The 60,948-nt window shown below is 36.3% G+C and overlaps 4 protein-coding genes and 4 non-coding genes across 12 annotated transcripts; 6 read left to right on the top strand and 2 right to left on the bottom strand.

Annotated features, from left to right (window-relative positions):
* Window positions 1–14,670: 14,670 nt before the first annotated feature.
* Window positions 14,671–22,796, bottom strand: LOC123873596 (HEAT repeat-containing protein 1). The gene is made up of 5 exons (XM_045918525.1): window positions 22,663–22,796; window positions 21,363–22,565; window positions 16,468–20,979; window positions 15,617–16,036; window positions 14,671–14,889 (listed from the first exon to the last, which is right to left on the bottom strand). The coding sequence occupies exons 2-5, from the start codon at window positions 22,526–22,528 to the stop codon at window positions 14,697–14,699; spliced, it is 6,291 nt and encodes a 2,096-aa protein (XP_045774481.1). The 5' UTR covers window positions 22,529–22,565; window positions 22,663–22,796; the 3' UTR covers window positions 14,671–14,696.
* Window positions 22,797–23,368: 572 nt separating this feature from the next.
* Window positions 23,369–30,142, top strand: LOC123873651 (lysosomal thioesterase PPT2 homolog). Of its 5 annotated transcripts, XM_045918853.1 has the most exons (8): window positions 23,369–23,781; window positions 24,069–24,210; window positions 24,735–24,842; window positions 25,375–25,546; window positions 26,962–27,063; window positions 27,606–27,689; window positions 27,814–27,880; window positions 28,005–30,142. In XM_045918853.1, the coding sequence occupies exons 1-8, from the start codon at window positions 23,611–23,613 to the stop codon at window positions 28,032–28,034; spliced, it is 876 nt and encodes a 291-aa protein (XP_045774809.1). In that variant the 5' UTR covers window positions 23,369–23,610; the 3' UTR covers window positions 28,035–30,142. The 5 variants fall into 5 exon arrangements, 4 of the variants coding, with proteins under 4 accessions (XP_045774809.1, XP_045774727.1, XP_045774880.1 ...); XR_006797736.1 differs by having other exon boundaries at window positions 27,606–27,880; XM_045918771.1 differs by having other exon boundaries at window positions 27,814–30,142.
* Trnaq-cug lies at window positions 26,079–26,150 on the top strand. Its single transcript has one exon. It is a non-coding gene; the product is annotated as a tRNA-Gln (tRNA).
* A 10,653-nt stretch (window positions 30,143–40,795) lies between the features above and the next one.
* Window positions 40,796–41,562, top strand: LOC123869451. Its single transcript, XM_045912382.1, has one exon. The coding sequence runs from the start codon at window positions 40,811–40,813 to the stop codon at window positions 41,357–41,359; it is 549 nt and encodes a 182-aa protein (XP_045768338.1). The 5' UTR covers window positions 40,796–40,810; the 3' UTR covers window positions 41,360–41,562.
* Window positions 41,563–43,103: 1,541 nt separating this feature from the next.
* On the top strand, window positions 43,104–43,222 carry LOC123869501. The gene has a single exon (XR_006796907.1). It is a non-coding gene; the product is annotated as a 5S ribosomal RNA (ribosomal RNA).
* Window positions 43,223–44,350: 1,128 nt separating this feature from the next.
* LOC123867370 (aldo-keto reductase AKR2E4-like) lies at window positions 44,351–51,948 on the top strand. Its single transcript, XM_045909376.1, has 7 exons — window positions 44,351–44,449; window positions 47,861–47,968; window positions 48,600–48,773; window positions 50,046–50,159; window positions 50,386–50,547; window positions 51,013–51,219; window positions 51,721–51,948. The coding sequence occupies exons 5-7, from the start codon at window positions 50,428–50,430 to the stop codon at window positions 51,946–51,948; spliced, it is 555 nt and encodes a 184-aa protein (XP_045765332.1). The 5' UTR covers window positions 44,351–44,449; window positions 47,861–47,968; window positions 48,600–48,773; window positions 50,046–50,159; window positions 50,386–50,427.
* A 771-nt stretch (window positions 51,949–52,719) lies between these two features.
* Window positions 52,720–52,791, top strand: Trnaq-uug. The gene has a single exon. It is a non-coding gene; the product is annotated as a tRNA-Gln (tRNA).
* A 2,601-nt stretch (window positions 52,792–55,392) lies between these two features.
* Trnaq-cug lies at window positions 55,393–55,464 on the bottom strand. The gene has a single exon. It is a non-coding gene; the product is annotated as a tRNA-Gln (tRNA).
* Window positions 55,465–60,948: the final 5,484 nt, after the last annotated feature.

Below are 60,948 nucleotides of genomic sequence, written 5' to 3' on the forward strand. Positions count from 1 at the left end.
TGACGGAGAGAGCCCTGTTAACTTGAAAAGTTACACTAGGGCCCCTGAATAATAATTTTCTTTTTAATTTAATCGTCTGAGATCTTTCAAATTGGTACAGAATAATTAAATTGGGAATTCCATCAAAATTGTTGTTTAAATTTCGCCTTTGCGTGGTTTGAACCAACAAACTCCGCCAACATAACGCCCGAAGTTTTTCAGTCAAGGCTAATTTAACTTTCACAAACAATGTCCCTTTTGGACCGAGCCGATACTCAAACTTAATTATAGATTCGTTGAATTTTTGCCGCTTTCATCTGAAAAGAAATATAGATTGTTTTTTTGTAGTATTTATTAAATTGTGTGTTAAAAGGCTTTTTATTCAAAGCAAAAATGCTTTTTACCGACTACGGCAAAGCCGAAAGGAAGGGTTATGATTTTTTAAATAAGTAGTCTCGCCTTTTCAGCAAGGTTTCGTTAGTTATTAACGACAGTTACAAAAAATTCAAGATATAAAGGTCATCATCATCATCATGATCAACCCATTTCCGCCCCACTACTGAGTACGGGTCTCCTCTCAGAATGAGAAGGGTTTAGGCCGTAGTCTGCCACGCTGGCCCAATGCGGATTGGCAGACTTCACACACCTTTGAGAACATGGAGAACTCTCAGGCATGCAGGTTTCCTCACGATGTTTTCCTTCACCGTTAAAGCAAGTGATATTTAATTGCTTAAAACGCACATAACTGAAAAGTTAGTGGTGCGTGCCCGGGATTGAACCCCCGACCTCCGATTAGTAGGCGGACGTTCTAACCACTAGGCTATCACAGATATAAAGGTATTGTGTTACAAATATAACTATGTATTGCAAATCTCTATAGATATTTCACTGATTTGATACAATACCCAAATGTTATAAACGTATATAACATATGGAAATATCATATTTTTTGCTACATTTCGCCTAACTTGCCTAAAAATTTAGTGCACGCTCTATACTTTATAGGAAAACATAGTAAAAAAACAAAAAGCAAACATTTACAGTCGGATATTAAACTTTGAATGAAAACATCGGACGCTAAACGTAGAACAAGCTACGTTACATTTAGAGCCCTAACACACTTGGCCGTCATGGCGACGTCGCTGGCTACCTCTGGTTTAATACCGTAGCCAAAGATTTTGCCAAATAAGTAGCGCAGCAACATAACAGTAGTGAATACAAACACACGGGCTCCGTCTTGGCGATGGGTTGGCCACTGAAGTAGAAAGGCGTAACTTGTTTGTTGACAAAATACTGTCGACTTGACTTGGCAGGTCGCCAGAGTAGATAGATAGTCTCCACGAAGGGGCCTGTGGGTCGTGGATACGCCTCCGAATTGGCGACGTAAGCAGCCGTGTGAGTTAACTGTCATAGATTTGAATTGTTTGGATACGTAGCCGGCGACGTCACCATGGCAGCCCAGTGTGTTAGCGTTCTTATCGTAACAACTAGCAGGGAGCGACGTGCAAATGAAAAGTATACCTGAATGCCTTTTTGCAGTTTGCTTCCACACTTTGTTTATGGTGACAGAAGAAGCGGTTGAGATAACTTTTTAAAAGATGTTTTCTGAGTTCTGACCTAACATAGCTTATGTTAAACTTAGGGGTTGAATTTTCAAAGATCCTTTCTTAGCGGATGTCTAGGTCATCTCAACTATAGGTATGCATGTAAAATTTCAGCCAGATCCGTCAAGTAATTTGATCTGTGTGTTGATAAATTATTCAGCAAGTCAGACTATCAGTGACTGACGGAATGAAACTTTTCCTTTTATTTATTTGTTTACATGTAAACGTATATGAAAATGAACCATACCCTATCCGCTTATCACTATGTGTACAGCCAAAGCCACTCGTAATGTGGATACCGGTAACCTGCACTTTGATCTCCGTGTTTGCGAGCTTTGCCTTTGCAATTTATACGTCTGTCATGACTCATGTCCTGAAACTTTCTGTTGTGATGGGAAAACACTGAAACCATTCAACCATGCTAAATTTAAAAAAAAAACTTTTTATTTTTTATTTTATTTATTAAGGAACACTAACAAATAACAATATACATATTTTACAATATACTATATACTTACAAACTTATTACATACACTGATATGCATATCGATGACTAGTGTCCAGTGTCCACACCATTTGTAATGCGCCAAGTAAACATTATATTTTATTAGATATAATAGATACAAGTACTTAAGTAATAGGTTTATAAAACACAATTATATTATTTATAATAAAAAAATTAAAAAATTCACTATAGTTACGTAAAACAAAGGTTAAGTACTAACAAACAAAATTAACTCTATTTTGTTTGTTAGTACTTAACCTTAGTAGTTATTTATATTTTAAATGAAAGCTTCTTTAGACGCGTAGAGCGATAAAAAAAAATGCCATGCCATGTTAATTTTTTTTTTCAATTTTATAACCGGTGTCACTCGGTAATGGGATCATGTAACGATATAACGGTACCTCATACATTCAAATCTGTTCAGGCATTTAGAAATTATGGTGGAATAAAGAAAGCCACATACGTGAATCTTGAGAACATTACATTCCTTTTTTTGGGCAGTCGCGTAAGAAACATACCGTGCGAAGCCTACGTATTTAAGGTATAAGCTAAAGTGTACTGTCATAATTGTTTTTAAAGGATTAAATTTTTAATATTACTGTTTATTGCCTTCCAACAATAAGCCTTCTAAGGGCCATTAAACGTAAACAGATCTAGGGTTGAAGGGTCATTATACGTTTGCGAACCTTTTGTACAAAAGGCCGAATATAATAATTACAATAAGAGTTTTAGAAAAGGTTCTTAGAATCCACGAAATATGTAAGCCTCGCTCAATGGTGGCATTTTATTTCTTTCAAGTATTTTTCACAATAGAACCAGCTAATTCCATATAAAGGAGGTAGATTACAATTATTGAGAGACAGATTGTGATGATGATATGCAGTCACGATATATCACAGACCTCTACTTATACACGGGGCCAGGCGCTTCGAATCGGGACGACAGCGTGCCCGGGATTGAATCCCCGACTTTTTGAATAAAAGCCGACGTCTTGACGACTTGGCTATTACCGCTTTTTATTTGACGTATAATAATGTGATTTTTTACTTAAATAATATTATACTTCGTTGAACTATAAATTATAAAATACAGTGTAAACTCCATGTAACGTCACTCTATTTAACGACAAACTCCCTTAAGCGTCGAAATCAATTGGCTTCGGTTGGTTTAGCTTGTCTTTCATACCATGTTTCACTCTACATAGCATTACACCCACTCTCAATAACGACAACAATTGAGTAATAAAAAGTACCTTTTAAGTTGCTAAAATTAGTAAAAACTGCGCAGCTGTGTACGATCTATTGTCGCTTTATTATCCTAGCCCGCAATAAACTCGACTGTCGGCATCATGCATACCGAACATTCTAAGAAATTCGTTCTTTTGTTTACAAATTGGGATTGCTTGTACGTGTACACTGTTGACCATGACTCATAAGTAGGAGTCATGGATTATCTATACCTTATCATATTCTTAGTCGCTCACAAACTTTCTAGCGTTCAAATAACATTCTTTTTTATGCACATAAATAAACTTTTTCTTTTTCTAATTCTGATGTTTCTTCTCTCCATTTAACGACAACTCTCTATAACGCCATAAAATGCACAGTCCCTTCGGTGTCGTTATATAGAGTTTATACTGTACCTACTCACATAGGCGTAATTCCGTGCTCCGGAGCTAAACCGGGACTTAGGATATCAGATTATTATTCCGTTTCATCATGTTTTCCATGAATCAGTAATGGCTTACATCCGTCTTCTCATCTTTGCTTGCCCTCTAGTCAACGACGGATAATCCTAAATACTATGCAAATGATACGAAATGGTATTTTAGCTCATAAATAATACAACAAATGAGTACTTCTAAGCAAGATTTGACTCCAGGTTTTATTATAAGCCCCTTCAAAAAATATGTTCGATTTACTACAGATAAACCGCTCTTTATTAAACGAAAGCCACATGAAAATTATTTCATCCATTTGGGAGCTAGGTACGATGCCAGTCATAAGGGAGTTAGGTAGGAATGTCCCTATTCAAGGGATCAAGGGTCAAGGGACCACTGATCTTATTCACTAACTCCTGGACTGGTAGGTACTAGGTAAAGTAACATAACCCCGATATTTTTGCGTCGAGAATGTGAATAAAGAAAAAAATTACAATAGCCTGGTTTGACATTAGTGAACTTTAAATTAAAAATTTATAACACCCCCGACCAGTAAAGGTTACAGTAACTAGAAAAGAGCTGATAACTTTCAAACAGCTGAACCGATTTTCTTGGATTATAGCTAAAACACTTTCGATCAAGCCACCTTTCAAACAAAAAAAAACTAAATTAAAATCGGTTCATTAGTTTAGGAGCTACGATGCAACAGACAGATACACACGCAAACTTATAACACCCCTCTTTTTGGGTCGGAGGTTAAAAAGAGTCGTTCCTAAACCTTTTTTTTTTGTGTGGAGGAGGAAAATCCTCATGAATACCGTCTGGCATTCCCGACTCTGCAGTGCCTGTGACTTACGGAATAAAAACCTCCTCCTGCACTCTTCGATGTCTCCGCTCATGGCTTCACGGTATGGCCTGTAACTGTTTTTTAAGGTCTTTGTCTCTCCCATTCGTCATCTTCTCGCGTTTTTGTGTGTTTGATAAACTTAGCGTACTTCTCCCATAACTTGTTATTAGATTTCTAATACCTACTAAAAATATTGGCAACCCTTTTTATTATAAGCGAAGACATCCTTTCATGATTTTCATATACAAATCTTGATCAATGCCTCGAACCCCGAGTGTCTTCTGCGATAACATAATAAAATAACCTTTTACAAAAGTTACAAAGGGCTGTCAAGCGAAAAATTAAAGGATGTCTCGTCATACATAATGTTATATTCGGTGACGGATGAAGGCATTTACATTTCTTACGTATACGGAAAATGCATGGATTTCCATCTTTGTGAGAAAATGTGATTTATAATCAATCATATGTACTTACCTACTTACCTACTTACTTTTGTCTGTGAATTTTTACGTGAAATAGGTAGGTATTTGAGGTTGTGGTACGCACTGTAGTCTTGGAAGAAAGACATTTCTAGTTCGATATCCGGCTAGGTTCGATATCAATCGTCATAATCACTATCGTAACATCAATTGAATTTCGGGATACCCACGACTCTGTCCGCGTCGATTTAGGTTTTTAAAAATCTCGTGGAATCTCTTTGATTTTCCGGGATAAAATGAAGCCTACCTAAAAGCAAGCTACCATTGTCATAACATACGTGACAGCATACAAGAAAAGGTGGACGGACAGACAGAAAGACAGACACACTTTCGCATTTATAATATTAGTAGGTATAGAATTGGTATGGATTACATTTTGTAGGCAATGACGGCATGAATTAATTTACATACATTCGCTTTCGGTCTAATACTGTTGTTCACAATGAACAATCGCCTGTGTAGAACACAGTAGAGACCCAAATATGCCGCCATGTTTTACTAATTCTACACGGCTGGATATGCAATAGATAGTATTTTCAATTGACTAAATTGAATCAACACGTTATTTTTTTAGCCCCCGACCCAAAAAGAGGCGTGTTATGAGTTTGACGTGTGTATCTGTGTATCTGTCTGTTGCATCGTAGCTCCTAAACTAATGAACCGATTTTAATTTAGTATATTTTGTTTGAAATGTGGCTTTGTCGAGAGTGTTCTTAGCTATAATCCAAGAAAATCGGTTCAGACGTTTGAAAGTTATCAGCTCTTTTCTAGTTACTGTAACCTTCACTTGTCGGGGGTGTTATAATTTTTTAATGTACACTTGTTTTACGGTAGGTATTAGGTAAAACAGGTGGAACAAAAATTGTTTTCGCGGTTTACGGCTAAGCTTTCACATGACTTCTCACCACCTTTTTATAACGCCGTGGATCTTTCAGTCGAGTCTAGAGAGCACCAAGAGCATCCCATGGAAATGGGAATAAGCCGTTTAGGGCGCCCTAACACTACTTTGTCTCATGGTCTCCTCTGCTCCTGGAGCACCTAGTCTTTACCTAATGGTTTCAGTAAAATCATGGAAAAGTCCTATACTTATTTATTTTAAATTAGAAGACAAACCCTTTATCTCGTGCAAGGTTTCCCCCAGTGAACATTTATTGAAGACGAATTGCCGTGACCGCACGTTAGCGGCGCAATTTAGCCGGCACTCAGCCACGACCGAGCTGACCGCATCGCTCCAACCATCCTGTGCAAGGTAGGAGATAGAATCTTAGGATATATGGTCTCTATTTGAGATAGCGATAAAAATAAAGGCATACATACGAGTACGTATAGGTACATTACATCAAAGTCTAACTCTAAAAGTTTAAAGTCTTGTTTCATTACAATCCAACACCGACCTGTGTTTGAACAATGGATCCTCTCTCAGAATGTTTAGGTCATAGTCATACTATACCTACCATGCCGGCCAACTGCAGATTGCGCATACCTTTGAAAACATTGTGGAGAATTTTCAGTCAAACGTAGGTTCACAATCTTTTCCTTCACTGTTTAAAAATAGGTATTATTTAATTAACTGCATAAAACAAACGCATTCAAATTGTAAAAAAAAATACCTAATAAATTCTGAAAATCGTGAAAAAATCCTACATCCCCCAATGAATAAAATAGTGAATAATCTGACTATTTCCTGTTTAATAGATATTTGTTTTTTCCATACAATATCATTAGATAAGTAGGTACCTACTTGGGTACTTTCTGTAGCAGTTTGTTGAAGCCACTCCATAATATCCGCGGGGCATATTTCTACAGCATGTGAAGTACTTAATTAACTTGGCTTAATTAATGAAATCTCTTACAAGCGAATATTGACACGCGAAATATTGAGCTTCCTAGAGTTATAATAGTTCAAGAATCCACCTCAAAACCTATGTAGATAACAAGTGTAAATTAAAAATTTATAACACCCCCGACAAGTGAAGGTTACAGTTACTAGAAAGGAGCTGATAACTTTCAAACGGCTGAACCGATTTTCTTGGATTATAGCTAAGAACAGTCTCGATCAAGCCACCTTTCAAACAAAAAAAAAACTAAATTAAAATCGGTTCATTTGTTTAGGAGCTACGATGCCACAGACAGTTACACAGATACACACGTCAAACTTATAACATCCTTCTTTTTGGGTCGGGGGTTAAAAACAGTAGGAATAAATCAGTAGGACATCTAAAATAGGACACTATTTTAGACCGATTTATTTCCCGGAAAGGAAAAATTCAGAATGGGAAATCCAGCAAATTAATAACTTTATCGTCTTTTCTTTCCGTAATTAAATACCTTATCTATCCTCAATTTGTTATTGCTTTGATGGAACCAAGCATTTTCTTATATTTTATTTTCCCTGAGTTTTCATGGGTGTTTGATTATGTGTTAATTAATGGTTTTCCTTTATTACTTTCAGGTCAAACGGTGCTCAGCTGCTGCAAATGAAAAAATAATTGAAATAATAATACACTTTAAACACATATAAAAAATTACGGAACCGGCAGGATTCGAACCATACATCCATAGTGCGATGCGAAAGTGTGTCTATCTGTTTGACTGCTACCTTTTCACGGCCCAACAGTTTAACCGATTCTGACGAAATTTGGTACAGGGTTAGCTTATATCCCGGGGACAGACATAGGCTACTTTTTATCCCGGAAAATCAAAGAGTTCCCATGGGATTCTTAAAGACCCATCCGCTTAACCGATTTGTATGAAATTTGGTACCGAGGTAGCTTGCATCCATATTATTGACATAGACAACTTTTTATCCCGGAAAACCAAACAGTTTCCACGAGATCTTCAAAAACCTACATCCACGCGGACGAAGTCGCGGGCATCCTCTAGTACAATAATACTTTTACGTTGAAACATCGGTCGATGATCTACTTATATATGTTATATGTTTTCGAAGATATGTAATTTAGCTGCCGGCTCTCGACACATAAAAGTAAATACAAAGTTTTAGTTTAAGTTTAGTTAGCTGTTCCTGTTGAACGCAACTAATTACTTACGTATTTGTGTAATGTTGCGGTTTGAAAACCGTGTAAACTAGTTTCAAAAGTCCCTTATTGCCTCGTGGTTAGGAGCTAGGACACTCTCAGGACTTAGGTGACTCGCAGACACCGATGATAAATATGAAATTACATTCAATATCGTTTTCTCTTTTAATACTAAAATACTCCCTATACAAGTGTAAATTAAAAATTTATAACACCCCCGACGATCCAAAGTATTTGAGTTTTCCAAAACATCATTTTCAAATAAATAATTATGTATTTAGGCAACGCCCATCTTGACAGCTTGACATTTGTCTATTGACATAATATTATGAACCTAACGGTTATCTAACCTTCTTTTCTACAAGAAAACTAGAAAAGAGCTGATAACTCTTAAACGGCTGAACCAATTTTTTTAGATTATAGCTAAGAACACTCTCGATCAAGCCACCTTTCAAACAAAAAAAACTAAATATTAAAATCGGTTCATTCGTTTAGGCGCTACGATGCCACAGACAGATACACAGATACACAGATACACAGACACACAGATACACACGTCAAACTTATAACACCCCTCTTTTTGGGTTGGGGGTTAAAAAGTTATCACTCAGACTTCAAGAAAACTGAGTAAGATTTGACGTAGGTACCTACCTACTTAGCAGCTGATATCTTTATCACCTATACACTCGGCACAAGCTAGTAATACTATGTGTAACTACGTCATAAGGTGTTATAGGTACTAATCACTACTCTAACACATACATTTCGTTTCTCAGAAAATAGGTAATGTCTGGCGACACTGGGATCTTGGACCATTATTGATCTCTATTACTTAATTCTGTCTAGTTTCTTCTGGAATCGAAAAGATAGACGCTCCATATAGTTGAATTCCAGTAAATACTAAGTCTGTAGCCCAGCGACTGGAATAAAATGAACCGCCATTATGAAAGGATCAATAATTGAAAATGATGAAATATCATTTTCCAATAATTTATGTTCTAACTTTCATTATTAAACACAAAACGAAACGTCTGGAATATTTCTTAAAGTGCTTGGTAATTAATTCAAAACGAAAGGCTCTTTCAAATGAATGAGTAAAGAAAGCACCCTACGTAGGTACCTACCTATTCAATTCCGCTACAAATTAATATAGCAATCAAGATGCAAGAATGGATATTGCGAGTTACAAGAACAAGAATTTCATTTCCTTAGCGCCGTTCGATTGCGGTAATTTCTTGCTTCTTCAAAGAAACTTGCATAAAGTAGAAATTCTTTTGAAATGCTTTTTTTTATTCCAATACATTAGCCCCCGACTGCAGTATCGCACCTGGTGGTAAGTGATGATGCAGTCTAAGATGGAAGCGGGTTAACTTGCAAGGGGTACGGCAGTTTCTGGTGAGTTCCGAAACTGGTGAATAGAGAGTCTGGTAAACTATTAGGGACAAAATAGCACCTTTTTTCTCCAACTAAACGTAAAGTTAAGTAGGTGATAGGCACGACAATAGTGCAATGCAATGGTTAGAGCATTTAAACCGTAGACTCCTCAGATTTAAAGCCGTTCCTTACCGTTGAGCTATTGAGGATTCATTCGAGTTTGAATTCCCATGTTCCACGCAAAATACAGAGAAAAAATGTAAAACATAAAGAAAAACAGTGAAATAAGGCGGGGGTAAATTTACATATTTCCGACTTGCCCATATTTAGGGTAGGCATCATACTAAATTATGTATATCAAACGCAAGAAATAAGACAATTTATGGCTTATAAATTCAGAAATAAGTAATTCCGACAATAAATCTCTAACTTGAATAAATTCCTAGAACCTTTTCCAAGTCAAATAGTCGTAGAATTGAGTGTTTAGATCAGAAAGAGGACGTTTCAATTTTATCTATACCTAAATCGAATGAACGATCTGACTTGCCTTTTTGGATTCCGTACCCGAATTGTGCTTATAGCAGGGGCCTGTAACTAAATCTCCACTGTCTGTCAGTCCATCTGTCTGTCTGTCTGTATGACAGCGGCCAGTTGGACCTATCTGTGAACCGTAATAGGTAGAAAGTTAAAATTTTTGCAGAATGTGTATTTCTATTGCCGCTATACGAGTGTCCAACCAAGATGGCGAATTTCAAAATGGCTGCCATGCAAATTGAAAAAAAAAAAATACTTGCATAGTAAATTACAATGGTACAGAACCCAACGTGTGCGAGTCCGACTCGCACTTGTCTGGTTTTTATTTCATGTACTTATTGATTATTCAAACTTCTATGTACATAGTACATACATCGAGAGAAGAGTCATTATTATCTGCTATTAACAAATGCGTCACTTTAGCAACGGAAGATGTTTATCTTAACGACTCCATCATCCCGACGCGATCATTTTGTTTATATGTCGCATTAACTGGAGGAAATTACACGATTTTGTACTAATAGTAATAGCGGGGGCCTTTAAGAGTTATAGGGCACAATTAGACCTAATGTGGTAGCCGGTAGGGTAACTTTGGGGCTTGGGCGCATGATGAAAATCTATTACAGCTACCTTTTAGAGATTATGTTCCTATCAATAGATCGCTTTTTTATTTACTAGGTAAGCCTAGATGTAAGAAGATACTTACAGAAAAAATAAATTGAATACATTTCGTAACTACGATATTACCTAGTTAGGTAATACTTATTATGAATCCTGGAACATTTTTGACCTTGAAATTTTCTACCTGTACAGTCGTATTTAACTTACCAAAAATAACTCTTAATATAGGTACCTAAATAAAATTTTCCAATAGGGTTTTCATGATACCACTGCTTGTTGGAGGCTCCGCGGGTTAGCTATCGCAAAATTAAAATATGTATCAAATTAGTCTAGTTTTAGTTAATGACCAAACAGTTAATTCCAGTATTATAGATAGAATGAAAGAAAAAGGTTTATTTGTTAAATTTTGCCGCACATCACATCTTTTAACTAAGGGCCGGTTATCCCGGCACTTTCTCATATTTCGAGTCTTCCTCAAGCAGAAGAAGCAACGGAATAAACTGTATCATTTGTGGCCCAACCTGAAAAAAAGTTCCAGCTCAGCATTATGCTGTATGACTTGATAATTGAGACACAAGAGCATACAGCGCTGATAGCTCTAAGAAGGTAGGTACCTACTTATTTATTACTAGAGGATGCCTGCGACTTCGTTCGAGTGGATTTTGGTTTTTAAAGATCCCATGGGAACTATTTGATTTTCCGGGATAAAATATTGCCTATGACGCAATCTACCTCAGTTCCTTTCATGCAAATCGGTTAAATGGGTATTTAGGAATCCCGTGGCAACTCTTTGATTTTCCGGGATAAAGAGAGCCTATGTCCATCCCCGTGATATAAGCTAACTCTGTACCAAATTTCGTCAAAATCGGTTAAACTGTTGGGCCGTGAAAAGGTAGCAGACAGACAGACCGACAGACACACTTTCGCACTTATAATATTAGTATGGATAAGTAGAGAAATTACTAAGGCACGTTGTCACTGTCGTATATTTTCGTAAATCAATATGAAATATTACTTTGGATGCTTTCTCCTAGTATTTTGGTTTCAATCAAACTTACCTACTCGTTGTTACAAAGAAGTAGATTACCGTCGTGTCCCGTTACTTCGCCTGGTTTTTGACAGTTTTTGTCTTCCCGCCTAGAGAGTGCTTTTTATTTCAAGTCCTGCTTTTAATATATGGTGGCCTTTAGACATGACTATAAATTAAGACTGTTACGAAAAGTAATGCAGTTTTTAGAATGCCTCAAAAACTGTTTTGACTGAGCTAGGCGAAGTAAGGGCACAATTCCTAACTTCGCCTAGCAGCGTTTCTATGTTTATTGTCTATAATAACTGTCTCTGAAAAAGCGAAAGACCTATAGATTATGCCGCAAAATCATTTTGAAACGTATTTGGCAGAAAACAAAGTTCATTTTAGAAAAAAATTATCGGTAGGCGAAGTTAGGAACCCAACTGCCGTTGTTTCCATACATTTGTTCTTTTTTGCTAAGGGTTGTCAAAAGAAAGGAATCATAAAAATACATATTAATACTGAACATGGTTTTCATTAAAAAAAAATACAAATCCTTAAAAGTTTTTATGAAATTTTTAATGAGAAAACTAAAACCAAAATTAAATCTAAAAACTAAATCAGTAGAAGTACCATAAAAAATCAGGCTTTTTTAGAAGGTAGGAAAGCGCACAAAACAAAAAATGTTGCAATAACAAATAGAAACAATAATTTTTGAACAAATTAAGTGTATATAACACAATAAAAGTAAGTAGTAAAAATTTTGATTGCCTATATTTTATATACAAACAGAAATAAATCAATATTTTTTCTTCTTGAACAGTACAAAGTACGAACCCACGAGACAGTTTTTTTACAGTTTTTTTTTAAATTAAGATTTGTTTGTTCAGTTGTGTTGTTGTATTCAGTTGGATAAGTGCCTATTATTATCTATACTAATCTATCTATACTAATAAATAAAATTGAAGTGTCTGTCTGTAATTTCGAAATAACTACCTCATATTAAGCTCATATGGTTATTTGAACGATACCATAACTGAATTACAATTTTTGAATTGTCTGTCTGTCGGTTTGAACAGGCTGATCTTCGGAACGGCTGAACCGATTTTGACGGGATTTTCATAGACAAGTTGAGGGTTGACTAGGAAATAACATAGGGAACTTTTTAACAGACTTTCAAAAAGGGAGTTTTGTTTTTCTACCTATGTACACCGAAATCTCCAAGATTTCTGAACCGATTTGTGTATTTTTTTTTAATCAATAGAGGAACTTTGCGACAATGTTTCTAAAAAATTTGCATTCCAACTCCTCAATCCTGATGCTGCAGGGGACCTGACCACCAAAACTGATAGGTACAAATGAATTTATCAAAGATTAGGTGACAACCCTAGGGTTAGGCGAAGTACGGTACCATCATGGTGGCCGCAGTTACCTTGTTGATAAATCTTGATGTAACTCATTATCTACATAAGATATATTGAAAACAATTGTACAACATAAAAGACGATAAAGTAGTGATTTTATTTTACAATAAAATTTAGCCATACTTGTCGTAGATTCTTGGCGGCACGTAAAGTTTTTGACCGGTAGAAAAAAACATCTCACTTCCCGCAGCAGATAAATGGCTCTGGCCGCTATTGTTGTAAAGTTAGTTACAAATGGTCAGGAATAGTATTGCCGTAGATAACACTAGTATTGTATTTGGTAGGTTTTGAGCTGTTCGGTTCCCAACTTTAGCAGATTTTTTGATGTTTTTAAAATTAGGCGAAGTATGGTTTAGCAGGCGAAGTCAAGGGACTCGACGGTAATGACTGAAGTCGAGAATTTCTGTAACAAACTGTTGTAAATCAATAGCAACATTTGTTCTGAGCTCGCGTAAATAAGAAAATAATAACTCAGCACTTACCTACTTAAGTACTTACCTATTATGTAGGTAACTTAAGTAAGAGAAGTTTCTTATTATTCCAATACGCGCTCGTACTCATACCTATCCACACACCACGCGTTTTTATAGAACGTTTCAGTTTTCCACACAGGCATTAAAATATGTACCTAGTGTTCTGTGCTGTTAGTAAGTATAGTATCTACCTACATAGGTACCTAGTTACTTAAGCTTAAGTGACAATAGCAAAAAGTCCTTAAACTAACGTTATATCAAGTAGTTAATGCATTTAGCATGCAAATGGCGGGTAGTGGCAAGTCGTGTCGAATTCTGTCAAGCTGAAATAGGTACCCTTGTGATGCTAATAGGCAATCCACTGGTATAACGTCTTTAAACAATGTACCTACGGTACATACAAGGTAGGTATAGGTATAGCTAACGGTACCGGTTCGATTCTGAACCGTGAACCTAATATTATTACTGATTCCCAATTCCTTGATTTATATGAGATTCGTATAGCGTCATCTTGTTTGTAGTACCCAGTACACTACCCACGCTACCAGAGTTCTACGTTACTACCGTGTCACTGACAGCATTGACGAATGAGATAAAGCGCTGACACAAACTGATGAAATGATGGGCGTAATCTGTCACCGGCAGCAACGCTGATTTGCATGATTTCCATCCAATAAATTAAGCAGATACGTTCATTCTTGCATAATAACAACGTTCTCATGACCTTTCGGCCAAGCTAATCTAAACGGAGGCTAGCCAACTATGCAGGATATTATCCCCCTATAATCTAATTTGCTTCCGCCTTGAAGATCCCTATTTTACGTGCCCAGATACAAAAGCAAAAAATTTTTTTAGAAACCTCCACTTTTTTAATGTAAAATCCGTTAGGTCTTTTTCTTCGTATTAATATTATAGCCTATGTCACCCGGACCTTTAAAACGAAGCAATTGACACCTCATTCATCAAAATCGACCCAGTAGTGTAGACCCGGAATCTGGATACAAACATACATAGACTGCTAAAATCGTAACCGTTCCTTTTAGCTTTGCCGCTGTCGGGTAAAAAAGATCCCACACCGCACCACTACATTGAAGGTTCGCTTCAATAAAACGCCTTTGTAGTACTTAAAAATAATTTTATTGTTAATTAAAAGTATTTCTCGAGCGGTTCGCCCAGTATTTGCTCGAGCGTGCGCACGGCGGTCTTGGTGGCGCCCTCAATCCTCGGGTCGCCGTCCTCGAGCAACTCCGCGAGGAAGGGCACGCTCTCCGCCAGTAGAGGGAGCCAGTTGCTACCCAGTTGCGACGCCATCGCTACGAGGCACTCCAAACCTGTTAGCCTGAAAAAGTTAGACAATGTGGTTAAAGATGGAGCTTTTTCTTTTTCTTCTCTCGTCTGGCTTTACATAGATTAGCTATTGTCAAGTTTGTAGTTATTTACAAGTTAGGGAAACTATACAAGTACGGACTTCGTCCGTGCCGGCGCTCGCCGACACTCGCGCGGCGCCCCTCCAGAGCGCCTCACAGTCAGTTACACCTCCAAAAAACACCAGTAAAACACAAAAACCGACCACTTCTAACAAAAAAAAAACACTCCAAATAGGCGCCGCACACGCCAACACAGACGACGTCCAAGATGGAGCTTTACAGTAGATAACAAATATCTTTTTAAGGCCGATTCACACCAATTGTGTACACGTGACACGTGCGTAGTGACGCGCGTAAACCCCTAACACACCGGGTTACGCATACGTCCACGCTTTACGCAAGCGTACCATATTTCATACATTACAACGCATTGGTACGCGCTACGTCTACGCTTACGCAGCGTGTGTGAACGCGCTATCTATTCGCGGAAAGAATTTAGTATAGCGCTCCATCTGTTGTGTAATTCCATACAAATGAGAGAGGCAAAAATCTCAGTACGCGTTAAAATATTTTGAGTCACCAATCAATCTGCCAACTCATGTCTGGGTTCGGAATGCCCATAACTAAATCGGAATGCCAATATAATAAGAAAATTGTACATACTTAAACAAAATGAAAAGAAAGCAGCATTATAAATACCTTATTTCAGCTTCATTGTGCCTAGTCTTCAACAAAACTTGATAGTTAAGAAGTTTCCAGAGCGAATCGTCCGCGACCGCCACAGCGAACTGAGATATGCAAGGGATTATCATCTCTGTTGCCCTTGACTTAAGACTCGAAATGCCTCCCACTGTATTTTCCAACTGATCGACCACCGGTTGCATGAGGGTCTCAAATCGATCCTTATTCAGAAAACTCTGGCTGTCATATAGAAAAACTATGTGCAAAGTTTTTATTATATAGTTAATGAGGGATATGCATTTTTCGTCGGAGTCAAAGTAAAGTTGTTCATTTTTGCTGTTGTTGCATGAATCCAACAGATCAGCTGCGTTTTTGATGAAATGGCCGGCGAATAGGACGAACAGACCTTTCAATTTATCAGCGATTGCACAGCTTATTCTGAAAATATATTAAGAAAAATTATTATTGTTCTCATTTATTCTGTGCTCTATAATATTTTAAAGTCATAGCTTTTTATCTACTAAAAAGAAATTTAGAGAGTTTCTGTCTGTCCATCCTCCATCTGTCTCATCATGTACTTGTCATATTTTTTTTTGATGGAATGAAATAAGCTGTCAAAACAGAAACTAAAAAACAGAAAATGTTTCTACCAATGTCAGTATAGACTCTGAAACCATCCAACCGATGTGCCCCAAACCGTTTTCATTAGAAAGGCAACAATGCGAAGATGAGAAGATTTTTTTGCGTAGTAGCACACGCCGAGTATCCGCTAGTACCAAATAAGCACCTTCCTGTCTATATAACTGGAATTATCTGTGTATAGTAAAATAGAACCCCACAAAAAATAATAAAAGACATAAACAACTTACCTATAAAACGTTATCGCTCGGTCTTTCTTTCCATCTACATTAGATCTGATGGCCCAGTCATATATTTTGAAATAGAACGGCCTGAAGCTGGTCTCCGAGAGTTTCAGAACCAAGCTCACGAGTGCATTGACAACTTCTTCCTCCGCTCTATCAATTACATTCATGTCCAAATTTTTTTCAGGCCCATCACTTCGCAGTTCCAGAGCTGACAAGAAGAACGTTGTCAAGTCATGTTGCAATGCTGTGAAGTCCGCTGTTGTTATGTTCGCGAAACTATCTGCCAAAACGGACATAACAGGACCGATAGCGTCCAAATTTCCCTTCTCTAAAATCAACTGGTGCGTCTCATTCGCTACTGGTGTCAAAACTCGTGGAGGAATAGAAGTCGCGATTTTCTTCTTTATATTAATCAACTTTGATACAATAGCGGATACTTTACTGCACTCTTGGTCACAGGCTTGCCATTTCGACAGCAACAATGCGTATTCATACAAAATCTTCTGTAAATAGGGACTCAAAAACAACGGTAGACTCTCCACAATCTTAGATATAGCTGTCACAGTGCTCAGTAACACTAATTCGGGAGTTTCAGCTTTGCGTTGTTTTTTAAGAACTTTTATTAAAGCTGGCATGAATTTTCTCAAACTGCTTAATGCGTGCGCCTTCAAATTTCCGCACAATTCCGCCAAGCATAAGACAATGGATGCCATCACATTTCCGGGTATATTCGGATTGCATGTGTAGTTTGTAACAGTTTCTAAAACTGGTTTAAACTGTCCAGGATTCTCTGAAGCCAACATCCGCGTTAATAATTTCAAAGATAAGAGGGCGGTCTGTTGATTTAGTTCCAATTCTTGAGCCGTATTTTCGTCTAAGCTGTCGTTTTTAACTTCGATTGTTTTAACGATGTCTAATAGAGCCGGGAGTATAGAAAACAGCAAATTTCTATCAACACTGGCAAACATATCTGGACTGAACTGTATTTTAGTATTCAACAACTCCATTGACTTTCGACGTACAGTTTGTAAATTATGCTTCAACAGGCCGCGGATAACTGACAAAAACATGGGAGCTGTTAGCAAATTGTTAGTATGGTCCAACAGATCGTAACTATGGTGTAGCATCACGCGCCAATACTTCGCGGTTTTCTCGTCACCGACTTTTGATATACTCTGAATGAACGTCAGAATGTTTATAATAAATGTTTTGTAATTATTTTCCATCGCTTTAAGATCGGTGGCTTGACTGCAATGGTGGATGAACCTTGACGAAGATATACAAGTGGTCATAAAAGTGACAATAACATATTTGTAGTGCCTTAGCTGAATCGGTGTGTGGCCGCTGACACTGAATATATCACCGGGATCCACATTCGTGTCCATATAATCCTCGTCCTTTTGTAAAGGCAAAGACTTCATATAAGTGGTTAGTTTTATAAAGTTTTCAAAACAAACTTCAGGTGGGAACTCTAGTAAAATGCTTTGCCCGAAGTCCATTCTATTTATCGGCGATTCCCGGTCAGCTAAGGTTCTAAGCGGTCTTTTGTCTTTCTTTTTATTGTCATTGAAATGCGTGATATGTGTCTCTAGCAACAACGCGAGGAATACCCAAAGAAACTGATTTGGACCAATAGTTTCCATGAGCTTCTTGTACAGGGGCAACCGTCTATGTTCAGGCACGTGTAAGACTACGTCAGCAAATATACGAAGAACGGGCACTACACGCTTTTCTAATTGTTGCAATTCTTTTTCTTTATAGTCTTCAATATTTTTGTCCAGTTTTACCAGAATCGGTATGAGAGTTTCAATAATTTTAGTTATTATTTGGAAACTGTAGGCATCGTCATGTCTTAGAACGGAAGAACCCATAAAAGTAAATATTTCCATAATGTGGTTAAGGACTTGTTCTGGTAACATATACGCGGCATGTGTTAAAATAATCAGCGCGTGGTGTTGGGTTTGAGGATTCTGGGTTCCTCTTATACATTGGACGATCGTCTCCACGTCGAAAATGTTTTTAATGGCCTTCAATTGTTCTTTATCGGTGTCGCTCACAAACTGCTTGCAGAAATACCAAAGGGATGAAAGAAGTAACTGTTTGGTGTATTCAACATAAGACTGCTCCTCGAATCTGAGACATTTACTTAGCAGTTGGAACAAAATGGTTACAAATGCAGTATCTACCGTCATTTTCTTTTTACTTTGGACATATTCTAGTAGTGTAACCCCAAGGCGCCAGTTATCTGTCTCAGCCAGTTGATAAGAAAGCATTGATATCGTCGCCTTTTTCTTTTTAGCTACGTTCGCTAAAGGATCTTGCGCGTGTAACATTCCTTCAAGAATAGACTTAAAGTCCTTAAAGTGTATGTGTAGTTTCTTCATAGCCTTCGATGCTGCACTTGATATCGTTGAATTATTGCTAAATGCACCAGCTAGTGTAATAAGACGGATTAGGTCTTTACACTTTTTTTCCGGGACTTTCTTGAACACATTTTCATTAATTTCCCTTAGTATTAGAATACAAGGACTCACGAAAGATTGGTCCTCATTCAAGACACATTCTCTGTATTCTTTCAGACCAATTTCAATAGATTTCCACACTTGATCTTTGCTAAACGAAGATACTGTAGTTTCATTTATATGACCGTAAATAATTCTTACTAAACTAGATTCGTAAATGTCAAAAGTTATTTTCTTGTCAAGTTCATTATGTGTCATTCTCTTCTCTAAAATGTTTAAGGCTGGCATGATGTAGCAAAATGTATTGGAATTAATAACACCAGATAGAACTTTTACTAAAGCTGATTTTACATGACTTGGTGTATCACTAGTGAGGATTCCAGTCAACTTCACCAGACAATTCTTTCTAAACAACTTATTGCCTATTGACTGGTTTGTCAAAATAGTCTTCAAAACTTGAGGAAGTTGTTCATGGTCCAATATTAACTCTTCTTTATGATCCATTAGTTGTTGTAACAACTGCACATAAATTAATTTTTTATCAGGATTAGTGTTTAAAATTTTCTGTACAAGTTCTATTACACATTGTCGGATTGGCGCAACTGGATTATTTAAATCAAATAATATTGTTAAGATAAGGACATCAGAACTGTAAATCCATTCAGCATTATTGCTCAGGTTTAAAAAGTTTGTCATTAATTTCAAAGTCCTCAGTTGAAGTTCTGGACTGATCACGTCTTTTGCGTCTAAAGCGTACAATATATGACCACAAGCAAAGTTAGCCAAGAAATCGAACTTCTCTTTTGGACTTTTGAACAATTTCTCTAGAAGCTTTTGTAGTAATTTTGCATACCTATTGTTATACTGTTGAATGCTACACCCAGTGATAAAGATTTCATACAATCGCTTGATAAGAACTGTTTCTGGTGTGTTTAGTATGTTACACCAAGGCTTTGTTACAGCGTCAACCGTCACTTGATCTATAACTCTTAAGAACACATACTCCATAACTTCAAACGAAATTTTATTTTTTGTTGCAAGCTTCATAAATTCCACTATTGTCTTGGAACAAAATGTTGTTTCATCACATGTAACAATAGTTCTGCTTTCAACTGACTCCAATATAATGTTCAAAATCTCTATTGCTTCTTCTGTAGTTAATTTATTAGATGAAGAAGTTTTAAGAAGCACATATAAGCAAATATCGAGAACACTGTCTTTGTTCAAAAGAGTTGGATTAAGAATATCATCGAAAGTCACGATTCTATCAACAAATAAAGCTTTGAATACTTTTTCATTTAATGTATTGTGGTTTTTAAAATTATTTAAACCAATTGCTTTATTTGTAAGTCTAAGATTTTTAGCCCACACTGAAGAAAGTAATTGGTGTGCGAACTGTGCGGATTCATTGTCTTTAGCAAATAGGTATGGCATGACAGAAAATACAACTTCTTGATTTACAGGCAGACGTTCTAACATACAAAATTTGCTTATTGCTTTCTTGATAACATGAGACCATTTCTTTGAATCCCTTGCAGTTATATTCACAATCAAATCTGTCAAATCATTTTCACTCAAAACTTCTTGAAGGTTTTCACTTGAGATTTCTAACGCAGCCAGAACAACATCTGAATTGTCATCTTTTATTCTGTTAATAATGGAGTCTTTAAGAAAGTCTTTGTCTACTACTTTTAGAGCCTCAAACTCATTTGCAACATAGTTTACAGCCTCTACTCTCAATTGTGGATTTACAGAATTCAAATTCTCGAAAAGGTATGTCCCTCCAACTTTATGAGCCACTGCAGGTTTGAAACTTAACAACTTTGAGAGATGGTGTTGTTTTTTGCTAGATAGTTTACTGTCTGAACTCATTTCTTTCTTTATGACTTTGTCGAATGCATTTGGGTACTTGGTTTCAATATTTTTCAAAAACTGTGAGAACCATACCAGTAACTTAGATGAAAACCCATCACCCTCATCATCAATTATCTCTACGTCACTTTCATCTTCCACATCATCATGTTTGGGACATTTCAACACATCTAGTATTTGTCTGAAAAACAGAAACTAAGTTTAAGTCATAACAACTAAAAGTGACTAAAAATTAATTATTCTTACAATTAAATAACAAATCACTGCCCATATTATAAAGGCAAAAATGTGTTTGTTTGTTGGTGTACTGGTTTCTCCTTCGTTTCAACAACACTCTGTGATGTGATTTTTCACATTAGGTATAGTTAAAGACCTGGAGAGAGACCTAATGCTACTTTTTATCTTGAAAAAATTGAAGAATCTATTGGGATTTTTGAAAAACTAAATTCAGTCATGAGCTAGTTACTAAATAAAATCATTTATTTTTTGTTTTACATAAAAATTAAAAATCACAATCATTTAAAGTCATGATATACAATATTTACAAAAAAAAATTATACTCACTTGATTATCTTTTCAGGTTGCTGATTTCTAAGGTCCACTTCATCTATAAAGATTTCTGGCAACTGGCTGAACCTTCGGAAATCTTCAATATTCCTTTGCAAAATTGATACAACGCTCGACAAGAATACCATACTAAACACATGAATATTTACATTAATTTCAACTAATTTTTTCAATTGTTTGCATATAGAGTGCATCACATCTATAGAAATATTGGACAACACATTCTCGGGCATCTTTGTTAAATGTTTCTGGTTTGTATAAATCACATTAATAAGTAAAATAACGTCATAGTATGATAGATGAAACTCGGCAGTCAGTAACCTAACAATAAGTTCATTGATTGTTTTCTTTTTAAAAGATGATTTTGTTGATAGATATCCAAGTACCATGTAAGCTGACGATCTGTAGTCTATAATAGGGGATTCAAGACCTTTTGAGATGGTTGGCAGGATTGCACTTATCATAGCTTCCGAAACATGATGAGCTGTATTTAAAGTTCCAATGGCTGTTGTGCAGAAGAATGCAAAGACTGTGTTCAGTTGTGTAGCTCTTTCACCATATTCTGTGACATATTTAGAAGTATTTGTTGCAATGAAGTCCAACGTAGCAGTATTAGTCACACATTGATTATGTAAAATCTGTTTCGATAGTGGGATTCCATTCTTCTGAATTGTTTGTAACCATTCCCAGCGTGTACCTTTCAATCTAAAAAGCTGCAAGCATCGAATAAAGATCTTGGTCTCGTGATATGGAAGAATTAGTGCAATTATAGCATCCTGGTTGTACTGATGTATATGGTATCTATTTACAAGCCATTCTAAAGCTTTATGAGCTGACTGTAATAAAAAATATGGAGACAGTTGGAGTAAGAACTTTTCTATAGTCTGATCCAAGTTTTGATTCACTTCTTTACTCTGAACGGCGCGTTCGAAATCTTTAGAGGCTATGCTAAATAAGGCATCCTCATAAACACGGAATCCTTCGTATAAAGCGATTAACTCTTTAAGACCGCTAAGACCGATTTCGTAAAAAGTATCACGGTCTTTTGAAGCCGCTTCCTTCGGGTCAAAAAGTAAGGATGCTTTCCTCTTATCTTCCTTATATATTGACGATTGAGGTACAGTAAGCTTCTGTAATTGCTCCTTTAAGGATGTGGAGGTCATCTTGAAGGATTATCTTATAGTTTAAACCGTAAGTTGGCTGAAAATACAAAACATTATAACATTTATAACCTATAAGTTTCCATTTTTCATTAAAAAATACTTTTAAATGAGTGAAGAATATATTTTACACAAACCTTGTATTAGAGTAAAACAAACTTAATATTTAACATAATATGGTGAGAAAAATGAAATTTTTATATTAGGTATTATTTTTTAACCAAAACGACTCAAAACGTGCAGTCAGCAGTGTGCACTTGACACTTGACAGCACAGCTTGACAGTTGATACGAACATCCACAGCGAACATCCACATTCCACAGATGAACATCTAAGTGATCTTAAGAAACTAAGCTTTGCCGCCGCCACACGCTTGCCGAGGCACTTGGGCGAGTAAGCAAAAAACACATTTTCAAAAATGGAACCAAGCAACTAACATTAAAATTAATATTAGTAAAAAGGAATAAAAGAACCTGAGAAAAGAACTGACCACATCGATGCAAAATAGCGAGTAAAAATGTGCTAGAATTTAAACGGCAATAAACCGAGCCGTACATAAGGTCTATGGTTTGCCCCAGCAACACTCTCGTATTGGTTCGGTTTGGTTCTGCTAGCGTTCCTAAATATTACCTTACTGATTACTGATTAGGTACTAAATAGTCCAATGTCGTAACGTTGCTGTGCCGCTTTATAGACCCATTTTTATCTGTGGTGTGTCTCTTTGACATTGACAGTGATTGGTTACATACTTTTGACATTGACGTTTATGTTGTAAAATGTGGTATCCTTGTCTTGTTTTGAGTTCGTGGTCTGTGGTTTTGAGCTCTAAGTTTTCCCATCCCAAACGATTTCAAATTCAATGTTCTATTTTTCTATTTGTAATTTGTATTATTTCCCTCTGAATAGCCACTGTGTTGTGTTTATTATTTCTATATTTGTAAATACGTGTTTTAAGAGGCTTCAGTGAAAAATGTTGATTTAATTATGTAAACAGCTGTGATGCAGTGGCATTGACCTTTGTTTATTGTTATCGGGAACCTTTGTTCCCGAACTAGGTACAATCCTTGTACAATCTAGTCCAATTTATGTTTGCAATCATTTCTAAATCAATGTTTACAATGGATAGAAATCTTGTGGTCCTCGTTCTATTTTTTTTATTTGTTCATCTATGTTCTACTTACAAACCTGTGGTGTTAATTCATGGGATCATGACTGGCAGTGGCAGTATGGAAATGATTAACCATAGGATCCAAGAGGTAAGTAAACCTATAAGTTAAATTATTTTTTAACCAACTGCAAACATTTGTCCTTTCAAATGTTAATTCAGTTTCAGATGTTTTTGCACTATGTCCTGTGTAGTTATTGCTTTGATCAGGAAAGCATTGTTATTAGTTAAGAGCAGTTTTATGTAGAGATTAGGTATTCTCTGGAACCAGTACATTATTCCAGATGGATATAGGCTGTATTATTATGTTATTCAAACCAAGTTTGAGCAGGCCGCTAGTGTATATGTATAAATAATAGGAACTGTATTAACTTCTAGAAACATCCGGGCACAAAAGTGTATAATGTGAACAGATTTGAGAGTTGGTCGAGCTTGGAGACCATGTGGCATCAAGTCATGGAGATTGGAATGGATGTAGCCAACTTTTCCAGTCAACATCCAGAAGGAATCAATCTTATTGGTAATAATTGTCAATAGTTCGCGGCAAGTCGAGATAGCAATCGGGGTAAGAGGCGGGGGGACGCCCTGCATACCCGCACGTCACGAGTTAGCGTGGTGGTTTCAAGTTATATATTTAATTAAAGGTGACATTACTCTGAAAAGTCAGAGTAGATGGTATATGCTTTGATGATTTAAAAGTTTTTTTTTTTTTAAGAATATTAGTCATTTTAATCAAGACTAACATACCCCTTTCCCCTCCAACTAAGCGTTAAGCTTGTGCTAGGAGTGGGTACGACAATAGTGCAATGGGTGGGGTTTGAACCGCTGACCTTTTGGATTTTATTCTGTAACCATTGAGCTATGAAGGCTTAAAGTGCTTGTAGAAGTTAATTGAATAAAAATATTTTGAATTTTGAATTTTTTGAATGAGTTGCATGCCTGGGATCAAATCCCTGACCCCCCGATTAAGAGGCTGAAGTCTTAACCTTTCGGTTTGGTTCAAAATAAGTAAGAATAATTAATATTAAATTGTTATAATTACAGGGTATTCCCAAGGTGGTTTAGTTGCAAGAGGAATTGTGCAGACATTTTCAAATGTTTCTGTTAGCACTTTTATATCACTGAGTTCTCCTCAAGCTGGGCAGTATGGAGGTAATATAATATAATAATATCATAGATAAGAAAAATTATATTATGTGCAATGTGTAATAGAAGAATAGCTGGTTTTATAAATAAGATTTTGAAAAAATACATAGTTTTAAAAAGTACTGATAGAATTGTTAATAAAACCAAATCAAAACTAAATTAAATTATCTGTATTTTAATAATACAATTAGTACTTTTAAAAATATATAGAAATAAATATATATGTAACAGCACTACTTTTTATCCCCGAAAATTAAAGAGTTCTCACAGAATTTTTATAAAACCTAAATCCTCACAGAAGAAGTCCTCGTAGGCATCATTTAGTTTTTAATGGATAAATAATAATCAGTAAGGTTAATTACCCATTTACTTATAATCAAATTATCTTTTTGCAAATAAGTAACTGATTTAAGTTGTAAAATCCCTATAACAAAATACAAATCAGATTAATATTAGTATACAAAGTTATTATTTTTCAGGCTAACATTTGATGACAAAGTTTAAAAAAGCTTTTGAATATATTATTTTTGTTTTACAGCTGGTTTCCTTCATGTAGTGTTCCCTGGCTTAGTAAAAGAATCAGCATATGAACTGTTTTATTCTCGGGTTGGACAACACACCTCAGTGGGCAACTATTGGAAAGACCCTTACCATCAGACTTTGTACGAGACATATAGTGTGTACCTGCCTTATATCAATAATCATATTCAGTAAGTATAAAATTCAGTTTTTACTTAAATTCAAATATGCGAGGGGAATCAAACACTTTTTTCCTGGGCACGGTTTTAATTTTTTAATATTTGAGGGTTTGATACAGTGCCATCTAGTACGTAGTGTGATAACTATTTAGTGAAACGCGAACCTAAGTGGAAGCGCTAATAATAAAATAATAATAAAATATCTTTATTTTCAAACAGTTTTAACAATGTCGTTTGCTTGTGGTCTCCACACTAGGTAACCTGTATTGTGGGGACCGTGTAAGACTTCCTAGAAGATTTCACTGAGGACTACGCTCACTTGTGTTTCTTAATAGTTCCTGTATTACGCGATAGATGGCATTAATTTTTTTCCGATTTCGCTCCAATTTGTAAATAGGCTAGCAATAAGTTGTACCTAGGTAGGTATCCATTTGATTCAAGTAAGTATTAGGACTATGTAGTTAGGAGTACTCAATCCTGGCATATGTTATAGATTCATACTTGTAGCAGATATGGGGGAACAATTTTAACATTTCGCTCAAGCGGTTCCATGGTGTAATGGTTAGCACTCTGGACTCTGAATCCAGCGATCCGAGTTCAAATCTCGGTGGAACCTGTCCTTTTTGCTTTTTTTTTTACTTTTTAGTTTTACACTATTTTTGCAGATTTCTTTTTATATTATTAATAAAATAGTAAAATCTTGTTGTTACCCTAATAATATTATGATAATGCGTAAATAACTAAAGATAAACATTGTTTTTAACTTGTTTTATTTATATTCTATTTCATTTTAATTTTATTTCATTATTATATTCATTTCTATTATATTATTTGTAATCGCTGCGTGCTACTGTTTTTTAGTCCTAATAAATAAAATAAAATAACTTCATATATTCTTTGTATTGAATTTTCTAGTGTAAAGGTCAGCAATGTAACATTTTAATCTCAGTATTCTCAGATAAGAAGTTAGTAGAAACATTTTAGAGTTCCATCGTCAAGCAGTGTTATCTATTTTTTAGGGTTCAGTATACTTAGTCTTTTATATAAGATAGTTGCTTGATTTCAATGGTATCTGATGAAAAACAATATTAATTGAATAAAGCTGAATTGAGATGTATTTGCCAAGAAAATATATTTTTAGTATTTTTATAGCTCAAATACCTAAATGTTCTCAAAGGTTTATCTGGCAGTCCACACTTGGCCATTGTGTTGGACTATTCCTCAAACCCTTCTTTCTGACAGAAGAGACCTGTTCTCAGTAGTGGCATGTCTATTTTAGAAACCTTCACTCAAGCCCCAACAACAATAATTGTACAAAGTTTTAACCCAATCGGATGAACGATGCGTGAACGCATATAGGTGACAGACAGACACACAACCTTGTTAATTTGTATTGTCATTTTTGTCATAAACTGTTTAAATTACAGATCTGCGAAGTCGGACGATTTCAAGAAGAACATGCTTCGATTGAAAAGATTAGTTCTCATTGGGGGGCCCGATGACCAAGTTATTACACCCTGGGAAAGTAGGTGTGTATGTTTTTGACATCAAACTTCTTCAAAACATTCTAACATCGCTCTCTTTGGCCAAATTAAGGCAATTTAGTGCATGAGTAAACTATGAACAAAATAGCCGGCCAAGTGCGAGTCGGACTCGCGCACCGAAAGATCCGTATTTCAATATTTTTTCGACATTTTGCACGATAGATCAAGTATGCTGAGTTCCATAGCTCTTTGGCAAACCTTCGGCAAACCTTGAGCTTGGACTTTGAGAGTTCGTCAGGGACCAAGTCAGAGCACCATAATATGTGAGGGTTGGTAGAATGCACATGTCCATGAGCCTTAATTAAAAATGCAATTGAAAGTAACTTTTTTAACGTTTTAACTACCGTGAGTGATTTCCATCATAAGTATAGGTTGTAAGGTAACGAGTCGGGGCTTACATCGACTAAATACGTGAGAATAGCCGTAACAATCTATACTTATAATGAAAGTCACCTTCGAATTGTTCTTTCAATGACCGAAAGCCTATTCTTCATCAATAGCTAAAATGTTTGTCCTTACCATTTCAGCCAATTCGGTTACTACGGCGTAAACGAAACGGTAGTAGAGATGCGTGACCAGGAGATCTACCAATCCGATAGAATCGGCTTAAGGGCGCTCGACGAAAGTAACCGTCTGCATATAGTCACCGTGCCTGGAGTCAACCATTTCAACTGGCACATGAACGTGAGCATAGTCGACGACTATCTGTTGCCATACTTAGATTAATAGCTTAAGGGCGCTCGACGAAAGCAATCGACTGCACATAGTCATCGTGCCAGAAGTCAACCATTTCAACTGGCACATGAACGTGAGCATAATCGACGACCATCTGTTGCCATACTTAGATTAATAGCTTAAGGTCGCTCGACGAAAGCAATCGACTGCACATAGTCATCGTGCCAGAAGTCAACCATTTCAACTGGCACATGAATGTGAGCATAGTCGACTATGTATAAACTGTTCCTATATAGTAGATTTATATCCAAAAGTTCGCTTATTACAAAATTAGATGTCGCTAAACGCAGTTAAATCGCGCTGGTGAGGTTTTTATTCATAAAATGAGACTAATTTAAACAATAAAGTATCTTTTTGTTCATTACCAAATTATTTTGATGAAATCGAGAGATAAGATTGTTATCTTTAACGTAAACTGATATACATGTCCAAAACTTTAATTAGTGAAAATAATGTAAGATTAAACAATTAGTGATAAAAATGTAATATTTTTTGTATTATATAGTCATGTTATATTATTTATTATGTAATATTAATTCAAAATTATTATTTATTAATCCATCGAATCCTTTACCAGTGCATAATTTTAGTTATAAGTAGACAATTTTTTAAGTGTTTTTTTTTTGGTTTGTGATAATTATTGTTATTTTAATTTAGACTAAATTTTATATTAGAATCTCATTTTGTTTACTTACTGGTTACATTTACAAATATCTACAATGTATTTTAGATTTAATTTCGTGAATTTAATAAGAAAAATGGAATAGATCATACTTATAAAAATGACTATTAATAGTAATCTTAAAATAAAATAAAATAATATAACTATCGATGTATTGCTCTGAAATGGAGATATAATTATACAAGTCCGCTGGAAAATGTGTGGCCTCATGTCAAGAGTGAATAGGCAACTTCTAGGCAAACTCGCTCCATCTTAGGCTGCATCACCACCTGCTAGCAGGTCTGATTGCAGCCAAGCGCTAGTCTATAAATTAAAAAAAAATGGTCTTCGTGTTGACAGTATGTTTACAATGATATCTCATCACTAATATTTAGTTCCGAGTACGCTCACATGGCGCTCACTGCTGCCGCCAAAATGGCGAAAATCAAATTGCTTTAAAACCTGGTCGACAATCGTAAGTCCAGCGTACTCGCATTAGTAGAGGTCAGTGATGCACTGTAAAAAAACACATGTACATTTGTATTGTGATAACGTCCCATTGTTCTTCAATACGTAATGATCTTGAAGATCGTCATTGATGTCAGTCATTCAACTTGAATTTTGTAAAGATTGGCGCACATTACAATAATTAGGTATGTCGTTTGACCAGACATTTCATAAATGGGCTCAATACACGCTCAATACATGTAAAATTTTAGATTTATTGTACTCAAACGACCAGCTGTCGTTAAGTCTTTAAGACTAAAATCGCTGTAACCTTTGTTCATTATGGAATATTTTCTAACACAAAAAATCGACAAAAGTCAAGTACCACAAAAATATTATAGTGTCGTGTACACTGACCATTGTCTTAGGGCACGTGCACACGAACAACTTCTTTCTACGCAGTGTCATGATCCCACATCAAAGACGATATCATATTCACTGATATAAGTAACTTATAGTCGCGAAAATATCGTACTTTTGCAACAGCAGATTAAACTAATTTCGCGATCGCGTACCGTGCGGTTTAATCTTGCAAATAGTTTCGTATATAATCGTCACGCGAAATTTCTTATCCATCCAAACTTCTATCGAGCCAGTGCCAATCCATCATAGATATTTCCTTTTATGTTATTTTTATTTTAGCACAAAGATCATTTGAATGATTGCATACACGAAGGCAATGCAACTGAGCGAGGCGTCATTTTTTCTCAACTGAAGAAGCGCGAAAACTCTTGCTTGTTAGACGAAAACTTTTTCAGCTCATGTTTCAAAATGATAGTATATATCGTCGCGGAAATAATCACTTTCGCCATTATTTCGTAAATGTAATATCGGATCAAGTTTTATTGCGACGCGACAGTCGCAGGTGATTTATGGACGACGCAACTGCGCAACTGTACCGGTGAAAAACAGTCGTTCGTGCGTGCGGACCCTTACGTTTTTTAAATGTATTGAATAATATTATGTTTTATTGAATCTCATGGAATCTCATCTTTTAGAGATGTAAAAAATGTAACATAAGTAATAACTATTATATTATAATAAACATATTATTTACAAATCTCATTATTTAGATTTAGAAAGTAAGTGCATGGCTGTTTTATACATTAGTTTTTTTACTCGTAATGATTTTGTGCAAATAAATTTTTATACTTTGATATACTATAGATGCATTTTAATTTACGTTATTTAAACTTGCGAAAATGAAACTTAAGATGAAACCTGCAATTTCACATTTCTGGGCCCTCAGTCAGGGCAAAAAGAACTAACTCTTGCCTTAAAAGTAGGTACGTAGTATAGTTTCAACGAATTCATATTTCATAACATTTTAAATAATAATCTATTATTTAACAGTTACGTAATCATAAAAACAACTTTTCCAAATACACTTTATCATAGACCACATAGATGTTTATTTACGTGTTAGATAAGTCTATGATCACTATTCAAACACATGATTCATACAGATGCGTATGTGTTACCAAAATATGGGTAAATACTAAATACCACTGTAAATAATGATCTAATGACGCAACAGGAGATAAGGAGATATGAATCAAATACAACAAACTTTGGACCACTTATATGACAGGCATTCCCTTAAGATTAGATTGTATGTAGGGTTGTCACTTTTTGGAATATATGACTTCACAAACTATGACAAATCAGGTAGGTCGATGCCGGAAAACCTGCATCAATCATCATTACAATCACAATCATTGTTACTCACATTTCGCAAAATAAAGAAATCATTTCATTTCAATCCCAATTGTTGTGATTGACTGAATTTCTGTTATTCTTGTTGCAACTTGCAACAATTGCATTGTAGCCAATCGTGAGCGAGTATCGGCTAATCAGAGATGATTGCGATGAATGCAATGCGTTAACACATAACAAAGCTTCATATTCAATGTGGTAAGTGCGCTAAAACATATAAGTTTAATCTTAGTAGCTTTAGTAGGTAGTAGCGCATGCTGTCGAGCGAAGACGCCTGGCAGCGATACAGCCAAATGCTGAGGGCTATAGTGATTAGAAGAGAAGAGAGGGAAAAAGAAGAAAAGAGGAAGACCGAGATTTGGGAGGTCAGCACGAAGTAATGCCACGCAGTTCCGTGCTCACCTTGGACGACATGGGGAGGTTATTTTAGTCCGTGCAAGTCGGACACACCCTGCCAGCCGGCAGAAGTCCGTAGGGATTTTTTCCTCCCCCGAAGAAAAAAAAAGAAAAGTAGCTTTAGTAGGAGGAGGAAGTTCATAAAATATCTTCATTTCGTGTAACCCATGCTAAGTTGTGGCTCTTATGCTAACTTCAGAAATCACAGGGGCAGAAAATTGAATCTAGGCACTGTGAAGAGCCAGCAAAAGTTAAGTTATCTACTCTTCTCGAAATAATTAGATAGAATGGGTGTCAACCCTATCTAGTATGTATTTTCGTACGATGGAAGCGAAGTATGACTGATACGGCTTAGCAACGCTTTTTCACATGATTGACAAGATGAATAATTCTTTAAATACGCGTACTAGAACATCTACCACCAACGTCATAAAACTTAGCCTTAATAGTACCTAAGGCTTTAGGCTACTGTCAAGAACATCCGTTAAGTCAGTATCCGTACCCACTATGTCTGTTACGGATTTAAAAGATAAGTAGGTATAATATATTTAAGTTAGGTAGGACAACTAAGTTTACCTATTAGAAGCAGGTATCACTTCAATATTCAAACAGGACCTAAACGGGGAATATAACCTGTGATGCTTTAATTACTAATTTGTAATTTGCAAAGAAAGTTGTCGCAAGTCATGTTCCTAAACCGGCGCTACATAGTAGGTATAATGTGAGCAAAGATTTGAACTCTATTTAATAAAATTGATTAAATATCTATTTAATTGATTCGGTTTAATATAATTCCTATGCAAAATACATCTGAATGAAACATAACAATCAGACGACAAAAATAGTGTTTTGTTTAACTTCATGTTGACATTAGAGCAAAATACCTACTAAACCAAAATCACCTAAAATCAAGTATTTGATTCTGTCATTACATTACTCATTACTTACCTAATTATTCAGGCCTCCATACCTACCAACAGTTGTATTTGTAGGTAAATAAAAGACGTAACTAGGTACCTAGACCTACCTAATCGCTAATTTTGCATGACTATTTTTTCATAAACAAAAAATGACTCATGTTCAACATTCATGTTCTTAGAAAGTAATATTTTACGCTAAACCTGAAATTAGATACGTTTCGCTGTAGTATGTAATATTTTCCTTACTGCATATTTCCTAGACTGCATTATTGGTGAATGCGACAGGTATGCGCTTACGATGCCACAGTCGTGAGTCATCTGCGTCTTTTAGGGTTCCGTCCAAGGGTGCCAACGGGACCCTTTTACTAAGCCTCCGCTGCCCGTCCGTCCGTCTGTCTGTCAGCGGGCTGTATCTCGTGAACCATAATAGTTAGAGACCTGAAATTTTTTACAGGATGTCTATTTCTATTTCTATTGCCGCTGTAACAACAATTCATAATAAAAAAATCAAAATGGCCGTTATGAAAATAAAATTAAAAACTGAAAAGTGTTATTTTTTTCTTGATGGTACGGAACTCATCGTGTGCGACCGACTCGCATTGTACTGATTTTTGAGTTACAGTCGATACTAGAGCTAATTTCTTAAACTGGACCCTTTCAAGTAAACATTTTTATACAATTAGGTGGCGATGATACTGTTACTGTCGCAAATAGAATACCATAAGCCTACTTTGTCGTATTAGTTTACAAATTGCGAAAACCCAAATAAAATTTGAATTTCGCGGGCAGACCAGTAACAGTAACTTAACTTATGATAGGTACGGTAACTCAATAATTGTTCCTATAACACAGGAAATAGGTACCTACTGTAATATTATAAAGAGGTAAAGTGTGTAAGTTTGGATGTAGTCTCTGAAACTACTCATCAGATTTCAAGAATTCTTACACTGATAGATAGTATAGATAACGTCCGATCGACCCGAGATTCGAACATAAATGATTCACAGCAATAAACTAGCCACTAAACTAACAAGGCATTCAATGAAATAAGCTGGAGGTAGCCGGTAGTAAGTAACTACATATTATAGTAAGTTTCTCCATAGTTTTTTCGCCGCATAGCATCTGCAACATAGCTATCGCAAAAGGGTATGTCTCCACCGTGTCCACCATTCCACGCATAGCGCATGAGTCAGTGTTTTTGTTCAATGGGCGCGTGCCACTATTAGCGCACATAATTTTATAGTCACTCACTACAATTAAATTTTACCTGCCATACCTACTTAGACTAGACAATTTAGTCAACAGTTCCCAGGTACATCATTTTCAATAGATGATAGACGTCGACATACTAGGTCTCTTGTAGGGATTTTCATTTTCACACGGTTTTGCGCCGCGTGAATCCAACGGCTGCCTTAGACGCGTTGGATGTCGTATGTCTACGTGGTCTTCCAACACTGCGTTTTCCGGTGCGAGGATTCTAGTACCTCGGGAGTCGGGACCTCAACGTCTATCGGGCCTTTGAACTAGGCTAGGTCTTATGTGCCCTGTACATTGCCACTTCAGCTTCGCAGCCCGCTAGGTATATTAAATATTAATCTGTTCCTATAATATCTAGATGTCAATACCAGCAAACTGCATGCTGTACCTACCTAGTTTGGCGGGATACTAATTATTATAACCATGCTAATTGTTTGTGCATGAAAAATAGAAAAAATAGGCTCACACAGAGCTAGGAGGATAGGTAAACCTACGGTATCTGCAGTGCCGTGCATATGGTTTGAAATCAAGGTAAGCTAATTAGTCAGGTAGGTAATTAGGGTAAGGAGTGTTTTTGTACGCCACTTGGTATCTATATCTGTCTACTATGGACTTTATCAAGTCTATGATTAGTTTTTTTCGCCACATAGCAATCTGCAACGTGGATAAATGCGACAGGTATGCGTCCACGCATGGCGTGAGTCATCGCGTTTTTGTTCAATGGACGCGTGCCGCAGGCGCATACGGCATACCGGACCGCCATCACATGAATATTCGCAACTGACAAAGATTAGCAAAAATATGTAGAAGTGTCCTAGAGCTTCTAATAGATATTAAAAAAAATCACTGAAAATAGAAATCAGTTACTTAAGCACCCGTTAAGTATACACATTTTGGCATCCAGCGTATACTTAAATTACGAAGTCCGAACTCTAGTTCGAACTTCGAAGGCTGTGAGTTGATGTGCTTAAATTTGTCATTGGCCATCTTCATCATCATTCAACCCATCGCCGGCTCACTACAGAACACGGGTCTGCTCTCAGATTGAGAAGGGCCATAGTATCAATCGACCCTAAACCCTTAGACCCGCCACCCGCCCCTAAAATTGGGTCGGCGGCGATGGTTTGACGAAGATAATGAAGCACTGCTAAACTAACAGAATCGTTACTTAGTTACCTATCTACGTTCATGATCTTTGGATAAACGGTTCCCACGTCTGGAGCACGGTAATATTATCTATATATTACCGTGTCTGGAGCGTAGAGCGTAGACTGCGGATGAGTCATGGCATTTCTTAGGGCGTGTAGATTACATCAATTTTGTAAGAAACTTGACGATGATGGGTGATTCACGCACAGCGTATTGCGTTCAGGAAAATTTTGTTAACATGATTCAAGCGATTTCAGATTGCGATTATGTAGAATTTTCGTAATAAGCAATGCTAGAATATCGGTGAATAATGTATATATTTTTTTAATGTATGTTTTGCTGGCAGCCCTCCGACATGGTTATCGGAGACTTTGTATAGCTTAACACGGCATTTTTTTTAACCTTGTTCTGTTCAGATTGTCATGAAACAGGTTTTTTTTTGTACTGTGATCATGATTTCTATGTTAAAGCCTTAGTTTTTTACTTTATTCTATTAAGCTGCTAGAGAATAATATTGGATCAAAGGCAAGACTTAGGCTGAAATCTATAAAGCGCACTTTGACTTTGCTCTGACTTAAGATTGAGTTAAAACGAAACAGATTTATGTGAGAGATATAGCTCTGTCTCGTTTTAACTCTGTCTTAAGTCTAAGCAAAGGCAGAGCGCGCTCTATAGATCTCACCCTTATTGTTTTGTTTACCTATCTAGTAATTTACAACAAATAGGTATCACGCGCTTGTCTGACGTAAATATAAACATCAGGATATAGGTACTCGTAGCAAGGGAAATCACATAATTTGAGGCCATTTCGTGTCCTCCTTATTACTGCATTTAGGTACAGACTACAGCATTAATAAAAAAATATTCAAGCGAAACAAATTCTTATTTCTTTTGCAATAAGAGATATGTATTCAGAATATTCATAAAATAAATAAACGATATAAGATACATGAAGATTTATGTAACTTGACACAATTATTTCAAGGTTCAAGTTAACATCATCAAAGCAGAACGTACTTATTATACCTACTTTACTCATACGGATCTGCACTGTGGGAAACTTATTAAATAGATAGTTATGTGAGAAAAGAAGTTATGTACCAAGAATCAAGATCTCTGACGCAGCTCGGTAGTACGAGGTTGGTACAAGGCTGGCTTGAATCCCTTTTTTATAGATAGTCTATAAAGCTAAGGCTGAAATCGATTGAGCGTAGGTACTTCAACTTTGCTTAAAGATAAAATGATACAAGTTTATGTGGGAGACATAAATCTGTCTCGTTTTTGCAGTCGGCTCGCAGTCCATCTATCTAACCAGGGTTTGTTAATATTTTTTAATCCCCGACCCAAAAAGACAGGTCTTATAAGTTTGACGTGTGTGTCTGTGTTCTGTCTGTGGCATCGCGTAGCTCCTAAACTAATGAACCGATTTCAATTTAGTTTTTTTTTTGTTTGAAAGGTGGCTTGATCGAGAGTGTTCTTAGCTATAATCCAAGAAAATCGGTTCAGTCGTTTGAAAGTTATCAGCTCTTTTCTAGTTACTGTAACCTTCACTTGTCGGGGGTGTTATAAATTTTTAATTTACACATGTTTATTTTGATACAAGAACCCTTTACTGCACTCTTACCTTTGTACCTACTTTGATGACTGACGATGCAGTTCTAGATGGAAGCGGGCTAACCTGGAATTGGAATGGCAGTCTTATAAAACCCATACCTACCCCTAATCGATTTCTGCGAGGCCTAGTACTGAAACGCTTTAAATCGCTTGGCGGTAGGATTAACAGGGCTCTCTCCGTCACTCGTTTCATACAATCGTAGTTCCAATTTCATTTGAATATTAAGCAACCAAAGTCCATGAAATTTTGCAGACATATTCTAGAAACTAATATCTGTGTCTGTGGTGTTTTAGATTTTTCTAAAAATATGTAGTTTTAAAATTACAGGGGCTCAAAGATTTGTATGAAAATTTTTAAGACCGCGTAACTTTGAAACCGAATATTTTAACAGAAATCTGGAAAACCACAGACATAGATATTAGTTTCTAGAATATGTCTGCAAAATTTCATGGACTTTGGTTGCTTAATATTCAAATGAAATTGGAACTACGATTGAATGAAACGAGTGACGGAGAGAGCCTACATATAGAGAATACTAACCACATAGGGCTAAGTCTCCCACCAGACACATCTAGAACGAGCGACATTTACCAGCGACATTTAGAAGTTATCAATTCCCAAAATGCCGCTGCCAGGAATCGATTAATTAAACCCTGGACTTCCCACCAAGAAATCACTGTGCCAAGGAGGTCGTCAGATTTCCTAAGAGGATGCTGATTTCTATTTCGGATCAGTAAAACCGCAGCGAGAAAAAAACCCTTTTCATATCCGCTTCATGTGTTTATTACTCATTAAGTACCTACTTCTTTCCCAGTAGCGGGCAGTTCATAGAGGCATAAAAGCGCTGCTTACCCTAATTAATATAGCTCAGTACTCACTTTTCATTAGGATCTACCAGTAAATAGATAATTTCATAACTAATGCTTACCTTGGCTTAGAATTCTGTTCTTAATACCTAAGCACTATTCCGTGAAAATCGCGTTTCGGCTAACGGAGTGTAGGGCGTCTTAAAGGTAGATGGAGATTGTCTTCTGGAAGGTGACTGTCATCGATTCGATGCAAAAGCCTGCATCACTTCACTTCAATCTAGTTACTCTTTTGAGGTCTTGCAAGGTCCTTCATATAGCGATACCCTGATAGGCCAGACACAAGTGTAGACTCTACCGACCGGAAACTAAACTTAGGACTGCTTTATCGGTGTTGTTGCACAAAAAATATCGATAGCATCAGTGGCGGATGGCGGACTAAGTCTGGGGCACAGTACGGGCAGAGTACGGTTCCAAACCTTAAGTTTTAACCAGAATTAAGTTTGGAGTAGGAGGATCTCAAAAAAAAAAAAAATTAAACAGAAGGAAACTTATAAACATTCTATGATATTTTCGGTGGTGAATTCTGTAGAATTTATCAAATCAAATCAAATCAATCATTTATTTAAGAAAAATTTCAATTTATTTAAGAAAAATTCATTTAAGAAAAATTTCATGCAAATATTTTTTGATTATGCCAATGACCCACAGAATCCCCCCAACTTGTCCCAAGGCAAGGTTCAAATTACCTTTTACGGGGCTTGATCCGGCTCTGCACGAGTGGCAGCTTCTAGTGTCAATGGTGAAGAATCAGGATGAGCTTTTGGTCCAGCTTAAAACTAATCATATGTACCTATCTAGATTCTAGGTACCTAACTACATACTAAAATATCTAAGTAGGTATAGCCTACTAAGTAGGTACTATCTAAAGAATGGTAAAATGTCATTGACTTCGTAAATAGAGAGACAGACCTGCTGAACAGGAAAATTAATCACTAACCTCTAACACGGATGTCGGAAGTACATAAATAATTTATTTCTTTATTATTTATGGAAAAATTTACTAAGGCATAATACCTATCTATTGATAAGAAATATAGCGGAATTCAGCTCATAATTTCCGGTTATTTCCTGCGAAACAAAAACCTTACAGTACCTAGGTACCTAAAACTGTTTGATCGGTGAGTTGTTTTACAAAACACACGCAATTATATAATTCGTTCTTCAGATTTAGGAATTATAAATACAGCGACGACGGACGGTCCGAAATACCCATCCATCAAAATTTGAGCTCATTTACCCTATACTTAAGGATCTGGTCTGTCGCAGAACCGACGGCCGATGGGGCAGACGTGTTCTGGAGTGGAGACCGCGTACCGGTAAGCGCAGTGTGGGACGACCTCCTGCCCGCTGGACCGATGACCTGAAGAAGGTGGCGGGGAGCGGGTGGATGAGGAAGGCGGAGGACCGTGTTTGGTGGCGCGCTCTTGGAAAGGCCTATGTCCAGCAGTGGACGCATACAGGCTGATGGAATGGAATGGAATGGAATAAGGATCTGGGAGCCCACTGCATTATTATAAGACGAAAACCGCTTTGTGTTTGGTGAAACATAAATAGCGAGCAAACGGACAGCTGCATCACATGATGTTAAGTGATTACCACGCCCATGAATATTTGCAGCACCAGAGGACCACCAATGCGTTGCCGATGTTGTAATTATTGCAGCCCCGTACAACGACCTTCCTTCAGCAATAAGGAACAACTTTTTCCTGACACTATTTTTTTACGGGGCCTCCAACACCTCTGAATTGGCTCTTATGTAATGGACCTAATATTATTTGGACTTCGCAAGACTTCTCAAGGTTTGGAGGCCCCTTAGACCCAAGGTCCTGTTTGGATTGCTCTCTCTATCCCACCTTTAATCCGCCACTGGTTGGATGAAAAACACATTTAGCATTTCGGAGTCCCATCAGCCCGGGGCGGGGGTACTATACCTACTTGCTGTGATGTGTCCTTAGTGTGAACTGTGAAGGCGGAACTAACAATACCTAGGTATGTATCTATATTCAAGCAAGGTTTTGTCCCGAGGTGAAAACGACTAGTTTTACGGGTAATCTATGAACAGTTTAGATTGTTATCTATCATTATCATAAGTATCATTAGAACTTGAGATTTAACTATGAGTACCTACTTAAACATATTTTTTATGATTTCTTTTGATTTCAAGTTACGTATCAAGTTCAAACAAACTAAGAAGAGATACTACTTATGTTAAAAACTAGCGTGATAATAAAAAGAGAATCTGACAGACTGCCACATTGAATCCTTGCCCAAAATGTTGAATCTCTACAACCATTAAATGAATAGGTAAATAGACAAAAAGAAATCCTACGGGAAACGAGGTTCTTTTCAGGATTTACGATTTTTTTTACATAGAAAAATGCTTTATTTAGGATAAAAGCACTAATGTAGAGGCAAAGATTTAAAATTATTTGGATTTCTGTGTGTAGAGGCTTTCACCTTTTTTGAAATCTCTTTTCTACGCTAAATAGGGGAGAAAACAAACAATACAAGTATAGCTAGGTGTTAGATAACTTATATAATATTGCAAAAAAGGTTGAAATGGAAAAGATCACGTCATTCACGACCTCACCTTCACCTTCACCTTTAGAATAGTGGGCGAATCCTTGTAGACTCAGCTAATAGTTCGTCTTTCCTATCATTTAAAAGGTTCTACCTACTTAAGATCTAAGCTCTATATTTATTTCTATGAGTCTGTCTCAGAGATAACTTCATACTAATTTCATAAATACGAAAGTAATTTATCTGCCTCTCGGATATGTTTTCATGACCCATCCGTTTTACTATGTAACTTGCATCCCAGGGATAGACATAGGCTAGGTTTGTCCCGGAGAATCAAAGAGTTCTTACGGGATTTTGAAAATCTACATCCACGAGGACGAAATCGAGGGCGTCATAATATATTTGGAACAGAGATTGCTTGTGTGCTGGAGTCTGATATAGGCAACTTTTTATCCTGGGAAATCAAAGACATCAAAGAGGATTTTCAAAAAGCTATAACACACACTTTTGAAAACATTATGGTGAACTCTCACGACGAGGTTTCTTTACGACGTTTTCATTTTTTTTCACTATAGGCAAGCGCTTGACCACAATCACACTTGATGGAAAGTGATGATGTGGTCTAAGATGAGACGCGTTTACCTAGAAGGTGAAGTCAGAAGTGCATGCCCGGGATCGAACCCCCGATCTCTGATAAGAAGTGGACGTCCAACTAGGTTATTACAGCACAAACTAAACTCATATAACAAGTTAGTGTTTCAGAGCTGTCTATTTACTCACAAACCTGACTCACAATAACATAACGGCAAAGACAGCTGCAAAGTCCCGTTTTAAATTCAACAGCAGTCGTCAGCTTTCAGGAAAACCATTCAAAAAAACTGTCCTACTAACAAGTTCCTACTAAATATATAAATTTAGACCGCGGCAGGCCGTGACACGATTCACAATAATTCACATCCACAGTATTTCACGTAAGAATATTGTCAATGCAAAAGTTTGTTTTATTTTTCCACATTTCAGCTGCTGTACCAATTCTGATGAATATCCTTATTGATAGGTAGGCCTTATTGTTGAGATGGATGTATAAGTGGGTACAATACGTTTTCAACAGGAAAATATCTTAATTTCTTATTATCTTACGGATGAAATATCTAAACTACGTGTATCAAAGAAAAATTCTCTTAAAAATTACAGTAAAATATGAAACTTTATATTATTGTTCTACCTATTGCAGTTGTAAATTGTAAATTACCTGAAGTTTATTTACCTCAACGGGGAATAACAAAAATGCAAGGGTATTATAATAATAACAATTAAAAATGAATTATGCTCGAAAATCACTGACCGGATCATTTTTAGTCTACCTAATACGTAATGTGTTTCATCAATGGATGATACACTACGAGGGGACTCCCTTATCGCGACCGCGGCGCTGGCGCGTGTTCATGACCTTATAAACAACGCGCATTCCAAATTCAAATCATTCACGCGCTTGAAACTGCAAGAGCAAGACGTGCCTCCAAACAGCTTATTTAATTTATTAGTTAAAGTTTACCTTTCAAAAATGAAGAAGTATTCAGTCGTCGGCAATAAGAAGAAAGTGACCATGGAGAGTAATCCAACAAGTCTCAAAGTTATTGGCAACAATTGTATAGTGAGAGTGACTAACAATCAAGGAGAAATCGAAGTGATTGGCAATGATTGTAAAGTTGATGTAATAGAAAATCTGGGAACGATCAATTTAGTTGGAAGCGGCGGTATTGTGACCGTTCACAGAAGATGTAGAGGCGATAAGGTGTCTATGGTTGGGCCCAATTGCCATCTAATGGTTGATGGTAAAGACAAATCAACTACAACCCACGAAGCCCAACTATCCCCCTTCAGCAAGGACCTGGACGACGTCATCGAGTCAATATTCTCCTTCGTGATGCGCTGAACTTTAGAAGAATAAACTAGGTTTTTTATCATGCTGAATTTGTGTTCCCAGGAAAAATATTGGGTTTATTTCGTGTCGCGTTTCCGTAACGTCGAATGAGGACAATGTGGTTTTTCTGTGCTTCCGTAAAGTGACTGAAGGATGCTCCAGTGAAGAGGTTTAAAGTGGTTACTGGTTACCTAATAAAGTCATTTGCTTCGTAATTTTTCTTTCTTATTTCCAATCCTTTATTCAAATTAATGTCGTCTTGAGTTCTTGACCATTTTTTTTTCTATTAGGCATTCATTACGATTCGCAACTTTATTTTAAAGATTTTTAAGTTTATTTTCTATTGTGTTTTTGTACGAAAAATGTTATTCCCCACAAAACTGACTTGTTTTTGTTACGAAGAATGTCGTTGTCTTTTTGGTTATTATTACTCTTTCGCCGTCGGTTATGTTCGTGGTTCCTATTATACATATATAGGTAATATTATATTCTGTGGTTACGTAAGCAATTTTTGCTAACACATAGGTAGGTATATTAGAATTATGGTATTTTTAATGATGATGATAAATAATAATTTATTGTACAAATAACACGTTTGTCATCATCAATCATCATAAAATCTGCATAGGATTTATAGAGAACTAGATGACGCCCGCTCCTTCGTCCGTTAAATCTTTGTGGAAGGGGCATGTACATAAAATTATTGGTTTTCCTACATATTACAAACTTGCTGAGCAGATTTTGGTGTAACTTTTGAAAAATTTCACAGACAGAATAGGTAAGTATGTTCATACCTAAAACAGATAATAGGTACCTATGTATAATTTCTAAGAAGATGTTTTGTAACCTACCAATAGAATATACACATTCAAACATCTAATGTAAAGTTAGGTACCTAAGTATAGTAACTTGTATATGTAGGTAGGTAGGTAGGTACCTCGCTGACAAAAACTTGGCCCAAAAATAACTTGCCTTGGAATGCAGATCGTTAAAAGCAACATCTCTGTAAAAAGTAAAGAGTTAATGAACTCTATCTAAAGGCCGGAATCTAATTTTTAGGGTACCGTAGCCTCAGAAAAAATGAATTTTTATAGGATCACTTTGGTGTCTGTCTGTCTGTTTATCGTGGCTATCAAGTTCTTGACGGGTCATTGACCAACCCGTAGAATCACGTTTGGCAGATAGTAACAATGTCTTATAGCACAAAACAAAACAAAAAGTTTTCTTATAGGTACGACGGCATACGGAACCCTTAGTATGCAAGTCCGACTCGCACCAGACCGGTTTTTAAATTATATAATAGTTATCAATAAAAATGATAGGTATAGTGCACGACAGGTTGAGATGGCAACCCGCTGCGGGTGAGCGGGGCGTCCCCTCGCCTCATAGCCCGATTGCCAACTCAATCTGTCGCGTACTACAGAAAAAAAAAACAAGAACGCTGTGAAGAAGTAGGTACGTCATCATCATCCTCGTCAACCTATTGATGGACCATTCACCAGCGGTGGACATGGATCTCTTGCGCCTGAATCCAACGCGCAGTGGCTCTGTGCGAGACTCGTTTGATGTCGTCTGTCCATCTAGCTAGTGGGGAGTCTGCCAACGCTGCGCTTTCCAACACGAGGTTGGCATTCCAACACCTTGGAAGTTGGGACCCAACGTCTATCAGCTTACCGAACTTCATAAGTCTGGAGTCATGCTATAGTAGCCTTATAAAAACTAGGTCTAACTATTCATGTATTTTATACATTTTGTCGCCAACGTCCATACCATGTTGAATACACCGGTTCTCGTCCGATCACCGAAGTTAAGCAACATCGGGCGCGGTCAGTACTTGGATGGGTGACCGCCTGGGAACACCGCGTGATGTTGGCTTTTGATTTTTTTTAGATAAGTAATGTTTTTCTTTTGTTATACTATGTTTTTTATTTGCGACAAACAAAAAGAAAAGACTACGTTTTATTTCAATTAATATGGGTTAGTCCATCCTAGTGTTACTGTTTGAAGATCTTTTTCGTCATCATTATGTAAAGTTATGTAGTTTTCTCTGTACTAGAAAAGGCAAGAACTCTCATTCGTCTTGACCGTTACACTTGACCGCTGACGCGTGGTCGAACGAGACGGACTAATCAGGTTATCCATCCGTCTGTGTGCAACTAGACTTTTAATATACTTATCATAAGATTTTTTCAGTCAGTCTGGTTCCTAAATGCTGAGAAAGCTTAGTTCAATAATATGTAGTTTTCGGTCCATTCGTGGAATGCCTTTTCAACCTCCAACCCAAAAGGAGGGGTGTTATAAGTTTGACGTGTGTATCTGTGTATCTGTCTGTGGCATCGTAGCTCCTAAACTAATGAACCGATTTTAATTTAGTTTTTTTTTTGTTTGAAAGGTGGCTTGATCGAGAGTGTTCTTAGCTATAATCCAAGAAAATCGGTTCAGCCGTTTGAAATCGGCTCTTTTCTAGTTACTGTAACCTTCACTTGTCGGGGGTGTTATAAATTTTTAATTTACACTTGTTTAGTACAAAGCCGAAACTCAATTTTACCAATTCGGCTTTGGGCGCGAAGTCCAAAGCTGAATCCTGAGTTACTTTTGTATGTTGAATGTGTTTAAACTTTGAATAAAACAACACAACAAATAAAACAAGTATTTTAGTATTATTTATTTTAACATAACAATACCAATTTACAATAGTTAGTACTTACCTATGTAAAAATAAATATATTTAATCTCTTATAGAGGTGGATCCATCTCCGAATTTTATAAATGAAGGAAAAAATCGTACAAGTACATATTTGCAAATCTGGGCGAATTAGCTGGTAGGTATTAGTCGTCATATTATGTATAATATCTTTTTCAATTACGTGTACGTCAATTATTATCAATAATGTTATAATAGGTACTCTATCAAAATCTTATCTACATACAATGATTTTATTGATCCCTGGTGTCGTCATAAATTTATTAAGTACCTAGTTAGATGCTATTACTAGGTATAGTAGCATTTAGGTTTTTCACCTTAGGCACTTAAATGTAATCGCATGTGAGATTTTATAATATCAGTGAAGTGTGGGACTTTTGATCAAAGTCCATAAGTCAGTAAGTACCTACCTATCTAGGGAAATTATCTATATAGAATTTTTTTATGGCTTTTCATGGCAGGAACAGTATTCCAAACCAGGGGTAAATTATTTTGACGATTTAAGTGCTTAGTATATTAAACTGATAAGTTTATTTAAATAAAACTTTATTATAATCTTATCTATCACATCACACTAATATTATAAAGGAGAAAGTTTGTATGTGTGTGTGTGTGTGTGTGTGTGTGTATGTTTGTTACTCCTTCACGCAAAAACTACTGGACGGATTGGGCTGAAATTTAGAATGGAGATAGATTATACCCTGGATTAGCACATAGGCTACTTTTTATCCCGGAAAATCAAAGAGTTCCCACGGGAATTTTAAAAAACCTACATCCACGCGAACGAAGTCGCGGGTATCAGCTAGTCACACTAATATTATAAAGGCGAAAGTTTGTATGTGTGTGTGTGTGTGTGTGTGTGTGTGTATGTTTGTTACTCCTTCACGCAAAAACTACTGGACGGATTTGGCTGAAATTTGGAATGGAGATAGATAATATCCTGGATTAGCACATAGGCTACTTTTTATCCCGGAAAATCAAAGAGTTCCCACGGGATTTCGAAAAACCTATATCCGCGCGGGCGAAGTCGCGGGCATCGGCTAGTTCTAAATAAAAATTACATAATTATTGTTTTCTATTTATCTCTGGTATGGCTAGTAGTATTTGTCATAGCCTATAGCGTAAGTAGGTTGCTTAGTTTATTCTTATTGATAACGGTTTCAACGGAAATTTTGCCGGTGCTTTCCGTAAAATAGTCCCAGGCGAGTATAGGTATTTGTACACAATAGGAAACAACAATTTATATAAATGACTTAGCGAAATGATGTCTCTTAGTCTATTTGGGTTAATTTGCATTTGTATATTTATCCATCCGATCGTCGTAGACTTAATAACTTCTGAATGAAAGCGCAAAATTACTACAAATTTACAAATAATATTATGTCAAAAGAACCAAATAACTTTAGTCAAGTTAGATAATAATATATAAACACTCACACAATTATAGTAGTTAGGAATAGGTATAGTAACTCACACAAATTGTTAATTTTTAACCGACTTCCAAAAAAGGAGGAGGTTCTCAATTCGTCGGGATCTTTTTTTTTTTTTTTTATGTATGTTCCCCGATTACTCAAAGACCCCTGGACCGATTTGGAAAATTTTTTTTTTGTTTGAAAGGGTATACTGTGCAGGTGGTCCCATATAAATTTGGTGAAGATCTGATGAATATCTTCGGAGATGGAGAACAGAACTCCTCAATGGATAAGAGCAAATTGCTCGCGATCAGTGTAATAGCTTAGTAAACAGTAGGGTTTTAACTGGGCATAGCATATTATAGTACAGTGGGGCCACTAAAAATTGTGAAATAAAAAATTTTCAAAAGAAAAATAAAACCGACTTCAAAAACCAAAAACACTAAAAAGTAGAAAATAATTTTTGTTTAGCTACACATGTAATGTACCTAGGTATGAAGTCGGGCGAACTTCACTCTTGGATTTCTAATTTTGTTTTAATATGCTCGCTCGACTTCATACCTAGGTACATTACATGTGTAGCTTAACAAAAATTATTTTCTACTTTTTAGTGTTTTTGGTTTTTGAAGTCGGTTTTATTTTTCTTTTGAAAATTTTTTTTCAAGAAAATCTGTAATTGGTCATATTTCTGTAATTAGCGTTTAAGAAACTTATTGTAATATTTCGCTGTAGATTTTCCTGTAATAAGTAAATAAAATAAAATTAAAAATTAAAAAAAAAGCGCCTGCCCGAGTTTTGTTTGCAAAAACTTTTTGCCGACATTTTAAAATTAATTTGTGTTGTATGGATTATAATTTTATTTCATCATTGTACTTCAGCATTGTGAAAGTAGCATGGATACGTGTCGTCATTATATTATACTAATTCAAACACCCTGTATTGCTGGAGATATGGATTCAGAAACTCGGTTACTGAAATTCATGTTTAAAGACAGACTGAAGGTTTCGTTCGTTTTGTAGAGATAATTTAATTATCGTCAAGAATTATTATAATTACAGTTTTAAAAATATTGTACCATTAAAAATATAGCATCGATAGCAATTAGCATAGGTAAAATAGACCAGGGTTCGTAAGAATTCCATTTTACAATAAATTTTAAAAATAACCGATGTAACTATAAGAGGCGTCTCTTGAAGGGGTACAAGTGAAGGTTACAGTAACTAGAAAAAAGCTGATAACTTTCAAACGGCTGAACCGATTTTCTTGGATTATAGCTAAGTAATAATCTAACTTTATTCGACACAAAACGTTTCATAGTGTGCCGAATTGACCGGATACTGAAAAAATATAAAGTTAATTACGATTGGAATTGATAAAAACTTAGGCAGGAATAAACGTTTTTTTAATAACTCATAATTAAAAAAAAAAACCTCGATACAAAAACCTCTATAAGAAAACTAGAAAAGAGCTGATAACTTTTAAACGGCTGAACCGATTTTCTTCGATTATAGCCAAGAACATTCTTGATCAAGCTGCCTTTCAAACAAAAAAAATAAATTAAAATCGGTTCATTAGTTTAGGAGCTACGATGCCACAGACAGATACACACGTCAAACTTATAACACCCCTCTTCTTGGGTGGGGGGTTAAAAAGAAACTCCGATTGCAAAATATGTTTTTAAATAATAAACCGTCACTGTATTCGCCTTTATATTTTGTATGGTAATTAAAAAGTAATAGTGTCATATTTTATAAGAAGATGCACCAGTTTGATTATTTCTAATTTAATTCCAATGATAAAAATGCAAAATAAATGTATTGGCCTAATTTTATTGAAACATGTGTAATTCTTAGGTATTTATAAGTATGTACCGACTACAATTTCTATAAGGAGTTGAGTTTCAATTTAGGTTTAACTTTTAGTACTCGCGGTTTATTCTGAAAAAAAAAAAAAAATTTGACATGTTTTTAATTGTTATTTTTAATGTTTTGTTTATATGGATTGTATGTATACATTATTGTTTTATATTATAACAAGTTCATACGTAGTTCTCGGTATAACTCGTTTAACTCTGTATAATTAAATCTTATTTTTAACCCCCGACCCAAAAAGAGGGGTGTTATAAGTTTGACGTGTGTATCTGTGTATCTGTCTGTGGCATCGTAGCTAAACGAATGAACCGATTTTAATTTAGTTTTTTTTTGTTTGAAAGTGGCTTGATCGTGAATGTTCTTGGCTATAAGCGAAGAAAATCGGTTCAGCCGTTTAAAAGTTATCAGTTCTTTTCTAGTTTTCTTATAGAGGTTTTTGTATCGGGGTTTTGGGTTATTAAAAAAACGTTTATTCCTGCCTAAGTTTTTACCTATTCCAATCTTAATTAACTTTATATTTTTTCAGTATCCGGTCAATTCGGCACACTATGAAACTTTTGTGTCGAATAAAGTTAGATTATTGAACGATGGAAACACAATTTCAACACCAGCTTTTGGGACTGCAACGTATTTTGTTAGTTATTGCGCCTATGTATATATATAAAAATAATAATATTATGCTTAGCGTATGTCTTTTAACAGGGCTCTCTCCGTCACTCGCTTCATACAAACGTAGTTCCAATTTCATTTGAATATTAAGCAACCAAAGTCCATGAAATTTTGCAGATATATTCTAGAAACTAATATCTTTGTCTGTGGTTTTCCAGATTTCTGTTAAAATATTCGGTTTCAAAGTTACGCGGTCTTAAAAATTTACGTACAAATCTTTGAGCCCCTGTAATTTTAAAACTACATATTTTTAGAAAAATCTAAAACACCACAGACACAGATATTAGTTTCTAGAATATGTCTGCAAAATTTCATGAACTTTGGTTGCTTAATATTCAAATGAAATTGGAACTACGTTTGTATGAAGCGAGTGACGGAGAGACCCCTCTTAAACATCTTTATAAGATTGTTCGGAAGCATCTGATTTGGGTTCAACATATACGTATATTTGGAGTTGTGTGGGGTCAACCCTAGCAATAGCAAGATCTTCTATTTACCCAAAAATTATACTATATTAATGATAATGATTACGATTAAAAAGTTAAATGCAATAAATGTTTTTCCCAAGGCAAATTATTATTTTTTAATGTTTTTAGGTCAATGAAATTAATTACACTATAACTCAATCAGTCTGTTGGGCGATAGAAAGCGGTTTCAGGCATATAGATACTGCTGCGTATTACGCTAATGAAGATTTAGTGGGACAGGGTATTAAAAATGCAATAAGCCGTGGGATCGTGAAACGGGAAGACTTATACGTTACTACTAAGGTAAGTTCCTTTTATGTAGTCTAAAATATAGTGGCGTAGTTCAAAAAAATGTTAACAAGGCTCTCTCCGTCACTTACTCCATACAATCGTAGTTCCAATTTCATTTGAATATTAAGCAACCAAAGTCCATGAAATTCTGCAGACATATTCTAAAAACTAATATCTGTGTCTGTGGTGTTTTAGATTTTTCTAAAAATATGTAGTTTTAAAATTACAGCGGCTCAAAGATTTGTATGTGAATTTTTAAGACCGCGTAACTTTAAAACCGAATATTTTAACAGAAATCTGGAAAACCACAGGCATAGATATTAGTTTCTAGAATATGTCTGCAAAATTTCATGGACTTTGGTTGCTTAATATTCAAATGAAATTGGAACTACGTTTGTATGGAGCGAGTGACGGAGAGACCCCTCTTAACAAAACTCTACAACTTTTAACTAAACTGTTACTGTTAACTAAACTAATTGGCTACACATTAGGGATACGATCGGCTCTACTCCGACTAAGCTCACATATTTGTCAGAGTATGACCGATAAGTTTCAGAACCACCAGAACCATAATATTTATGTCAATACTGTCAAGTATCAAGACGACTCGACTGTATTTTAGCCTCATCTCACTGGTGGCACAGAATAATATTATATAATAGTACTATCTGGTGGTAAGTGATGACTGATGACTGGTGGTAAGTGATGCAGTCTAAGATGGTAGCGCGAGCGGGTTAACTTGAAAGGGGTGTGGGCTGTGATGGTTTTTATAACACCCATTACCTCTTATTGGTGTCTATACGGCATCATACCGGAACGCTAAATCGCTTAGCGATTAATACTCCACCTGTTTGCACTGATCCTTATTGCACACTAGCCGATGCCCGCGACTTCGCCCGCGTGGATTTAGGTTTTTTGAAATCCCGTGGGAACTCTTTGATTTTCCGGGATAAAAAGAGATAGAAAATGTGCTAATCCAGGATATTATCTATCTGCATTCCAAATTTCAGCCAAATCCGTCCAGTAGTTTTTGCGTGAAGGAGTAACAAACATACACACAAACACACACACACACACACACACACACACATACAAACTTTCGCCTTTATAATATTAGTGTGAAGTGTGATAAAGGTGCCCACGCACTCGAATTGAACTGCAGCTGAACTGCGCGTCGCGGCTGGAGAGAATATCGTGCGGGGCGCTACGCGACGCGCAGTTCAGCTGCAGTTCAGTTCAAGTGTGTGGGCACCTTAATTGCAAAGTAAAAAAATCGATTTTCAGCTGCCATTGGAAACAGATAAACGCAAAAAAGTGGTGCGAGCTCTTGAGCTATCCTTGAAGAGATTGCAGTTAGACTATGTGGATTTGTACCTTATTCATTGGCCGGTTAATGTGGTAAGTATTTAATTTTAGTTGGAATTTTGAAAGTCGGTTAGAAAAGTTGCCTATGTTACTCCCTGATTAGTCCTCTACTTGCCTGTGAAAGTTCCGTCAAAATCGGTTCAGCCGTTCCGAAGATTAGCCCATTCAAACAGACAGACAGACAGACGGACAAAAGACACTTCAATTTTATTTATAGTGACTTATCTTTGATTTCATTTATTCATTTTAATTTTTTTAGTTCGGAAAAAAGAAATTTGATCTCCTGGATATCTGGTATGGCATGGAAGATGTAAAAAAGTTGGGGTTGACAAAGTCCATTGGCGTTTCAAATTTCAAGAAAGAACATTTTGATCTCATCTTGCCTTATTGCACAACACAACCTGCTGTTAATCAAATTGAGGTAAGATCATAGTTACTTATATTGTTATGTATAAATACTAATTTGTATGTTAACGTATTTACATAATAATAGTTTTAGAAATTCTTAGAAGGAGCCTGAAGGGCCTCTTCTATCTTTGTTGTACCTATTTTTAACTATAATATATAGGCTTGCGCTTGTCTGCAATCACAATAAACAAGAGATGATGCAGCCTAAGGTGCCCAGAAGGTGCCTGTTCTCCATCTTAATACCATCATATTCTCAATCCATTGCTAACCCTATAGTTGGATCTTCTCTCAGAATGAAAAAGGTTTAGTTAAATCCTAATCTACAGCGTTGACTACTTGGAAATTGGTAGAAATCAAAATTTTACACACTTTTGAGAACATTAAAAAAACTCTCAAGCATGCAGTTTTTCTTCAACGCAGATAACTCCGAAAAATAAAGGTGCGTGCCTGCATCATTAGTTCTCTTTACTTTTTTTAGGTAAACCCTACATTCACAAATACAGAATTGGTGCAGTATTGTCAGAACCAGGGGATTATTGTGATGGCTTATGGACCTCTAGGTTACACGGTCCCTAGGCCCTGGGCCCGTAACAATCGACCACCACCTTCATTGGACGACCCAGTGTTGGTGAAAATAGCCAAAAAATACGGCGTCACTACAAGCCAAGTTGCCCTGCGTTATTTGGTAAACATTTTTTTATTTTAATTGATCGAACCGTTTGCTCCACTGTAATATTATAAATGCGAAGGTGTGTCTGTCTGTCTGTCTGCTACGTTTTCACGGCCCAACCGCTGAACCGATTTTAATGTTTGGTACAGACTTGGGATACATCCCGGAGAAGGACATAGGCTACTTTTTATCCCGGAAAATCAAAAAGTTCCTACGGGATTTAAAAAAATCGAACTCCACGCGGGCGAAGCCGCGGGCATCCTCTAGTTACCTATAAAAAATCTCGGAACTTTTATTCATACATGGTCAAGTAATTTTGAAATAATATTTTTGTACGTGACCATTAGTTGCTTAAGTAGAGTTTTCTTTAGATATTTGGTTTTCATCTGTAGCTTTTAAGTTGTTCTTGCAAATCCAGTAGTTCTCTGTGAGTTTTCGAAGAAAAGCATTACTATCACAAAATGAAAGGCTTATTGTGGTGATTTTACTGTTAATTACAACATTTATCCGTTACAGATGGATCGGGGCACTGTACCAATCCCGAGATCTACCAATAAAAATCATATTCAGTTGAACATTGATCTATTCAACTTTTCTCTTACTGATGAAGATGTGGAGAGAATCAGCAATTTTAACATAAATAGACCAGTCTACGCCGCCGCAACACCAGCTGTAATTGCTGAAGATTATAAAATGAGGATGCTGCACGGAAATCAGCGTAATAGGAAATTATATCCATTGTAATATCTATTGAAAATACCATATATTATATTCGACATTTAAATTATCGTTCATATTTTAATCATCACTACCCATATCACTACCCTCATGCCAAAAGTGCTTGTTTGTTGGTTTTCCATTCAATCAACTCGTCGCAACGGAGAAACAGATCAATGTGATTTGCACGGATATATACCTACTTTTTTTTCCCTTTAAATCTGGCTTTACTCTGATAAGCCAATGTCAAGTTTGTGATATTTTCAAGTTATTGAATTTATACAAGTATGGACTCCGTCTGCGCTGGCGCCCGCCGACATACGCGCGGCGCCCCTTTAGAGCGCTTCCCAGTCAGTTCCACCACCAAAAAACACCAACTAACACAAAAACCAGCCACTCTTAACAAAAAAAAACACTCCAAACAAGCACAGCACGCGCGCCAGCAAACGCCATCACAGACGAAGTCACCTACTTAGTTAAATACTTGGAGAGTAATACTGGTTAATTTTTATCCCAGAAAATCAAACAGTTCCCACGGGATTTTAAAAACCTAAAGACTTAATCCGATTTTCAAATATCCCTAGGAAGTCTGATTTTCCGATATAAAAATTAGATGTCTCTCTCCGTGATGCAAGCTATACCAAACGTTAAAGTCGGTTAAAGCTAGCAGACAGATATATACACTTTGCCATATTTTATGTACTTATCATATTATTAGTATGGATTATACTTGTAAGGTATACTACTTTCGATTAAAAAATATCATATTATTTTCGTAATAAATCTCACGCCCTATCTGGTTCCATGGTGTAATGGTTAGCACTCTGGACTTTGAATCCAGCGATCCGAGTTCAAATCTCGGTGGAACCTGGCATACCTTTTTACAATTCTAATTTTCTAAAGCTAGAATAACTACTCAGTTTAGTTCCTTTTATCTTTATGTACTTTAAAAAAAAGTAGTTAGTTATGTCAAATTGAGATCATTATTATTTTCAAGTAACAAAAACACTAAGATTCACTTTCCGTTTATCTGAATAGTATGCATGTAGTATGTAAGTAATTTTACTTACTTAAATTTTTGCCTATCCTTTATCTTTAAATCTTGCTTTAATTTCTCTCTCTAAATCAATAAAGTACCTACTTAGATAAAATGTAGATATTATCATGTAGGTAAATTAGCATTAGGTAGGTAGTTATAGTAATTTGTCCTTCTATTAGAAATCTTGCTTGAGTCTAGATACCTACCTGAAATCAACAAAGCAAAAGGTAAGGTACCTCAGTATTAGGTAACCTACAGTTTTTCTATCAAAATGCCAATATCTAAAAACAACCACACCTGTTTAACAGTAAGCTACACCTTAAAACATCAGCCTAGCACGTCAAGTCCCGTTAACCCACTAAAGGCCTCGCCTCAGGCCTCTTGGGCCCCGTAGGTTTTAATGAAAAAGCATCAAATTTCATAATTGAGGAGACCGCGCCCCGCCCCTGTCTTCGGGGAGCCACAATTTATTAATCAGAAATAATAATTCACAGGTAATGCCCGCCTGTTGGACGTGAACCAGGGCCTGATAAGCATCGTATACAGCGGAATCGGAAGGGTTAGGCCCAGTGCCACCATTTTTTTAGTCACCGTTCTAATTAGCATTTGTTTTATTAGAGCACGGTCAACACACTACCGAGGTAATGATTTGGGGATGATTTTTCAATCGTCGAATAACTCAATTAAAGAATTTTAAGAGGTTACTATACAAAAACTGTCAAAAATTGTATTACATAATTAACTATAGCTTTCAGCACTATAGTTTCTAAAATAGTTTTATAATATTTGTTTAGTTGTAAGCATGAGGAAAGCTGCAAATTAGTTTGATATTCCTTCAAAGCCGTTTTAGGAAGGTCGATCAAACGAGTCATTGATCGTCTCCTACAAGCTCCATAAGACTGACGATGCAATAAAAAACTCTCCTCAGAGTCCTAATGCACGGCTGAGGATGTCTATTGGTTGGGGTTGAATCATTGCATTTATTACATCGACGATGATGATAACGAAACCTTTTAATAAAATTTAAAGTACAATAAGAAACAAAGGAAACTTGTAACATTTCGCAATTGTCAGTTAACCCCTTAAACTCCGATTAACTTTAACATTATGAATTGTTGCACCCGACCGACATAGATTTCAACCCGTAGCACGCCACAAGTCCCAAGCGACGCCGCGGCTGCCAGCGAAAGAGTTAGCATTTTTTAATTAAACTAATCAGTTAATACGTCAAGGCGCGCCTGTTGCCTCCAAAATGTTTTATTATAACAAACTAATGGCGACCGCTTCCAGTTTCAAGTTCTTTACTCTTGGGGCATGCGTGTACACGTAGATGACATAAAACGTTGTAAAACGGCTAAATTAGGTCATTTTGATATGATTTTACGAAGCTGCCTTGAATCGTGTGTTATCAGTGAGTGACAATGGGGTTCCCTTGGGGGAGGGGGTGCGGCGACCCTGATAAAAGCTACCAAAAGATGGTTGAGTATTGGTAGGGAAAAATCCCTTAACTTGAATAAAGCAATCTTTTTTTCATACGAATATCAAAGTCGTCAACTTAGTTTAAAAAGATAGGTAAAAAAGTAAAATATTGATGATAAGTAATTTATTTTAGGGAAGTATATTAAAAAAATGAAAAAATAATTTGTTCTTAAGTTACAAAAGTGGAAAATGTAAGTTTTTCATCTTTTAAACATCCGCCTTGCACCTATTTAACTTGGTAGGGTAGGTATACGTTAAAATATACAAGGCAAGGCGGTAAGTACTAGCATGGTACGGTATATGGCATAAGGTATGTAGGTAGATACCCTACCTACCTATTTGTCTGATGACCGATCACTTCAGTCAGCGGGCGCGGTCAGTAGGTAGGTACATAGATAAAGTCAAAGTCAAAGTCAAAATCATTTATTCAAAGTAGGTACAATTGTACTCTTTTTGATGGTCGAAATTGTTAAATTTGTACGATATAGTGGTGATAATTAATTACGTAACTTAAAACTAAAGCTACGAGGGTTCCAAACGCGCCCAACTCTGAGAAGAGCCCACAACAAACTTAGCCGGGAAATTGATTAAAGATGGGATGCCTGGGAAGGGAACATCACATGAGTAGATAGTGGGAACATGGCGTGATGTTGGCTTGTTGTCTGAATTTTTATACCGTTACAATTTTTTTTTTAATTTACTATCTCGGTATAATAATTTCGATACTTCTAGATGATTATTTTAATATAATGGTTCCCTATAATTTTTCTGTAATAAGGCACAAACGGCATAAAATCAAAAGGATTTAAAAATTATATAAAATTTATGTCCGACTACAAAAAAACCGAAGACACTGATGCCACTATTATTAAAATAGCTGTAAAAGTTTCACGATCAGTATATAAATAATAAAAGATTGTAAAATATAAAAAACATTTTTTTATAAAAATTTTAGGTTCCACCGAGATTTGAACTCGGATCGCTGGATTCAGAGTCCAGAGTGCTAACCGTTACACCATGGAACCGCTTGAGAGTAGCGGCGAAAAAGTGTATTGCTACGTGAAATTCAATTTTCAAAGATAATCTAAAGCTGGTGACTGATCTAAATTTTAATCGTAACATTCGCAATGATCATGTTTCATACTTTGATATCTACGCCTGCTAAAAATATCCGTAGAGCTCGCGACGAATCGCTTAGCTCGCTGTATTTACTATCGAATGCTCATACTTATCTTACTTGACTGTTAAATTAATTATTTATTACGTTCGAAAATGATATAAGTATGTCTAAGTAGGCCAGTCTTCATTTTTATACCCAACTAGTTGATGCCCGCGACTTCGCCCGCGTTGATTTAGGTTGTTTAAAAATCCCATGACAACTTTTTTCGAGGCAAAAGTAGCCTATGTCTACCCCCAGATGCAAGCTATTTCTTTAACAAATTGCGTTAAAATCGGTTAAACAGATGGGTTGCAGAAAGCTAGTGGACAGACAGACACTCACATTTGTATAACAGCTGGTATAACTATGGTAATATGGATTTTAAATTATTCACAACTAGCTGATGCCCGCAGCTTCGCCCGCGTGGATTGGTCAGATCCCCTGCAGCATCAGGATTGAGGAGTTGGACTCCAAATTTTTTATGAAACAATGTCACAAAGTTCCTCTATCGATTAAAAAAGAAATGACGCAAATCGGTTCAGAAATCTCGGAGATTTCGGTGTACATACGTAGAAAAATACAACTCCCTTTTTGAAAGTCGGTTAAAAAAGTAGCCTATTTTACTCCCTGGTCAATTCTCTACTTGTCTGTGAAAATCCCGTCAAAATCGGTTCAGCCGTTCCCAAGATTAGCCTTTTCAAACAGACAGACAGACAGACAGACAGACAGACAAAAATTTTAAAAACGTGTGATTCATTTATAGTATCGTTCAAATAACCATATGACCTTAATATGCGGTAGTTATTTCGAAATTACAGACAGACACTCCAATTTTATTTATTAGTATAGATATAGCTCCCTGCAAAAAAAGGACATCTTTTAGTTTTAGTTAAAAACCGAAAAAACCGAAAAAATAAAAGAAAACTTTAAAGCTTTTAAGTAAGTTTCGAGTTTTTCTTAAGAGTTTGACCCGATTATGTCAGTAAAGAAGTTTCAATCATAACTCAAAACTTAGCAAACCCTCTAATATATCTAAGTAGGTACGGTACAGGCACTCTGGTACAGTAACTCGATAAAGCTTCAAGAAACGATCAAGAATATTCAATCGCATCAAATATGGCGGGCAGCTGTCAAATATAACCAAATAGGATGGACACATACCAACTCCTTTACGTGAATGTTAAAACATGGAACGTAATAGCACCAACAGGGAGCTGGTGGTATTTTCTGTATATCATTAGCTCATAGTTGTAAGTAAATTACTTACAACTATGAGCTAATGATTTACTTACAATTATTTACTTACAACTATGAGCTAATGATATGAGCTTAACTTACATATTTTACTCTCCTCTCCACAACAATAACGCAAACTTAATATTATGATCTTGCCGTATATTCAAAGAGCGAGTATTGCATGGCAATTGCATTATTTAATAAACTACCTGACGTTCTAAGAGAGAAGCCATTGAAACTTTTGTTGACTTGCCTTTTTTTGCTTTTCTGAAAAGGCAAGTCAGCCTGTTTGATTTTTTTTAATTTAGTGACTACCTTCGCCGGTTTGGTAGATTAAAGGTAGATATACTCGTACCTTAATAATCCATTACCATATTCAACTTCTGACCCACAAGTTAACGATCTCTGTCACCAGCTCCTCAGCTATAAATTTTTTGGGGCAAAGTGGCGAAGAGTCCCGGGGCGCGCGGTTCATCCCTCATTGTAACTCGATAAGATATTTATTGGCGGGAAACATTTGAAAATGGAATGGCTCCTTGGCGGTTACTAGACGTCGCCATAACGGGCACGTCCGCCGGCATTCTACATTTTTATTTTGTCAATATTTAATGTGATGCCCAGAGAGATGGGGCATGCACACGAGATCTTAGAGCTGGGATTAAAGAGGGGGAACATTCATAACAGGAGTAAGTGACCCGCTCTAGGGTTTAGAGCGGGTCAATTATTCCTAGGTACGTTATTCTCCATTTCGCAGACTCTATAGAGTCTAGACCCTAAAGCAGGACAGCTACATACAAAACCTCGAGTTTCGAAACCCAGCCTTTTTCAGCTCTCTGACAATAGGCCAGCCAGTCAGTTTAAGTAAATAGATACTTAAGTATTATAAAACTGTGCGAATTAAAATTTTAAATAGCATATCACAAGCAGGTCAAAGTCATTTATTCAAATTGGGTACTACTGTACACTTTCTGATTGTCAAACATGATCAATGATGTAGTGGTGATAGTTAATTACGTTAACTTAAAACTAAAGCTACGAGGGTTCCAAACGCACCCATGTCTGAGAAGAGCCCACAACAAACTCAGCCGGGTATTCTTGATTGATATGACGCTCTCACACTGGAAAACTAGTGTTCAGAATATCCCACTATGTGAATGGACGACCTCAATGGCTGTCCCTACGGAGCTGCTGGACTGTGGATAAGACAAGAAGTTGAACAAGACAAGGAAAAAGTGGCATTAGACCGTATTCTGTGGAAATCCCTTCTAGAAACCTGTGGAATCTATCGGTTGAGATGACGACGAAAACGCTGCAGGTCCTAGTAAACATTGGGTCCACTTGTTGGACCAGTTCTTTTTGTTAAAAATGTAGGGGGATATTTTTGTTGGTATATTTTTGTATATTTTTTGATTTTTCGATATTTTTAAATTTTAGATATCCCAGGATTTGTCTCGCAACTATAATGCCAAGTGAAGTGGACACACCTGCGGGCATACATTTGTAAGCGGGCGCTTAGCGACCGGCATAAAATATTGTTTTTTACCAATACCTGAGCTGGGAATACTACATTTAACTCCGAAACTGGTGCAGTGGTCCAAAATCACTTAGTGAAGAAAAATCCTCTTACATGTTACTTTTGTGTATGTAACATAAGAAAGAGTGAATAGGTATCTTCTAGGCAAGTACGCTCCAACCTATACTTCATAATTGCTTTTCATTAGCATGATTGTCGTCAAGCGCAAGCCTTTCTCACAATAAAAAAAAAAGATTCCGGTGAATTGAGAATCTCCTCCTTTTTGAAGTCGGTTAAAAAAAGGATAACGTAATGTGAACACTGAGGAGGTCGACTGGTATTTTCCACAATTTCAAAGTCGCTATGGGGAGAGTTATGTCGGGTGCTTCTCCGAGGGACAAAATCCGTTACATGGAAATCCGTAGAAGAACCAAAGTAGCCAACATCATCGTCATCATCATCATTGTCAACCGATGATGTTCACTGCTGGGCATAGGTCTTTTATAGGGAGTTCCACAAGCTATGGTCTTGCGCCGCCCGAATCCAGCGGCTCCCTGTGACTCTTTTGATGTTGACTGTTCCACTTACTGAGGGAGATGTTCCTAGTTATAATTTTGTAGTTTTGACATTTTTTGTATTTTCTCTGTGAGCTTAGTAAACTTTTACTTATTTATTTACTAGCTGAAGCCCGCTACTTCGTCCATGCGGATTTAGATTTTTCAAAATCCCGTAGGAACTTTTTGATTTTCCGGCATAAAACGTAGCCTATGTGTTAATTTAGAGTATAATCTATCTCCATTCCAAATTTCAGCCAAATCCGTTCAGTAGTTTTTGCGTGAAAGAGTAACAAACATACACACATATAATGCACCTGGTTCCATGGGTCACCGGTCGATAAATGATACCCATAATAAAACCTATCTCATTTTTAAAGAAAGTCAGAAATAAGAATCTACGATTATTTTCTATACCTACTTTAATAAAAACTCCGTTTTCTTAAGAAGTTTTAAAAGAAATAAACCATGCAAATCAGTCAAGGGTTGACACGTCGCGCCCGGACAAGTATTTACGAGCGGCAGTATGAAAAAACTTTTCAAACTACCCACTTTTCATTTCAAACGTAATCTACGACGACAAATGGTTCGGACCTGACTGCGTTTTGTTAGGACTTTTTTGTTTTCTTGTATCATTTGTTTTGTTTTTTTTTCTGTCCCGAGTTAAACCTTTTTTCTTTGGGAAATCAGGAAAAAGGTGGAAGTTATTAAACTCTAGGAGGATGCTCTATTTTTTTTGCACGCCATTTTACTCCTGTAAGGGAATGGATTTTTTATCGGATAGGTACTATTAACCTTATAAGGAACCTAGCTGCTGAATGATAGTCTAAGTATTATGATAGTATAAGTAGTTTAAGTCTGTAGGGAGAATGGTGAAAGGGATAGCAATACATTTAGAAATTGTCGTCTTTGTTTAGTTTAGAGATTGGGTACAAGAGAATTAACCACAGTAAAAAGGATCTCTATCATCCGATTAGCTTGTTTTAGCGACAGGTCGAGATGGCAATCGGGGTATGAGGCGGGGAGACACCCCGCACACCCGCACGTCCCGCACTTATCAAAAAATATCTTCACGCATATCAAATTCATAATATGAGAGATTTAAAATCTACGAAATCTAAAACTCCACTATAATTGTCCTGTGTCAGCGAAGTAAATATTTTATAAAGAGACCAAGTGGTCAGATCATTCAGTCTTCCTCGTAATATATGGTGTCACCGGCGACGGTTGAGTTGCTAAAATATATAAAACTCAGCTGTTCGTATAAATACTTATCTTCCTTTCTGTACCTAAAAATATATTCTCCACGCATATCAAATGCTTAAAACAAGAGACTGAAAATCCTTCAGTATCCACTATCCATAGATCCACTAACTGTCCTGTATCTGCGAAGTAAACATTTGATTAAAAGTTAAAAGACTTAGTGGTCGGATCATTAGTCTTCCCCGTAGCATAGTGTCGCTGGCGAAGGTTGAGTTGCTAAGATATTTAAAACTCAGCTGCCCCTATAAACACATACTTATCTTCCTTCCAGTACTTACCTAAAAATATCTTCTGGCATATTATTAAATTCATAAAATAAGAAACTTGAAATCCTGCAGTATCTAAAACTCCACTATTGGCCTGTACCAGCGAAGTAAACATTTTATTAAAAGACCGAGTGGTCGGATCATCTGTCTTCCCCGTAATATGGTGTCGCCGGCGACGGCTGAACAAATCGTTTCGAGGTATTACTTCCAAAGGGTTGCGTTGGGGTTTGATTGTGAAGGGGTGGGCTATAGGTTTTAGTTACTTCTTATACTTACATAATAATATATTATGTATTATCAATAGGTACCCCCTTAATTTCCAGGGCCTACTTGCACAAGGAAACTTTAATATGATTTAGTTAATTTCTTACTGCTATCACTTCTTGGCAACCGTATTTATAATCTTGTCAAACATTGACAGCATTACAACATTTAACTAAGTTATAGTTAATGTCCTTGTGCAATTGGGCCTAAATTATCTAAATATTAAAGGGGAATACTTAATTAAAATTATCACC

Source organism: Maniola jurtina, chromosome 1 (genome assembly GCF_905333055.1).
Source record: "Maniola jurtina chromosome 1, ilManJurt1.1, whole genome shotgun sequence".
NCBI lineage: Eukaryota > Metazoa > Arthropoda > Insecta > Lepidoptera > Nymphalidae > Maniola > Maniola jurtina.

Bases quoted from the DNA above. Each gene is read 5' to 3' on its own strand.
- LOC123869451 (XM_045912382.1), top strand. From the start codon at position 40,811: ATGGATGATACACTACGAGGGGACTCCCTTATCGCGACCGCGGCGCTG.
- LOC123867370 (XM_045909376.1), top strand. From the start codon at position 50,428: ATGGAAGATGTAAAAAAGTTGGGGTTGACAAAGTCCATTGGCGTTTCA. The intron at 50,548-51,012 runs GTAAGATCATAG...TACTTTTTTTAG, and splicing joins CTGCTGTTAATCAAATTGAG to GTAAACCCTACATTCACAAA. The intron at 51,220-51,720 runs GTAAACATTTTT...TATCCGTTACAG, and splicing joins AAGTTGCCCTGCGTTATTTG to ATGGATCGGGGCACTGTACC.
- LOC123873651 (XM_045918651.1), top strand. From the start codon at position 23,611: ATGTTTGCAATCATTTCTAAATCAATGTTTACAATGGATAGAAATCTT. The intron at 23,782-24,068 runs GTAAGTAAACCT...ATTAACTTCTAG, and splicing joins TTAACCATAGGATCCAAGAG to AAACATCCGGGCACAAAAGT. The intron at 24,843-25,374 runs GTAATATAATAT...TTTGTTTTACAG, and splicing joins TCAAGCTGGGCAGTATGGAG to CTGGTTTCCTTCATGTAGTG.
- LOC123873596 (XM_045918525.1), bottom strand. From the start codon at position 22,528: ATGACCTCCACATCCTTAAAGGAGCAATTACAGAAGCTTACTGTACCT. The intron at 16,037-16,467 runs GTAAGTTGTTTA...ATATATTTTCAG, and splicing joins CGAGCGATAACGTTTTATAG to AATAAGCTGTGCAATCGCTG. The intron at 14,890-15,616 runs GTATTTATAATG...TAACTTTTTCAG, and splicing joins CACAATGAAGCTGAAATAAG to GCTAACAGGTTTGGAGTGCC.